The 72089-nt window shown below is 36.3% G+C and overlaps 1 protein-coding gene across 4 annotated transcripts; it reads left to right on the forward strand.

Moving 5' to 3' along the window:
- The first annotated feature begins 4186 nt into the window (after positions 1-4186).
- On the forward strand, positions 4187-47221 carry LOC129902206 (rho GTPase-activating protein 7-like). Of its 4 annotated transcripts, none has more exons than XM_055977300.1 (22): positions 4187-4439; positions 11711-11747; positions 16518-16594; positions 18606-18676; positions 19591-19669; positions 20184-20328; positions 20478-20597; positions 21225-21302; positions 21927-21982; positions 22094-22163; positions 27492-27579; positions 30162-30405; positions 30772-30993; positions 33110-33433; positions 33900-33949; positions 34500-34560; positions 34648-34731; positions 35192-35305; positions 35418-35587; positions 35890-35959; positions 45971-46171; positions 46678-47221. In XM_055977300.1, exons 1-22 carry the CDS (start codon positions 4386-4388, stop codon positions 46861-46863), a joined length of 2601 nt encoding a protein of 866 aa, XP_055833275.1. In that variant the 5' UTR covers positions 4187-4385; the 3' UTR covers positions 46864-47221. The 4 variants fall into 4 exon arrangements, with proteins under 4 accessions (XP_055833275.1, XP_055833276.1, XP_055833278.1 ...); XM_055977301.1 differs by having other exon boundaries at positions 46681-47221; XM_055977303.1 differs by lacking the exon at positions 46678-47221 and having other exon boundaries at positions 35890-35954; positions 45971-46155.
- Positions 47222-72089: the final 24868 nt, after the last annotated feature.

Genomic DNA, 72089 nt, shown 5'->3' on the forward strand with positions numbered 1-72089 from the left:
TACATTAGTCCTTACCAGATTATAAAAGAACTGACAATGTTGCCTATGAGTTAAGGCTACCACCAGAGTTAGATACTATTCATCCAATTTTCTATATCTCCATTCTTAAGAAGTGCTTTGGAGATCATTCTCTTATTTTTCCCACATAAAACATTGGGGTGAAAGATATCTTGTCCTTTGAGGAGATTCTTGTCCAGATTCTTGATCATCAGATTCGTAAATTAAGAACCAAAGAGGTTGCTTTAGTCAAAGTTCTATAGCGAAATCAGTTTGTTGAGGAGGCTACATGGGAAATCGAGGAGGATATGAAAGACAAGTACTCACATCTATTCATTCCTCTGAACATTGATGTTGAAGGTAATACTCATATTTCTATCTCTGATGTTAGTTCTTTCTTTCTTGAGCAGTTATTATTGAGTTTAATTGTTTGAGTTCTTGAATTACATTCATACCTTGAGTGAATTCTTATCTTGGTCATCATTTGAGGATGAATGATCCCAAGAGGGAGATATTATAAGGTTCCAAAAGTTGAAAACTCAGAAAAATGGAGGTTAAAGAAAGTCTCTGAAAAATCTCAACTTTTTGGCACCAAGTGAACTTCACGGAGCCTTTCACTAGCCGTGAAGAGGACCATGGACCGTGGAAAGCTCACGTGGGCCATCCCTAGAAAGTGGAGAGTTAAGGGTGAAGGATTACGAGAGTGTTCACAAACCGTGGAGAGAACCACGAGCCATGGTTGTGCTCTATGGTCTGACCCCCTCAAGGGACCTGACAAGTCCACTCCACACATGATGTTCACGACGCGTAATGATATTCACAGACATTTAGTGGGCTTATGAACAATGTACTAAAGATATTTCTGCCGCCTTGGCATATAGCTTGAACAAGAGGCGTAAATTTCTATTTCTATATAATCCACTAACATTTAGGATCTTTATATATGCATACATATTCTGCCCGTAAAGTGTTTCCTTTATACGTGCCGGCAATTATACAATTGGACTTCCATTATTAACTTATCATGTCGAAAATCACAAATAGTTCTTAATTCTTTAGCCTTACTCACATAGAACATGGAACTCATATACACAACTACTTCTTAATGAGAAACACATATAGGATCAGCTCACAGTGCTCACGGTAAGGGGTCTCCAAACACAATTTACAACTACGATAATAATTATATATATCGTCATTTGCATCACATTCATATATCTTAAACATTTAAACAACTATAGACCATCACCATGTCTTTTTAACTTTCTAATAGAACTATACCATACCTCAATATGAGTTTTAAACATAAGAATGTTAGTCCTATCAACGATGTAGATTCGTGCTTGAAAATGAAGGAAAGGGGTGCCTTTACATACCTTGATTCCGGTCTTTTAATGTACTACTGTGGCTGAATTATCCCTTGATCCTTCAACATAAAACAAAAAACAGTGACAATCTGACTTTAAACAGTTATACAACATATCTGAGTCATGTCGTTAATTCAACAAACACATGGTGGGCGTAAACTAAAAAGGCATTTAAATCAATCGGTGTTGTTTGTATTCAATCCTTCACATCCCTACCAGCAGTATAATACACTTATGTGACTCCAAAATATTAGCCAGCAGCTACCATATCACTCCACGAACTCCCTCCTCACCAAATACATCAATCACAATGGGAGAAACTTGGGCTCACAGCTTTCTATCACCATTCTGTGAGTCCTACCCTTAGAATATAACTAGAACATCAAGAATATCATACATGAGAGTTGGGAACATGGTCTTACTTTGATTGAATAAAATACAGTCCCTTAATCTCATATTAACCAAGGAGAAAGATTGTCTTTTCAATCCAATGAGAAACTTAAGTGAACTCTAGGCTTGGTTGAAGAACAATACTTGATTCTTTGTTGATTCTTGACTAGGACTTTAGGAGAAAAGAGGGCTTGAAGAACCAACAAAGAAGAGCTTCGAAAAGGACTTGTGAAATGTATGAAATGAATTCAATTCGTAACTTTCTAAATATAAACATTTAGACTGACTTAACTGTGCCGCGTGCCCGGCGCGACCAATTTTGATCTCTGCGCAGTCCGTAGTAAAACACGCATATCTTTTTATTTTGATGTTATATTGATGAGAAGTTTTATTCTTTGGAAACTAGACTTAATTATTTTCAATTTTACATGTAGTAGGCCTTCTAACTCCTTATATATAGGGAGATATGCCTGTCTCAAGTCGGACTATATATAAGATCATATGAAATAATTCGTTGTGACATGACCTTCAACTTGTACTATTATTCCAATTTCCTTGGGGCCTCTAACACTTATTGTGAAATACTATAAGTAATACTCAATATGACCGCCCATTTAAAATTATAATATCTCGACAACTCATCAACCAACTACGTAAGATGAAAAAAATAAAAATTTTGGCGCGTACATCTTTAGCTTAGTGAGGTAGTTGTCTTAATATATACGAGGTGTTACACTTTGGCGGAGGGTTCTAGAAGGTTGAAGAGACTTCCCACTTTCCCTTTTCACTTTTCTCTTGTCTGAACAAATATTTTTTGTTTATGGGCTTAGCACTTTGGGCAAAGTCCAATGCATTCGTAAGGTTTTTTTTTACTATAATAAAATTGGCTCTAAGGGGTCTGTTAAGTTTTTTTAAAAAAAAGAAAAAGAAAAAAAAAGTTATTTCTTTAGACTTTAATTAAGAAGCTCAAAAGTCCTATTAAACTTTAAGTGACATAAACAAAGATGGGGAAACATTATGTTCTCAGTAGATGAGAAACTAGCTTACCTCTCTTCATCTATTGGATGAAATATAGGAAGACAAAATTTTTATCGATTTGCAAATCTTTCACGTTTTTTTAGCTTAAAAAGCTTTCAAGTAATGACATGTATTTATACAGTGAAACACTAGGTTAATTTTATTTATATTGTTCTCATGTATTATGATTCTTTTACTAAAAATTTTGTGATACAATAATGACAATCTTTTGTTTATATAATTTTCTTGAACATTCTCTTTCTGTCTGTCTCTTGGTTTAGAGTTATAACTATTCTACCTTGATAGATGAATAAGTGTACTTCAAATATAGTGTGTAATTTGTTACGAGAAACTATACTTAGAGAAAATACTTTTTTAATAAATTGTTTTCTTTTGTTACCTTAAATTATTATAAATGTATCGTCTGTACGAGCTGATTATTTAGTATCATATAGTTTAATTTTCAATTGGTGTCAACTGTAATTCGATTGTATATGTCAACATAGGTTTTGCAGGATGCTAGAACGTAATCCAATTCACCAATTCTCTTTCGAAAATTTTCTCATATCCATCATCTTGTTTGTCCTTCTATATTTTGCTGTTTAATTTACGGAGAATTAGTTTGTAGCTTGATCATAATTTTTGATATGACATTACTTATTAAATATTTTATGGGTGACACACGCAATACACGTATCCAGAGACTAGTATAAAATAAAAGCAAGAGTCAAGACACCACAGACCAAAAACTAACCAGCTCATGGATAATCTAACTTTTTACTAATTTCAAAAAGAAATACAGTGATGAAGCCGGAAAATCCATAAGAGGCAAAAAAATGACAAAGGACGGAACAATCCATAAATAAAAAGACAGACAATCTTTTGCAATACACCAATTAAACAAATAAAAATACACATAATAACTAATAATAGTGTGGTTGTAGATGATTCTATATATTAGTAATAAATAAAGATAAAAAATATAGAATAATTTACCTATTTAACTGGAAATTCAATTGATAATTTTCAATGAAGATTGCGTAACTTATAATCTTTAATATTATATTATATTATATTACAACATATGAACAATACTCAATTGGGCTGCAATGATGAATAAAATAAGACAAATATTATATAATTTTTTTTAGCTTTAAAATCATGATAAAAACAAAAAACAAGATTATCTGAGTTCACAAGAGTAATGAAGATGCACATAAATCAATTGGGATATTCATAATCTACCAATGAAACAGAGTGTGTCATGTTAATTAATTATCAACTTTACCACTAATTGTAATCTACTCCACCAACTCAACCTATCCCCACCCCACTCCATCCACCCACCCACCCACACCACCCAAATATCAAAATAACAAAACAAAAATATAAACAGACACAGCACATAAATCTCTCTCTGTTGTTCTGTTTTTCTTTGGTTCTTCTTTCTTTCTTCTTCATAAAAAAAATCTACTTTCACAGCAGATTATTTATTACCCCTTTTAGATCTCCTATTAGATTCTCCATTACTGAGTTGAAACCGAGTTATACTCTCGATCCGAGTTGAACTCAGTTCTCAATGTTGGCTTCACTTTCTTGAACCCCTTCACCATAATGTCGGCTTCACTTGCTGCATTTGAACGTCCACGTATCGGTACTTCAAATACGGTAAAGTTTTTGACTTTTCTTTCAATTTGTGTTTTCTTGTTTTCTGTTTATGATGGTCAAAATGGAAAAAAAATTGAGACTTTTTGATATGGGTTAGAGTTAGGATTATCAAAGAATAATTTGGGGTCAATGATAAATAATACCAGTTTGTGGGGAGTGATACCAATTTTAATCAATAGATAGGAGGGAAAACAGAAGAAAAATTATGGTTTATTTGTAAAAAAGTTTAGGATTTTTTAGGTAATTGAGTTGCGAGTTGTTTTAATCAGATGATAAAGTTAGAATAGAGAAGGAATTGTTGGGTCACTGAAAAGTCAATTATAGTCAAATTAGTACAACAACAATTACCGTGTAGTACCACAAAGTGAGGTCTAGGGAGGGTAGACTCAGAGGTGGAGAGGCGATTTCTGATAGACCCTCAAAGAAGTAATGCAAGTGAAAGCATAACAAAACGTTCTATAGTCAAATTAGTACTATTTGAGAAAAATGGGACCTTTTTGGGATTGGATTAGAGTCAATTTTGGGTCATTGTGTAGTCAATGATGGTCAAATGATTTTCATTTAGAAATAATATGGACCTTTGTCCTACCTCAGAGTTAAAGAGTCGGTTTCCAATAGACCCTCAAAGAAGTAATGGAAGTGAAAGTATAACAAAGCGTTCTATAGTCAAGCTAGTACTATTTGAGAAAAATGGGACCTTTCTTGGGATTGGATTGATTCAATTTTTAGGTCATTGTGTAGTCGATGATGGTCAAATGATTTTCATTTAGAAACAATATGGTTCTTCTTTCTCTTGTTTTATTGGATGATTGGAGCTAATACTTGTATTCCAGAAAATAAGATAAAAAAGTGAAGCAAATTGTGAGACTCTGAAGTCATCTATATTAAAATGAATTTCATTTCAAGAAGTTAGGCTATTTTGATTCCGTTGCAGTTGTTTACCCAAAAGATATTGGGTCAATGTGCATACAACTATAGTCTTCTCATTTGATTTGCATTAGAGACATTATGATCCACTGATTGGAGTTACACCCGTTTTACCAAAATATTTAGTGCAACATCTGGTCTTTCTGAAGTCAATTTCAGCCAAATGATTGTGATTAAGAAAAATAGGACCATTTACCTAGAAAAATGTTTTGGGTCAATATGAGTGAGGGACAGTCAAATAATCTTCATTCAGAAACTAATGATTCTCTTATTAGGTTAGGTTTGATTTATCCTATAGGTTGTGCTATGGAAGAAATAGGATAAGTATGTTTGAGACATATTTTGTATTATTGGGGTAAAAAAAAAAGAGACAGATGCACTTGAAATTAGTTTTTGGATTATTGAAATATATATTTTTTTTGTATTTTATTCCCTTAAAAGATATTCTGTATAGTGCCTGAAGTTTATGGAATTTTATCTTTGTTTTAGCTGAGAAGTTCTCTCATGCTAAAAGGAAGAAACAACACCTTGAACTCTTTTAAATCTGGATCATGACCCCAGCCTGTATCTTTCGGTGTATTTGGATGAAAGAAACAAGAGATTTTTCGATGGAGTTTCAACTCCAATTTGTAAGCGGAACGCTAGTTGTTTGGTTAACCTTTTAGCTGGGCTAACTCTTCCCATGTAAATAATTTAGATCACTACCTGGATTTTGTCAGCTCCTTAGCTCTATAAGTTTTTTGTTCTTACTGGGCTGACAGATTCCCCCCTTTTGTATCTTTGCATCTATTGGATGCTTAATGAAATGTCACTTCATAAGAAAAACCTCTTTTACATGCTATCTAATCAGGGGAATAAAAAAAGCAAGCTATGGCTTCCTGCAAGATTTTTTCATTTTCTTGCCAAACATAATCTAATGGAGATTCCAAATGGAACGCAAAAATAGACATGTAATTGTTGTCGATTATAAGTATAAATTTACATTTTAAAGGCCAGAATACAGTTCTCTTCTTTTCAAATAGAAATAACTCCGGAATTTTTTGATAACCATAACTCGTGAACAAACTGATGACCTGCAACTCAATATCTGCCAAGTAGAATTAGAAACTTTTATGTATAGTTCACCATTATGCAAAATATTAAAAGAAACATTTTGTTATTTGTAGTTCGCTGGATTTGGCAAGATAAGTTATAGAAGCTAGTACATCAGAACTGGAATGGTTATCAAGATTAAGCATGCAAACATGTGATTAGATTATAGGTCTTTTCTTCTTCACATATCATTGCGCCAAGTAACTAGTGGCCCACAATTAATAGAAAGAAAATCTCTGTGCCATCAATGGCGTTTTCACTGAACTGTTTTTGATCAGTAATAAGAAGATATTATTGAAGAAAGTATCACTAAGCAAGTGCTTCAAAACATAGTTAAAAATTGTGCAAATCCCGGATCATATCCAATGGCATCTACATCATGTACAAAGGCGAGGTTGCACCAACAAGCTAACAAAAAAGGAGTTCTCAATTTAAGGCTAAGTAAATTTCTTGATGAGCCTTCAAAATTTTGTAGTTTCTTTTCATCCAAGTCGTCTACCAGATTGCAATTGGAATGGTGTTTCAGAATTATTTTTGACTGATTATTGAGTCTTCTTTACACGTTAGAAACTCCAAAGTGGAGTTTGGCATTCTACTCCCAGAATAGCAAAGAACATGGTTCACGACATGTGAGTGCCTTGCAATGTATGAAAAGATGATAGACATCTTCGGGGTGTTCTTCACTAAGAAGACATCTGCTACAGAGTTGGAGACCGCATCTCTGAAGATTTGTCTGAGTGAGACAGACCTATCTAGCCATGAACCAAGTGAACCAAGATACCTTTAGGGGTACTTCGTTGTGCCAAATCTTTTACCATGGCCAAAATTCTCTATTATCATGGGCAGACAGCTACTTATAGCATTACTGGACCCAAAAAGTTACCACTTTGCTGATCCCTACAGGTATTCGAGTCCGTCTGTGATTGGTCCAGTGAAGTGTTACCTAGCACAAATTATGGCTCACAAGTACGTTGTATTTCCCAATCATTCAAATTTGTTCTGAGACGGAGATCTCAGCCTTGTGCAGTAGATATTACGGCATTGTGAAGAGAAGAAATGCAGTAAATTTCATGAAGCAGATCTTTTAAAGGAGAGTGCTCAACCAAGCGTCTTCCCTAAATCTAATTTTCCTGCCATTTCCATGTAAAAAACCAAAACTTTCATTTTACTTTCTCCAGAAAGAGTGTATGTGCTTCAAGATTCCTACTTTATTAGGAGCCTTTGAACCTTTTGTTAACCAAGGAGTTTAACAGGAGAATGTTTCAACTACTACCTTTCACCGAAGTGCGTTTTCCTCCTGGGTGAACCTCCAATGCCTTTTCTACAGTGTAAGCTTTCGCTTTAAATTCTTGATACTGAGGCCCCCACTGTTCCTACTTTTGGTGACATTGATGAGGCAGAAAAACTTTTTAGTTTATTCCCTTGCCAAAGGAAATCGCTTCTCAACTTGCCCATTCTTTTCAAAACCGAACCTAGGGAGGGGAAGAGAGACATGTTGTATGTCCTTATCAAAAACGAGAGACATGGTGTATGTGGGTAGAATGACAAGGCATTCTCATTCAACTCTTTCATTATCCACATTAGAAAGGGATTGGAATAGCAGTTGAGTTTCTCAGAATTAGGGAAACCTTCACGTAATAACGGCCTTCTACGAGAATCCAGTTCTCTGACGGACTTTAGGTACTTCTTCCTCTAACATCCTTCTTTAGTTGAGATTGAGAAAATGGAATCTCTGTTTAGTTTTTGTATGCCAAAAGCAAACATGTGAGGAAGATGATGGGTTTACTCTTCTTCATATCTCATTGCACTATGTAACTTGTGGCCCACGAGGAAGTGAAAGTAAGAGTCTCTGTGATGGTGTTCTTGGTGAACTCTTCCATCGTCCACCTTAAAAAGGGGGTAGAATAACAATAGAGTTTCTTTGCATCAAGGAAACATTCACCCCAGTAATGACCTTCTGCACCCTCTCTATCAGTCGAGTGAGAAGCTACAATGGTTCTCTGACTGTATGACCAGAGAGGACCTCAAATGCTTCTTCCCTCTAACATCTTTCTTTAGTTGAGATTGAGAAAAAAAAATCTTCATTTAATTTCTTTCTTGAGAAAAGCAAATATGTGAGGAAGATGTTAGGTTTCTTCTTATTCACATCTCACCATGTAACTAGTCGCCCAAGAGGAAGAGAAAGTAAGAAACTGTAATCCATTGATGGCGTTCTTACTGAACTCTTTCATTGTCCGTCTTAGAAAGGTATTGGAATTGCAATAAATCTTCTCCGAATCAAGAATACCTTCACCCTACTAACGACCTTCTGCATGCACCCTCTCTATTGATTGAGCTGCAAGCTCCAATGGTTGTATGCGGGTCGAGTTCTCTGACTAAGCAGGACTTCAAATACTTCATCCATCTGAGTTGAAATTCAGAAGATGGAATCTCCATTAAATTTCTTTGTACGAGAAAAATATGAGAAGAGGTGGATGTATTGATGACTTGGATACTTGATTATTTAATGGATGCAAAAATAAACTAATTTATAGTTGTCAAACATAGTACACATATCGTTGGTGTAATGTAGGGCAAAATCTAACTTAAGAACTCATTACTTCTAACACAAATATTTCAATACACCCCTCAAACACAAGGTCAAAAATTTACTTGAATTTGTTTTACTTTGAGAACACAAAAAAGCATAGTCACGTGGTTTGTAGCCATGAGATGTTGCTTGAACAATGATCATGAGAACTTGTCAAGAAGTCATCTATAAAGTTATGCTTGTCAAAATTTCACTGAAATGGTTGTTGGAAACCAGAACTATCACTAAAACAAAGACTTGGAGTTGCTGAACGATCTTTGGGAAAATGTGGTGTTGTTGGAACGGTTTCCAGAGCGAGGTGCGTTGCCACTAGATTGATCACCGAAAATTGGCAACAACAGTAAAATTATTAAAAGAAGGAGAAGCAGCATCCAAGGATATACATAGCAATGAAGGTGGAATGAGAATCATGGGTATACATAGTGGTCGATGAAGGTGGAATGAAAATCATTGGCGAGTAGCTATCAAATTCTAGTAGAGGCAAAAAAAATTATATGATTACTTATCATATGTCTAAATCTTGGTGGATAAAGTTATTCAGTATCTGTACTGGTTTGGAAGTTGCACACAAGTTGATGACCCGAAGACCACTTTATTCAAAGAAAATAGAAAAAGAAAGCAAATCCGACAAAGTAATATTTAAAAATACAAAAAAGAAATATTTAAAAAGAAGAGAACTAATTGACTAGTCATTAGATAAAAGCTACTTATATCTGTAGAGGCTTTGATATCACATGAATAGTCTTTGTTGATAAAGGATACCATGTAAATTAGTTAGAAAAGAGGAAGCATGTATTGATGATTTGATGAATAGAACACGTACGAATTTTATAGGTCTCAAACAGGATACATATATGTTATTTATTCAGTGTGAAATATCTAGTTTAACAACTTATTACCTGACATCCTAACTTACATTTACTTTACAACTAATGACCACTTAGGTCCTCTAGTCAGTTTCCAATAAGACATCATAATGGTTGATGCAGACCTGCGTTTGATTTCACTGGAATTGAGAGATGAGAACTAGTTTCCGATTATCTTCTTATTTACCGGTTGAGGTTGTAGAGCTAAGATGAATCACGAATCTAATTTTTGTCTAACCTACTTGTCTTTCCTGTTATTATCTTTTTGAGAAGTGAATCAATTTTATTAATATTAAGCTGCATCAAGTAGGTGCAAAGATGAACAAGCAAAATTGAGTCCCTGTATAAATGCAGGGAACTTCTAACACTCTAACCATGCCATATGCATTTAACAACTTACACAAAAAAGCCAAACAATTACAAGTAATTTATATTTAGGACCCATTTGGCCATAAAAATTATTCACTTTTTTTTTGGAATAATTATTCACTTTATTTAAATATCCGGGTTTGGCCCTGAAAATTTCCAATCCAACTTGAAGTTGTATTTCAAATTTGGAGAATAACTTATAACCTATTTTCCAACTCACTTTTCACTTTTGAAGTTGTATTTAAGTACATTCAAGCATGTACATTACCGAGTATTCTTTGTAAAAAGTATAACCAAACACTAGTCCATCTCAGTGTTGTCAAAGGCATGCTTTATGATTCCTTGGATAAACCCTCGAGGTTCAAAACGTGTTTTGCGCTTCAGTGTGGTCATCAAGGTTCTAAGGCAAACTTTTCCTTGCCAATGAGCCTCTTTTGAAGAAGTGAAACTAAACAATTGATATTTCACTTTATCATACCTTTTTATCAACTTCTTTGGTCATATATTTGTCATTCATGTTTATAATTATTGGTCTTGGACTAAACATATATATTTGTATCTTTTTCTCCCTTTGCACCTTTTTTTATTAAGGCCCACACTTTATTTGCGCTCTATGCTTAAAGCCCCAGTGGACCTTAGAGCTTTTTTGCGCTTTTCGCCTTTGATAACACTGGTCCATCTTCACCTCCAACTCCATAAATTCCAAATAAAGTGAACAATATTTGGAATCTATGGCCAAATGCCTACTTAAGCTTGTTAATAGGTTCTGCCTTGCTTTCATACCACATTTTAAGAGATCTCTTTGGTAAATGTTTTTGAAAAGGCTTTCCTATTACCAACTTCTTACTTTGTTCATCTTGTTTTTATTGCACTTCTGTTTTGCCTTTCTATTACTAACTTATTTTGAATCTTGTTTTTATCTTGTTCAATTTTATCGAAAAAGTCTTTGCTTCTTGGGGAGTTGTTTCATGGTTCATGGCTTTTCCCCTGTTTCATGAACCATGTATTTTCCTTGTTATTCATTCTTGATACTGTTGTTCTAGTGTTGCTTATTATTATTTTTGAATATTCATTTTCTCTTGCTTTTATCTTCTTCTTGATGAGATAAAAGATCTGTTCACGACGTCATAAGATCTTTGCTCCTTTATGTAACACCTTCATCCAGAAATAAAATAAAGTCTGAACAAATGAAGTTACTGCTATTTAGGATTCAGAAATATACGGAGCTTGACTGCGCTGAGCTTCAAAATCCAACATTGTGCCTTTATTGAATTACATGAAAATAATAGTCTCTAAATCTTGTAGTTCATTGTTTTTAATTATACTTTCTTCATGAAGAAGGTATTGCCTCTTCTTTAAATTCTTCTAATCTTTCTTTACAATTAGAATTCTTGGGCTTCAAGTTTTTAACTGGCACCTCTTTGCAGGTTTTCAAGAGTGGGCAGCTGTTTATCTCTTCAAAAGGTCCGTAAAGCTTTTCCAGTTTCCTTGACACCTTTGTGTTTTGATGATTATTATGCTAGTCCCTCATGATTTGGCTTATTTCTTATGCACTAGTTGGTTATAACTTTGTCAACAAGCTTTTACTTGATAATGACTTTGTGTTATATATAAATCCAGGGCTACACTTTTTTTCTAGTCGGTAGGAGTTCAACAATATCCGTTAAGATAAAAGGCTAAATTTACTGTTCTTCTCAAAAGGCTTGTCTGATTATCTGAGGATCTTAGATTTTGATAGGCCAGGAGGTTCCATTAAGGCATGAACACTTTTTTTCCGCTTTTATTGTTGAGGGAATTTTGGAATATAGTCAATTTAGGAAGCTGATGTACTTTTCCTTGTGGTGGGTGGGGGTTGGGGTTGGGGGTGGAGCATGCAGAGAAATCCAGTATGACGGCTTTCAGAAGACAAGAAAGGGACAGTCCCTATTAACCCTGATCTATTTTCAGTTGGTTTTGATTCTATATTGATAAAGACAAACACGCAAATGTTAGTTATGAATGTGCGGGAGGAATTACAAACCATTCCATTAAAAACAGAGTTGATGGTCCTTGGGTAGTACGTGGGGATTTCAATGTTACAAGATACTGCAAAAAGCTCCAATTGCCACAGGATCAGTGGTGCCATTGGCTTTTCAGCCTTGTATTGAGGAGCTAGAGTTGGTTGACCCCTCTTTATTAAGGGGATCATTCACATGGAAAAGGGGGGAAGAACATAAAAGTGCATCAAGAATTGACAGATTCTTGCACTGTGCACGGTGGGGGGAAAGTTGCTCAACATCAAACAGAACGTACTTCCCAAATTAACATCTGATCATAACCCAATAACTTTGACATGTGGGGGATTGGGAGTGGAAGAAATCATTTCAAATTTGAATCTTGGTGGTTAGAGGTGGATGGTTTCAGAGACAGGGTCAAGGAATAGTGGATGTCATTCAATGTTGAGGGCAGAGCAGAGTATGTATTAGCTGAAAAGCTAAAACTACTGAGGAAAATTGAAGGAGTGGAGCTAAGCTAACATGGGTAACTGGAACAGAGAAAAGAAGACACTCTCAATCAGATAGCAAGTTGGGAGAGGATACAGTAGGATAGGGCTCTAACTGATGATGAAATACTTCAAAAGACAAACCTGGCTATGGAGTTTGAAGAATTAGCAAAGAACGAGGAGATAAACTGGAGGCAAAGATTCAGAGTGCAATGGCTAAAGCAAGGGCATAAAAATACAAAATTTTTCAATAGGATTGCCACCTCACATAGAAGTTCTATTCTATGGAGCAGTTAGAGGTGGATGGAGTCACTGTTAATGATCCAGAATTGATTAAAGGTGCTGTTCTAAATTATTACAGGGATCTTTACAAGGAATCAGAAGTGTGGAGGGCCACTGGAGGCCTGGATTGAAACTACAAAGAACAAATATGATATCCAATGAAGAACAACTGTGGCTGCAAAGACCTTTTTAGGAAGAGGAAATTCAGGAAGGTATTAATATGTGTGCTCAGGAGAAAGCACCTGGCCCTGATTTCTTTCCAATGATATTCTTTCAGACCTTCTGGGAAACTTTAAAGGAGGATATTATAAATACCTCGGTTCATTTCTATTCCAATCAGACTTTTGAAAGAAGCTTCAATGCAACCTTCATTTCTCTGATTCCAAAGAAAGTTGGAGTTTCAGAATTGAAGGACTTTAGGCCTATTAGCTTGGTGGGAAGTGTGTACACGATTATTGCTTAGCTTTTGGCAGAAAGACTTAAGAAAGTGTAATTAAGATGATCAACAAAAACCATATGGCCTTTATATAAGGCAGACAAATTGTGGATGCTACATTGATAGCTAGTGAGTGTATAGACTCTAGAATGAAGGGGGAGGTGCCTGGATTATTGTGCAAACTGGATATCCAGAAAGCTTATGACCATGTTAATTGGTCATTTCTGTTGATTATTTTGGGACAAATGAGATTTGGTAGTAAGTGGCTAAAATGGGTTGAATTCTGTAGAAAAATTGGCAGGTTCGCTGTTCTTATAAATGGAGAACCAATTGTTTTTTTCAAGTCAGAATGGGGACTGAGGCAAGGAGATCCCCTATCTCCTTTCTTATTTATACTGGCTATGGAAGATTTTGACAGCTTGATGAGGGTGGCATCCCAGAAAAGGTGGATAAGGGGCTTTCTGATTGGGGACCGACCAGGAAACTCAATTGAGATTAGCCACTTGTTGTATGCAGATGACACCATCATCCTGTATGATCCAGAAGCAGAACAGGTAGCATTCATTAGACTAATCTTGGTCCTTTTTGAAGCAGTAGCCGGACTAAAGGTCAACTGGAGTAAGAGCAGCTTGATACCTGTAAAGGAGGTACCTCAGATGCTGGGATTGGCTATTATCTTGGGCCGCAGAATAGTAGAATTGCCTACAACCTATTTAGGAATGCCTCTGGGAAGTGAACACAAAGTTTGGGAGATTTGGGATGGTATCTTGGAGAAGGCTGAAAAGAAACTTGCAAGGTGGAAAGCTCAGTATCTGTCTCTGGGGGTAGAGTGACTCTAATAAATTTTGTGTTTGACTCCCTACCCACCTATATTATGTCTTTGTTTCCAATACCCCAAAAGTAGTAAAGAAGTTAAACAAACTCAGAAGATATTTCCTATGGAAAGGAGGCAAAGAAAGCAAGTTATACTTCCAGGTGAAATGGGATACAATTATGCCCAGTATAAAAAGAGGAGGCTTGGGGATTAGAAACATGAGATTACAGAACAAAAGCTTGCTTATGAAGTGGTTGTGGAGATGCATGAAAGAAGGATCTCTCCGGAAGGAGGTGATTGTGGCAAAGCATGGTGAACTCAATCCATGGTGTTCAGAGGTGGTCCAGGGCCCTATGGGCTAGGGACATGGAGAACAATCAGGTCCTTTTGAGCCTCAATGGAAGGAAACCTGATCCTAAAAGTAGGCAGTGGCAACAAAACAGATTTTGCAGAGAAGGATGGATAGATCAAACCTTGTAAGGTCTTCCCAGACTTGTTCTCAATTTGCAGCAACCCTGATGCTACAGTAGGTGAATGCACGAGTACTCAGGGGTGGGACCTTTTCTTCAGACGGCTTCCAAATGATTGGGAGGTGGAGAGGGTGGCATCACTGCTGGAGATGCTGGGAAGACACAGCATCACAACAGATGCATCTGTCAGGGCTATGTGGAGAAATACTAAAGATGAGAATTTCACATTAAATAATGCCTATAGGAGAGGGATCCAAGGTGGAGGTGGTGGCATTCTATACAACTGGAATAGCATCTGGAAAGGTCTGATTCCAACCAAAGTGAAGTGCTTCACCTGGTTAGTAATTAGAAGAGCATACTTAGCCCAAGAAGTGCTCCAGAGTAAAGGGATGCAATTGTTTCGCAGGTGCTTCATATGTAACTTAACAGGGGAAACAAACAAGCAGTTGTTCCTACATAGCAAGTTCACCAGCCAACCATGGGAGTTTTTTTTAACATAACTTGCTACAGTTGGACAACCAGAACATACACTGATTTACTGAGCTGTTGGACAAGGAGAGGAAGCAGCCAGACTCAGAAAAGGTGGTGGAAATTGATACCCTCGTGTATCTGATGGTCTGTATGGAGAGAAAGTAATGGGAGGTGTTTTGAAGGTGGACACAATTCTATTCACAAAGTAAAATGAAATTGCTTAGTATCTTTACTTTTTTGGTGTAACAACTTTGTATAGAAGATGTAGATCAAATTATAGAACTAATAGGAAGCTTGTAGTCTGTTTTGATATGACTGTAATTCCTTTTTGAAGGTGGTCAACATTTCTTTAATGCTGAAGAATACAAATTACCAATTCTCAAAACAGAAGAAAAGAGAGCAGTGTGCAGTAGTGTTCCTTTTCCTGATAGGTATTCATGTCCTTTAGTAGAATGATACTATGACAAGAACACTCTGAGTCCCTACTAGTGGAATGCGGAATGCCATCTGCAAGAAATATCTCCATTCTCATCAGCTTTTCTCTTACCTATGGCAAACGGCAAAAGTATGAATATGTACATTTTTTTTTGGATAAGTCGAAGTGCTCAATGCATGAGGTCAGAACAAATACAAAATGAAGAGATGGAATTACAGTTGCAGGTCCAATCTAAGGGTGTGTTCGGACATTTTTCATCATTCCCATGTTTGGCTGGTCAAAATTTTTGGAATACCTTTTCTCTAGGAAAATAAGTTCCTTAAAAATAAGGAAAATGACCGCCCTAGATTTCCATCAGTGGCATTCCACATTGACCCTCCACTATACTTTATCTTCACCCCCTTAGCCCTCACCACCCCACACTCTTACCCCAACCCGACCTCCCATAGTACTTGTTTGGATTATATACAAATACTTTTAGGACAATAATTTTGCTTTTATATGAATACAAGAAAATAAGAAACCCACTTATTTTCCTAGAAAACATTTCCCAAAAGAACAGTTTTCATAGATAACATTTTCCTCATACTATGGAACACACCTTTAAGTGTGGGGGAATTCTTTATGGGCTTGGTTGGTTTATTATTGGGATCAAATTTTTTTTGGGAGGAGACTTGCTATCCGAGATAGAATTTGTATAATAATGGAATCATTAAAAAATAATGTCTACAATGGTTGAAAGTTCTGTGCCGTTTAGTTTATACGGAAACCTCTGTTTTTCCACCATTATTAGGTCAACTTGGTCAGTTGATATCCTAATTGTTAAATTATGATTTTCTGCAGGATTAGGTTGGAAGTCTTGGAAAAAGCGTTGGTTCATCCTTACACGTACATCTCTGGTCTTTTTCAAGAATGATCCTGTTAGTATAATTTTTCAGTTTGTTCTTTATTTCCAAAGTTGATTTTTTCTGTTCGACTGTTTATTTGGTTGCATATTCTACTTCTAAAGAAAAGAGAGGATCATAGCTTGTATTCAAGCTGATGATTTAATTCTAGAAAAACGGCTAGTAACTACTCTTTCCTTCCCTTTGCTCTTCGAAGTTTGATAGTTTAAATTTACGGAAAAAGGTCAAATATACCCATGTACTATCATAATTAGTTTAAATATACTTCTTGTTATACCTTCGTTCCAAATATATCCTTCCCGTTATACTTTCGGTACAAATATACCCCGCTCATTATACTTTGGCACAAATTTTTCCTTAGGTTTGACGAAGGGATTTGCCCTCAATTTTTAAATACCTGATTTTTTTAGAAACCCAGCCATTTAATTTTTACCGATCCTACCTATTTTCTTTTCTTTTCTTTTCTTTTCTTTTCATCATCTAATATTTTTCTTTCAATACCCAAAGCTTCAAAGATTGTTCTTTCACGGTGGATTTTATTTATTTTTTCAATTTTTTAAAAGGAAGAAAAGGATGCATCCAAGATTTTTTTGTTTATCAAACTACCCTTTAGGATGTGAAGGCTTTTCTAGATGCATGACTTGAGGCATCTTGTCAAAAATTGAAAAGAATCAAAACAAAATAAATTAGAGCTTAAGGGTGTGTCCTTAAGAAGATATTCAGAAGGCACTGGATAAGCTTAATGCTATCTTAATAGCTTATTTTCTATCTATTTTATTGTCAACCTGGTGTTTACATTTTTCAGTAATGCCCCTACCCATTGAAAAATTAATTAATTAATAAGGATATAACAGAACATATCAACACTAATATGATTATGCAGTTCAAAAGTTTCTATTAATTTAGATCCTTCTTATCTGTCTCTTTCCTGAGAACAAGTTTAAAATATCTTACCCTCTCCCCCCATGTAAAGATAAATTAATAAGATAGGATTTAACATAACAAAGCAAATATGATAATATAAGAACAATGTTAGAATGTAAATAAGAATTACTTTAAGATAACAAATCCGCACACCACCTGCACCTAAGAATATAAATTTTCTTTTTCTTAAAAGATCGTAAAAAAGAGTAAGAGTTGCACCATGAAAGAACTAGCTTTGAAGCTTTGGGTATTGAAAGGAGAAGAAGAAGAAGATGATGAAAATAAAATAGGTCAGATGGGGTTAAACTGGTGGGGTTCTAAAAAAATCGGGTATCTAAAATTGGGGGTGGGTCATTTGACTCTGAGCTTGACATGTGTCCCTCAGTCAAAATAAGGACAAAATTTTGTGCCAAAGTATAACAAGAGGGGTATATTTGGACTGAAAGTATAGTAAGGGGTATATTCAAACTATTTCGTATAGGAGTATATTTAATGAGTGACTTTGTTCTCTTCAGTTCAGATCAATTACCATTTGGTATATCCTACATAGATAATGTCTTGTGATTTATTTCTTGAATCATCTTTCTATAGATGGAACATGTGTACTATATGGGTATTTTTATATACAAGTCAAAGTCAGTTTATGGAATGATTATTTCTTGCATCACCTATATATTAAGACTTGGTTAAAATAGAATATAATCAAAGGTAAGGATCCTAGGAAATAATAACTAGTTGGGTTACACTAGTTATATAGGGATACATGTGATGTTTAGAGAACCATTAATTTTTTTAAATGGAAGTAATTTAATATTGGAATGAACTGGACTTGCATAGAGTGTAGTGAATTTAGAGAATTTATATAGCTGACTCCACCTGGTTAGGGACTGAAGTGATTGAATTTTGAACCTGTCAAATACTGAGAAAACTTAGAAGGCTGTGAGAACTCTTAGTCTAGTTTTGCTTTTAAATGATAATTTGGATGTTTAATGTCGGGAAATCTCATTTTCTCTCTGTGCATTTATTAGCTTTTACCTTTGAAGCTTTTATTCTTGTTGATTTATCATCTAGACTCTACTGATTCATTGCACTCCTCATATAGAGTACACTTCCACAGCGAGGAGGTGAAGTGAATCTAACTTTGGGAGGAATTGACTTGAATAATTCAGGGAGGTAATAAATGAATCATGTACTGGTTATATTTAGCTTGCGTTTGGACATGTGCTATGAAGTCATGATGTCAAATCATGATTTGAAATAAGCTTTTGGACATGCGATTTGGGATTATAATTTGAAATAATCCTAAGTTCTCCAAAAAGCATGATTTGGGATTCCAAATCATGATTTCAACCTTTTTAAATGTAAAACTTAACCCATAAGTTTCTATTTTGTAAAAAAAAGACCCATCATTTTAAATTTTGCAAAAAAGGACTATGCTCGACGTGAAAAGATTGTTCGTACCATGTGAAAGGGTTATATTAAAGAATAGCTATAGTTACTACTTTTGTTGACAAGTGAATCTTTATAAAATTATGTGTATATGAAAGTTTGTAATCGCAAACATTTATTTATATGGAATATGGAGATATGTGATTTATCAATGCAGTGCCTTAGGATATTTCGACGTCTTGTTTATGGACTATAATTTTTTCATTTGGTAAGATTGTATATAAGAATTGGGACAATTTTGGTAGTTTTCACAACTTGTGGGGTTTTTATGTTTATGAAAAAAATACAACTTAAGAAATTCAAATTGCATATCCAAACAAAACTTCAACTTCATATCAATTTGATTTCATATCAAGATCTCAAATCATGATTTCATATCGCATGTCCAAACGAGCCCTTAATATGTTTAGAGTCTGTCTTGCTCCTACCACAGTTACTTTTCACAACTTGTGGGGTTTTTATGTTTATGAAAAAAATACAACTTAAGAAATTCAAATTGCATATCCAAAAAACTTCAACTTCATATCAATTTGATTTCATAGCAAGATCTCAAATCATAATTTCATATCGCATGTCCAAACGAGCCCTTAATATGTTTAGAGTCTGTCTTGCTCTTACCACAGTTACTTTCTATTCAGTGTTGTTGTTAGAGAAGATAAAAAGCTTTTGACCGTACTATTTCCTGATGGACGTGATGGGCGAGCTTTTACTCTTAAGGTACTTATCCCGCTTTTCTTTCTGTCTCTCTTCTAAACAGGAAAATCATCCCAGAAACTGTCGATGCACGTGACAAGTGATATACCTGGAGGGGTTGGGAAGCAAAAAGAGATGCTTCTTTTCTATAAAATTGAGCCCTCCATGGGTTACCTTACACTGGTCTATTTCATTCTCTTTAGCTTTAGCATTATAGAAAACTGAATATGCAACTTAAAAAAGAACTCTGAACTGATGTTGGATATTTTTTTATCTGATAAACCTATAATTAGGCTTATTATCATCTTACATGAGCCTGATGAGTACATATGTATGAAGGACGCTATAATTAACGTAGGAATAACTCCAAAATGACTTGAGTTCTACATGCATCTCTTCTTCACTTGCAAGTAGTGTGTATGAATTCCTGTCTCCTGCCACATACATCAAGCTCCCATTCAATTCTGCTGCAGTATACTTATTCCTGGATCATACATTAGTAGAAGTCGTCTTTTCAGCTTTTAACTTTGAACTGCAGGCAGAGACATTGGAGGATCTGTATGAGTGGAAGACAGCCCTGGAGCATGCTCTTGCACAAGCACCAAGTGCTGCTCTTGTTATGGGACACAATGGCATTTTCCGGAATGACACTGGTGATTCTATTGAAGGGTCTTTCCATCAATGTTAGTTGCTTTTACTGCAATCTGCCAAACTTTTGTGTTCACATCTTCAATGCTCCTGATGAGATTGGCTGCTATGTTAAAATGAAACTGCACCTTTTCCCCGTTTGTTGTCAGGGGATAGAGATCTGACCAGGTTTCTTCTAATTCAGGGAGGGATAAACGCCCTGTTAAATCTCTAGTTGTTGGAAGACCGATTTTGCTCGCCTTAGAAGATATAGATGGAGGCCCATCATTTCTTGAAAAGGCACTAAGGTTCCTTGAGAAGAATGGTAAGGCAATCAGTTGCCCTCCTGTAAAATCGGTTGTATAAGAGTAATATCGAGATATTTGCTTTAAATTGCATGGTTAAACTTTAGTTGGATAACCTTTTTTGGTTGGCGTAAAATCTTCTTATGTTTATTATTGTTGTTGTTGTTGTTTATTAAGTGTAATCCCACTAGTGGGGTCTGGGTATATAACTTTAAATCATAATATATAGACACACATCAGTTTGAGGAAAGTAGGAATCTGAATGAAGGGACTTCTGAGTCAGTCAGCTTAAGTATAAAGAGGTCGTCTATCAATTGATGCCTAGTTGGTAACACGTAACTTAGGACATCTTGCTCCAGCTGCTGTAATTCCTGCATGTGCAATTTCTTTCTGTTTCCTAATGGGTCCTCCTTCCACGAAGAACCCCAATTTCTCTCTTGTTTCTCTTTAGTTCTGGTCACATCTTCTTTTTGTCTGATCCTTGTTATGGTTAAACTTTAGTCTGCAATATTGAAGATCTGCATAGCCTTTTTATAACTGATTATGATGTTCACATTGCATTCTCTCTCCCTTACTGAGGATGTTGAATAGGTTTAGTGATGATCATGTTATTTTGTAAATTTTTCTTATTATAAACTTCCTATCAGGAACCAAGGTCGAAGGTATATTGCGACAATCTGCAGATGTGGAAGAAGTGGAGAGAAGAGTAAACGAGTACGAACAAGGTACGTCTGCTTTACTGAATGAGTGCCATCTGTTGGATGTATTATTGCACTCCGAAAAGGCTTGTCTATCTGTACCTCTAATTTCACTATATTTCAAGGAGTTGAATTAAATTTTAGATCTGGAATGCATTTTGGTTGTGTAATTCCATTCTATTCTAGGTTATCTCTGATTGTTATGGACTGTTCCTTGGATTAGCAAAATGTTAATGACATTGCTTCTCCTCCCATTTGCATTTGCATTGCTCTTGACAGAAGTGCCCTTGATGAAGTGTTATAGTACCAATGGCATTTGAGTAAAGGTCAATGTAGTGCTTTGCAACAGAAGTAGGGGTCTCATTTATGGCCAATCCTGCGTTTGTAATGCAGTGCCCCCATCTTTTTGTCTAATCTATCATTTTTGTTAGCTGATGATGAAAAGATACTATTCACAAGAAACTCGCATGTGACCATTATCTTTTTCTGTTTTCCCCTTTCTTTTCTTTCCTTGCTCTTGGTGTTGTGGATGTGATCCAGATTAAAAAAAGAACATGAAGTAAGAATCTGGTTTGGTGGTTTATTATGATCTATTGTACTGTTAAATAATGGACTCTGCATAGCTTGCTGATGCTGAAGTGATCTCCTTAGGAAAAACTGAATTTGTTCTGGAAGAGGATGCTCATGTAATTGGTGACTGTGTTAAGGTATTGGTTATAACATTGGATGAATTACTCATTTAATGCTCTGTCACAATTTCTCATTTTAATATCTTGATGCTTTTTAAGTGAGGTATAATTGGTACAACTTTTATGCAGCATGTGCTTCGTGAGCTTCCATCTTCTCCTGTTCCTGCGTCCTGCTGCACTGCTTTGTTGGAAGCTTACAGTAAGTATATTCTCCACTCTTTTATAAGAGATTTTGCAACCATTTTCTGATTTTCTGCTTACTTGTAAATGGTAATCACTACGGGGTTCTCATTTTTGTTTTTCCTTGTGGTCTGTTTTATACTTGTGTTTGTTTGCTTTATCCTGCACTGTGTATAATTGTAGCGCAAAGGTGCCCAAATAGTAGGCTTACTCTTCTGACCCTAAGGACGTTGGAATATTTAGGCGTCCATATTCAGTTAGCAAGTTTTTAATGGCTTATGAGTTGTCTCAAAGGTGGATCCAAGATTTGAAGACAGCGGAGGCACCATTATCTTTAGCATAGACGCGGATTAGGGTGGTTGGTTAGTAGGTAATTGAGCATTGTCTCGTTTTCCTGCGAGATAGGTTTTCTCCTTGCATACTAGTAGTACTAGCACTATTCTCGTAGTTTCTGGTGCCTTGATTTCTGCTACTACATGTTGTTTATTGTGCCTTGGTTATTATTTTATTTTGTTGTGACTACTGTTCCTTTTCTCCATATGTTTTAGAATGCTTCTCCTGCTATTTGCGGTGTCTTCATTACTTCTGTATACTCCTTTTAAATCTTCTTTGATATGCATTACCTGAGCTGAGGGTATTTCAAAAAAAAACTTTACTTCCATGAAGTAGGGGTAAGGTTTGCGTACATTCTACCCTCCCCAGACCCCACCTATGGGATTACACTGGGGTGTTGTTGTTGTTGCCGACGAAACTTTTGGTGATGACTGACGTGTAGTGCTGTGGTTGATTAGTCATCGGTGGCGGGAGAAGCTGGGCATGTTATTTGATGAAGGTTTTCTTTTATTTTCTATATCGTGGAGAGAGAAGTGACTTCAGCTTTTTTTTTTGAAGTAGGGGTTTAATTAAAAGAAAAAGGGGTCCGGGGTGTTGGTGGTTAAAAGTAAAGCTGAAAAGCCAAAAAAAGAAGAATCAGGGTCGCATTTAAGCCGTTGAAATTAAAACGAAAAAGCCTAAGGGAATGAGAGAGGGAATTCACTCCCAGGTCACAACTAAGGGAAGCAGCAACTTCAACCAGTGTCCGCAGCCAACTTTTGTTTATCTGGGTGCCTAATTTAATATACACTCGTTTTTCAGGATATACAAATATCAAGATTTTTTCTGAGGTTAACGGGGTCCAGTGACACCCCTACCTTATATGTGGGTCTTTGTCTGTTTACAATCCATGAGTCATCGAACCTGAGAGGCTTCTGTACATTTGAAGCCTTGATTGCATCGTTGTATGCAGAGAAGCAATGAGAGCGTCATGGTTTAGTATATGTCGTTCTTTTGCTAGAGATTTGAGGGAGATAATATTAGTCTAGGTGAGGACTATTTTATTGCTTGTGCACTGCATTAACTATTTCAAACCCCATATGGCGTTCTCCTATTAATCAAAAACAGGCAAGATTAATAAAGAGTATTGTAGGGTCAACAAATCGATTTAACAGGAGAATAAAGAGAGTATTAAACTTGCCTGCTCTATGATGTATTTGTGCTTCTACACTGCTCTGGTGCCTTCAGCTTTATTATAATAGGATTTCTACTTTGGGATAACAGAGAAAAAAAAGGGCTTAACAGACAAGTAGTACTTGCACGAAATCCTCTTCCAGCTTCCCGACTCCATGGGTTCTCATTAAGAAACTTGAACCTGAAGCTTTGCAAAACAATTGTTTTTAAGAGAGCTCCATCTCTCTGTGTTCACTTGCTTTGATGTGGTACATCATATCCACTTAAGATAAATTTCTGCCATGTTATCTACAAAAAGAACCCCTCTTCTCCATATTTCTTCGTCCATTCTTGAAGTTCAGGCACAAGGCATTAAAAGTAAACTCCATCATTACCCTAAAAAACACCCAGAACCTCACTACAGGTTCTTAGCACTCATTCAGGCCACAACCACCCACCCTCCCACTCTCAGTTTCCCAACACCCATCAGACAAGCTCCACCAAAGAAGATCTCTTCCAATTTAAAAGCCATAGGATTTAGAATAAACCATAGCAACGCCAAATAATTAAACAAGACATTGATAGAGAGGGAAAGACTCCCCATTTGGGTCTTTAACTTAGTCTATTTGAATGGTCATGACCTACACCAGTTACATCCAACGTTACCAACTCGTTGTGTCTTAGTCAATTTGCAATGCCATGAAAGGCCTACCAATTATAGAAGCTCATATTTGCATCCCCACCATGCAAAAAATATTTTCTACAACCACTATATTTGTTTCAGGAAGAAGATGGGAAAAAGGAATGATCTGTCGGGTTCAAGATTGCTCTATGGTAATGGATCAGATTGTTATCAATACCAATTTATTTTCTTCCATTTATTCCTATTTCAAGGCAAAAATTCAACAGTCTCTTGACTAGCCTGAAAGACAATTCCAACGTAGTTGATAGAATAAGGAAGTCAGATGAGAAGATTGGGGGGGGGGGGGTAAGGAGTTCTTATATTTATTTATTTTGTTCTTTTTTATATTTATTTTCTTTTTTTGACTATTGGTAGCTATATCTTTTAGTTTCACGCTCCCTAAAGTCACGAAGAGATGAGAAAAGTTCAACAGATATATTAACATTCAGGATGGGTGATGGAAGTAGATTGGTGTTTGCGGACATAAGAAGTTTGGGGAGAACATATGAAAAATTGTCCTTCCTAATATTATGGAGTTTTAAGCCAATAAGATTGACAATGCAACATATTCGAAGGATATATGATGGGGAGTGCAGTGGGATCTCATATATAGGAGAAATGTACAGAATTGGGAGATGAATGAATTTAAGGCCTACTAACACTACTATGCAAACAAAATACATCACATCTTATGTATAAGGACAAGCAGAGATGGGAGTCAGGGAGAAATAGACAGTTCTTAGTCAAATCATACTAACACAAAGTAAAACTATTGGTGAAGAATGAAGTGGTTTTCCTGCATATTCCAATTTGGATACCCAGGGCGCCCAGAAAAGTGTGCTTCTTTGCGTGGTTGGCAGCTAGAGGAACTGTTTTGACTGAAATAGGGAGAGGAGAATCATACATGTCATCTGGTGCTATAGTATCCATGTTCTTCAGAAGATGTGGATCAACTTCTATTACATTGTCAAGTAGTGACACACCTGTGACAAGAGGTTCTAAGTTGGTTTAAAATATAGTGGGTCATGCCAAGGAGAATAAAGGAGACATTTCATTGCTGGACTTGCAGAAGGAGGAAAAGGAAGACCCAACGCATGAGATGTAGCTCAACTAGCTCTTATGTGGGTAGTGTGGAGAGAGAGGAATATGATAGTTTTTGAAGGGATCGAGACTGATTTTGTACATGTGAAGAGTAGCCTTAGGAATATGATAGTTTTTGAAGGGATCGAGACTGATTTTGTACATGTGAAGAGTAGCCTTATGTCTCTAGTTTCATTTTTGTGTACCAATGAGATCCTTGTTTGCATAGATTATTGGGTGACGTTTATATAGAACCATATTTTGGTCTAGGTTTCTATACTTTTGTGTACTACTTGTATACAAGGATTTTATACCTTTCTAAAATAATGGCTATGGAGATTCTGTATTATAGATAGAGCCTTATGGAGGAGATATAGCAGGAAAGTATGGTTTATATAACCAGTGGACAACTGAAGAGGTAATCGGCAAATTTGGATGCAGTCTGGAAGACCATTAGAAGACTATGGCCACATTTCAGAAACAACATATGCATTAGTGTTGGGGATAGACTGAAGACAGGGTTCTGGAATGAAATATGGATAGGGGAGGACAGTTTGACAAACCTATCTCCTCATTTATATACATGGAGTCTGCAGAACAATGGAACTGTGGCACAAGTGTGGAGTCAACAGGCTTGGAATCTACTTTCTAGGAGAGCATTGAATGATTGGGAAACTGAGGTGGTTGCCAAGTTATTAGGGTTCTTAATGATTTCCCAGGTACTTCTCAGCAGTGTTATCAAAGGCGCACTTAAAGCACGCTTAAGCCCTTAAGCGAGGAGAAGCGATTCTTAATGATTTCCCAGGTATTCTCAGTTCTCAGAGGTCTGATAAGCCGATATGGAAGATACACAACAAAGGGGTCTATACAGTGAAATCATGCTATTGGAAGATGACCTATAATGTCTCACTGATTGAGAGATGGCCTTGGAAACTGCTTTGGAAGCTGAAATGTCCATTGAAAATCTCATGTTTTGTTTGGCTACTAATCAGGAAAGCATGTCTTACTCATGAAGTCCTACAGAAAAGAGGCATGCAAATTTGTTCAAGGTGCTTTATGTGTGAACAGGAAGCTTAAGTGAACAACCATCTATTCATACACTGCCAAATAGCTGCTAGTTTTTGGATGTTTTTATGCATTTTGGGGGTTAGCTGGGTGATGCCAAAGACTACTTTGGAGCTTCTAAACAGTTGGCCAGGAGTTGGAAGCAGAGGTAAAAAAAAAAGAAGAAGAATGGTGGAAGCTCATCCCAACATGTATTTGTTGGTCCATATGGAAGGAAAGAAATACTAGGTGCTTTGAAGGACAGAAAGCAACTTTTCAAATGATTAAAACAAACTTTATTAGTCTTCTATTTTTTTGGTGTAAACAAGATTTGGTGGGGAGGTGGTAGAAGTGGTTGATTTCTTAGGAAACTTGTAATCTGATTACCGTCATGGGGGTGTGCCCATCACACTATTGGATGTAAATTTCCAATTCAACATTTCTTGGGTGATGAATCTTTTTGTGAATACAAAGTTACCCTTATTTCAAAAAAAAAACCTCAGGTGTACCATATACTTTGTCCAACTCAGCCGTATAATTGCTATTTGGGGGCCAGTAACTAAACTCCGTGCAAATATGGTGTCTATTTGCCTATTAAGGTCCCTACCCCTTCCCAAAAAAACCAACCAAAGATGAGAATTATTTCAAGTGACAATTCAGAATAGAGATGAAAGAAACTATAAGAAAACAGTTTCAGCTTTAGGCAATGATGCCTTGCCATCTTCCACATTCCCTTTTCTGGAAAACAGTCACTTCATAATATTTTTCTGCTTCCTGGAGTCAAATAGTATAAACTTTTCAAAGTAAGATTTTAGTTAATTATTTTGGGATTCTAGAGATTGTGAATTTATGGACGTACATTTCATACTTACTGAGTTTTGCCAGTATCCTTCTTAGTTGAAGTTACTTTCGATCCATGTCTTGGTTGCTGGAGTAATTCTTTTCTTTGTGATCGGACTGCTTGTTTATTATCAGTTGACATTTTTCACTTTAGATTGTCGAAACTTAAGCAAATTGGTTACTAACTTCAAGTTGTTTCACTTTTGGCTATAATAGAAATTGATAGAAAGGAAGCTCGGGTTAATGCTATGCGCTCTGCCATTCATGAGACATTTCCTGAACCAAACAGGCGCTTATTACAGAGGTAGATCCATTTTGTATGATGTTGATTAGTCTGCATGAATTCTTTCTTGGATTCTTTCGTTTCACTTTTTCGTGGAATCTCTTATGGTGATGTTGTTATCTTCTTTTTCATGATAAACTACCTCACCCTTTGTGCTAGTTTTTTTATATGATTGCTTTACCTTTTCAAAACAAAAAGAGTTTTATATATCTCAAGTTGGATTTGAGAAAAAACTAAGTTAATTATAAAAGTGGAGAACAGAATGGGAACTGAAATCTTATTAAAACAACAACAACATCCCCAGTGTTATCCCACAATTAGGATTTGGGGAGGGTGGTGTGTACGTAGCTTTACCCCTACCTTGTGAAGGTAGAGAGGAAAGACCCTCGGCTCAAGTAAAGCATATCAAAATCAAGTATGGAAAGGAAAAACAATTGTAAAGAAGTCATTCTAAAAATAAAGGAGAAGAGAGCAGTATCAACAACAAATAATATGGTAACCGAATCAAGGGAAACAATGGTAATAATATAATCGAAGAATAAGATAGTAGGAGAGTAATGATACCAATATTGATAAGGGAAACTAGACAACGCTCAATTACCTACTAACCTTTTACCCTAATCCTCGACCTTCATATCCTCCTCCTATCTAGGTCATGTCCTTGGACTAGAAACATTGTTACTTCGTTTGGGTGTGGTTTGTGGAGGAGTATCATGAAGGGGTGGGAAGATTTTTGTGGATATATCTCTTTCAAGGTTGGGGATGGAAGTAGGACTAGTTTTTGGGTACGTAAGTGGTGCAAGGAGATCGAATTGAAGGAAGCCATTCCTAATTTATATTGCATTTCTTGCCAGAGAGAGATGACAGTCCAACAAATTTGTAGGTCCCACGAGGGTGTTACTCATTGGGACTTCAGATTCAGAAGGTACTGGAGATGGAAGAATTTCACAATTTGATAGAGCTTTTGTAAGGGCTAGACCACCAAACAACTTATTGGATGTATGGAGGTGGCAGAAGAGTGGTGATGACTTATTCACTGTTTGCTCTTCTTATAAGAGGTTGCTAGTGAGAGAAGAAGGTTCTTCCCCCATGACTCCATTTGGATCCCTAGAGCACCAAGTAAGGTTTGTTTCTTTGTATGGTTGGTAGCAAGGGGTGCGATATTAACAACGGAGAATCTGAGAAAGAGGAGGATCACCTATGTTAGTTGGTGTTTCAAGTGTAAAGTGCAGGCGAACGTGTTGATCATCTCCTTTTGCATTGTAAGGTGGCTAGTTGATTATGGAGGTTGGCCCTAAATTTTTTTAAGATGCAATGAATCATGCTGGGTATAGTGAAGGAGGCCTTGCAAAGTTGGACTCATAGAAGGGGGAAGGAAAGCCCGAGGGCATGGTGCGTTGCCCTCTTAGCAATCATGTGGGTCATTTGGAAAGAGAGGAAATGGGAGGGCTATTGAAGGGGTGGAACTTGGTTTTGTAAAATGAAGTGTAGTGTTTTGTTCCTAGTTTCTTTTTGGTGTACTTGCGAGGTCCCAATTTTTATAATTGGATCTCTTTTGTTGAGAACCATATTTTGGTGTAGGTTCTCTTCTTTTGGTATATGGCTTGTATATGGAGTTTCCCCCCAAATGTTAATAATATTATTTATCTTATCATAAAGTTATACCCAAGTATGAAACGTATGTTCCCAAGAAAAGTTTATGATGTCTGTGTTCACATTGAAAATTTGCATGGGGAATGGTGATATGTTTTTGTATTTAGAGCAGAAGGATGAAAGAAGTACATCTAGTTGATTGTTATGTTCTGCTTGTAGCTTTACATTTATTGATGGAAGAAGAATTTATATGTGCAGCCAACTTAGTCATCAGTTCTCAGATCTTCGACCCAGAAACCTGTCTTTCCCCCCGTTTATTTTCTCTAAAATACTCTCTTCCACTACCCTTTGGGCTGGCTCAGTGGTTTGGGCTTGGGACTTCCATGTTGGAGGTCTCAAGTTCGAAACCCTTTGCCAGCGAAAGCAAGGGGTTTGCCTTTTGGGTTGAGCTCGTCGCATCGGGCTTGCCTAGTGCGGGTTACCTCTTTTGTGTGGTTTGCGAGCTATTGCATAGGAGCGGGGTTTTTACCCTATGCGCACCTAAAGGGTAGCGGCTGCAGGTTTCCCTTGTTTATCAAAAAAAAAAACTCTCTCCCACTCACTGTCTCATTCAAGTGATTGCTAGCTTACTGGTGTTACTTTTGTGCTCAACTTCCCCTATATCCGCATTCATAGTTATTCTGCTGAGAGGTTGTCGGTTTAAAGCTTAACTCAGTATTCTGACTAAATGTAAGACATTTCCCTTACCACCATGGTTGTTATAGATCCATTTTACTAAATTGCTGACAAGAAAATGATCAAGTCATGGGATAGAGACAGGGATACTCCTTAAAGTCTTTGTTCAATGGTAACTGCAGTCATATTTGCACAGTAGTTTATTACATCTTTATTCGAGGAAGCTGAACATCCATATAATAGCCAGAGAATTTTTTAGTTTTTTGGTTTCTCTTTAATCTTCAAATTCATGCATCAGTATACCAACCTAACCTGTAAATTTGCTTCTCCTGTAGAATTCTGAAGATGATGCATACAATTTCTTCACATGCATCTGAAAATCGGATGACTCCATCTGCTGTTGCTGCTTGTATGGCACCATTGCTTTTACGCCCTCTTTTAGCGGGGGAATGTGAGTTGGAGGATGACTTTGATGTTAGTGGAGAAAACTCTGCTCAGCTTCTTGCCGCCGCTAATGCAGCCAATAATGCCCAGGCTATTATTACGACACTTCTTGAGGAGTATGGGAATATTTTTGATGTAAGTGGCTCCAAAATAAAAGACAAGTGTGTTCACCAAAAAGTAAAACCCTGAAGTTGTTTTAGAGTTTATATCTTTTCTCTTTTGTGGCTTGATTTCTTTGCCCTTTCTCCTTATTTATGTGTTTATTTCACTTTTTTCCTTTATTTATGGGTTCTGTATCATTATCCCATGTGATTCTCTTTCATCACTCTCTGCATTTGATTTCTGTTTATTGGTTCTGGATTTCATATTTCAAATGGAAGTATTTTCTCTTCATTGACTTACTTGGTCTATCTTACTATAGTACATATTTGTTGTACTTATTATGTCCTGCAGAATTTCGTTTGATGGTTGTGCTTAGCTATGTATTGCCTTTGCTTGCAGGATGATAATCTTCATAGGTGCTCTATTTCAGCAGATTCTCAAATTGTAAATAGTGGGAGTGAAGAGTCGTCAGATGATGAAAATCTGGACATGGAGGATAATGGTTTTCATGATGCAGAGAATGAGGTTGACCCAGATTCGGACGATGACCGTGAGCGTGTATTGAGTGGAAAATTAAGCGAAAGCAGTGGCTCTGCTGCCAGTGATCTTTATGATTATAAGGTTCATGCTCCTTCGCATCCTCTTTCTTGGGACATGTAAATGAAGTGTTTCCATTTTCCATTTCACTTACTGATTTCTTCTTTCTTGATTGGGGATGATATGTAAATGAAAATAAGGAATCCAGGCACAAATATGATTCTCTAAAAAGGGCACCAATTCGAATTTCGTAGGTGATCGAAAAATTACGGAAACCCACAAGCAACCCCCTAATATATTAGAAGCATTTTTAACTCTTTCAGAAGTCCTGTTCCTTTTTTCTTCTCTTTTCAGATCATCCACATAATTGCCACAGACCACTTCTCATACTCTAATCTCCTCTTCCTTTTAAATGCTTAACCTGGCCTCAAATGTTAGATATATTCCATACTGTGCTCACAGTACATCCTTTCAATTCTCTTGCACATAAAGCACCAATTGGCATGGATTACCTGCCTCTTCCTCAAATGTTTGACAATACCTGGCATTACCAAATTAATATCATACATATTCCAAACTGTGCTCCACAATACTTCCTTTCCAATCTCTTTCACGGAGAGCACTGAGTGGCATGGATTACCTTCCTCTTTCTCATATTCTCAGCTGTGAGTGTGGTTAACCAAGCAAAAATAGACATTTCTGGGTTCTCTAGAACTAGACGAAAGAGTAGGGAAGAGGAATCCTCCCTACTCAGTAAACTGTGATAAAGTGATTTAACTATGAATAGTCTTATTAGGATAGTTGTTCTGAAAAACGATTTTCTTGAGCTGAGGGTCTATCGTAAACAGTCTTTCTACCCCACAAAGGTAGCGTTAAGGTCTACGCACTCAACCAGGACTATACTAGGTATGTTGTTATTGTAGTCCTATTAGGATATTTGACTTGGGATATGTGTCGTACATGATTTTTTTATATTTGTAATAACCAAGACAACACAATAAAAGAAGCATTTGTTGCATAGATGTCTGGTCAACTATTTAATAGCTACTAGTGCATATATTTGCAGTCAATTCGTGCTATAAATGCAGAGGATTTTTTATTTTTTTGATCAACTAAAAGATTTCATTGATATGAAAAGGCCATTATGGCTGTATACAAAAGGTATATCAAAAAAGGAGAAACCTAAAAAATATGGCTCTCTCAAAAGACCCAATCCTCAATACATACCAGAAATGCATTGGTGCACTAAAAGAGAATTAGGGATCGGAGACTACTCCTCAATTGAGCAAAGCTCATCTCCACCCCTTCAAAAGATCTCCTGTTTCTCTTTTTCCAAATGATCCACAAAAAAGTAAGAGGAGAAATATTCCAAGCATTGTGCCTTCTTCCCCTAGCTCCACTCTTCCAGTTGAACATCAACTCCTTCACGGATTTTGCCATAGCCCAACAAACACCAAACCATGTAAAGATACTCCACCATAACCTCATTGCTAGTTTGGAATGTATCGGAATATGATCCTCATCCTCACCTGCCTCCTTACACAGGAAACACCAACTTATGCAAGCAACCTTCCTTTTCCTAAGATTCTCCCCCGTCAATATCACCCCTCTAGTTGCCAACCAGGTGAAGAAACACCATTCTCAGCACATTAGGTATCCAGACCGAATCATATGGGAAACTGTCTTCCGCCCTAACCAAAAACTTTCATAGAACTTGACAGAGAAAACTTTGTTATTTCCCAAATCCCAACTCAAAGCATTTGGTTTGTCAAGTGGTTCACAAAGCTCCCTCTTTGTGCACCGGGAAGCCCTTTATTTCTATTCCGTTTTTTCATATAATTCTAACCTTGAGAAGGCGGAATGAACCAGAGATTAATTCATGTATTCTGAGATCTGAGAAGGCACGAGTTAACCCTACAAATGCGAAGTCATATACTTACAACTATTTCCTACGGCTTTTATCCATACAAAAAGGTAATAGTTATTTGTCTATTGCTTCTTCTTAGTCATGCATGAATGAAAATGTTATACCTATATAACAATCTATATCAAAAGGATATAGTTACTCCTCTGGTGTGTTTCATACAAAATTGATTCCTTCTAATCTCATGTATGAAGTTTGGGCAACTAGAATGTCCTGCCAACTTATTAGATTTTTTGTAGATATTTATTTAGGGTGTGCATTAATTTTGCTACACAGGATTTCGGCAGTGATGATTCGGATGTTGAGTCTCCTAGGGATAGTAGTGTACAAGGAGTGACATTAAAACGAACTGTAGACACTCAGCCCCATGAAGCTTCTAATGTTCCCTTCAGCGAACAGCTGGAAAGATGTGGAAATGAAGTTGATGGTCCTTGTGAATTAGCTGGTAGTGAGTCTCAGCAATCTATGGGTGAAATACTCTCATCTATGAATCCACCTCATGGTATCTCTGGACCTGATTCGTGCGCAGACAAGCCTAGCAGCAAGCTAACTCCTTCTAACCTGAATGTCAAAAGGTCAACCTTTTGGGGGAGAAGCAATGTGAGTTTTGGCTTTCATGGACTGATTTCACTTGGGACTATTTAATTTTTTGTCGGTTATACTCCATTTCAGTTGTAGTTAGTGTCACAGTTTCTTTTGTTTACGGTTGATACATAAATATTTTCTATCACATGGTTAGTCTAATTGATGTGGTTATTATTATGTAAAATCTGTGGGGGTTCTCTAGTGTCTAGAACACTCAAAATTTGACTTGTACTTTGAGAATTATTTGTTACCTTTTGGACAGATCTGGCAATTATGGAACTTCTATTTATGTGGAGGAAAACAGCAAATAGCTTTCTTTTCTTTAAATAGATAATCAAACTTCGGAAAAAATTATTGATTGATAAATTGGCGTTTTCTAGAAAAATTGAAATAAATAAAAGAAGTGTGGTGTCTGTCACCCATTTGTATCATAACAGCTGAAATTGGGAATCTGATATTTTGATTATTTTCTTTTGCACAGGCTAGAAAGACGCCATCAGCGGAATCAATTGATTCCTCTGGAGAGGAAGAGTATGTTTCTCTGCCCCCCCCCTGGTGTCTAGAGAAACTTGTTCCATTTAATTGTAATGTATTTTATTCTTTTGGGAGATCGAGGATAGATAAATGGCCTCTTTGATGTTAATATGAACATTTACTTCCTTTTACTTAAATAATGGAAGTTCGATTATCAACAGAAATCTCTATGGTATCAACGTGGATATTTACTTCCTTTGGTATTATATTTACTTTTGAGTCTGAGAGTTGTTCTATAACGAGGGAGAATGGGTGAGGGTTGATGCAAAAAGTGTTACAATTCTTGGTGAAATGCTTATGTGCAAATGTAAATTGTTCGCAGTGAGGTTTCAGTGCCATGTGACATTGATGTCCTTTTATTTTTCCGTGCATCTATTTATTTGTTCGATTTGCATTTTGTAAATTCAAAACCTCATGGAGAGATGCAACACTGAAAGATAAAAAGCTTCCAGACCATATAGCATTAATGAGTTAGTTTAATTCTTGTTTCACCCCTTTTTATTATTTAGCATCCTTTCTAATGTGGGCCTTGATAACTTGTCGACAGGCTTGCCGTACAGAGACTTGAGATTACCAAAAATGACTTGCGCCATAGGATTGCAAAGGAGGTAATCTATATCAGTAGCTTTTGCACCTCATATTTCATCTTCTCTCTTTTTTTTTTCTGATACCCTTACCGTTGCAACTTTTACTAGGCAAGAGGAAATGCAATTCTGCAGGCTAGCTTGGAGAGACGGAAGCAAGCCTTGCATGAGCGTCGTTTGGCTCTTGAACAAGATGTATGCTTTATTTCCTGTGCAATAAATTCCTAGAAAGCCCACAAACAATGTTTTCCTTCCAAGCTGATTTTTTCTCTTTTCCTTGAAGGTCTCTGTGTAAATGTAGTGGCTGGCTGCACTAATCTATACACATTGACTTAATATAGCTGAGCTAAACTACTACAAAACCATATTCTTGGCAACCTTATTCTTTTCTAATTTATGCCCATCTTTTGGGTTGATTGTTTACTCATGACCTTTCCAATTCAATATCAGCCCTTTCTACTTTATCCAAATTTTCTTATATTGTGGTCACTATGCAAAATATAGCAGGGTTACTCTTTAATAAAATTTACGAGTCTTTCTATGTGTTCATTGATGTTTAAGATGTGGTGTGCACTTTTTGTTGGTGAAACGTTTTGCTCCACAAGATACCATATGTCTTCTATGGTGTAAGAAACCATGTGTGGTTTTGATGAAGGTTGCAAGATTACAAGAACAGCTACAAGCTGAGAGGGATCTAAGAGCTGCACTGGAAGTTGGTTTGAGTATGTCTTCTGGACAATTGTCGGGCACTCGTGGTATGGATTCCAAGGTTTGTATTGATGATTCAGTAGGTTTATATAGTATTGATGATTCAGTAGGTTTATATTCTTCCAGTTTCGGTAGATTTTAATATCCTTCTGAAAGGTATTACTTTCTTAAAGACTAGGGCCGAGCTCGAAGAGATAGCCCTGGCAGAAGCAGATGTGGCTAGATTAAAGCAGAAAGTTGCTGACTTGCATCATCAACTTAATCAGCAACGGCAGCATCACTATGGCTCACTATCTGATGCTTGTGAGCGGTTTCAAAATGGGCCAAACCATAATTCTCAATTGTGAGTTTTTGGATCAGTTTTGTACTTTTTCAGGGGCAATTGCTTCAATGGCAAGCACTTCTTAGTTGCATGCTATCATTTACAAATGTAGTTGCTATTTATGAGGAGTTTTTGATATGATTGTCCATATATTCTTGTTCTAAACAGAAAATCACTAGTACTTTTCAGGGGCAATTGCATTAACATTTCATCCATGGACATGCATAATGAAAGAAACGGGAGGGGGGGGGGGGGGACTGAACCATCTATCTTGATTTTGGATAATTTTTCCATATACTTAAGAAGTGTGTTTTTATTTGCAGGAAGTTTTTCCAGCAAGATTTTGACACAACACTGGCTTTCTGTAATCATGAAAGAAGACAAAGAAGTGAGGTGATTTTTATCATTTATAAGCATATCGATTACACAAAATTTGTTCATAAACAAGTTAAACTTGCTGCATTTATCTGGGTTCCGATATTCTTTGATCATATGAGAAATTAAGACGAAGGGAAGTAGAATTGAGAAAAACTCCACTTGATTATTCCCTCAAGCCATTGGGGTTCAAATAGCAAGTATACATATTCTAAGAATGGAGAGAGAATAACAACAACAACATACCCATTGAAATCTCACAAGTGGGGTCTGGGGAGGGTAAAGTGTACGCAGACTTTACCTCAACGTCATGAAGGTAGAGAGACTGTTTCTGAAAGACCCTCAGCTTAAAAGTACCAGTCCCAAGAAAGAGAGAGCAACAATATATATATATATATATATATATATACACACCATATCGGCTAAAACAAGAAGCGCTACAAATTCTACAAGACAAGAACATTACTAATAGCAAGAAAATGGTAGTCAGATGGCAGTAACAACACAATTAAACTGGCACGCCTAGGCCTAAGACTGTCGCAGTGCAATACTACAATATACCCCTGCTAGCCTTCTACCCTAATACGCGACCTCCACTCCTTTCTATCTAAGGTCATGTCCTCGGTAATATGAAGTTGCGCCATATCATGTCTAATCACCTCTCTTCAATACTTTTTTAGTCTACCCCTACTCCTCCGCATAGCCTCCAAATCCAACCGCTCGCACCTCCTAACTGGAGCGTCGACACATCTCCTCTGCACATTTCCAAACCATCTCAGTCTTGCTTCTCTCATCTTGTTTGCCACAGAGGCCACTCTCACCTTTTCCCGAATAGCCTCGTTCTTAATCTTATCACGCTTGGTATGTCCACTCATCCATCTCAATATCCTCATCTCCGCAACATGCATCTTCTGAACATGAGTGTTCTTGACTGACCAACACTCCATACCATATAACGACGACGGCCTAACCACCATTTTGTAAAGCTTACTTTTAAGTTTAGGTGGTACCTTCTTATCACATAGGACTCCAAAGACAAGCCTCCATTTCGTCCATGCTGCCCTAATGCGATGCGTAACATTTTCGTTGATGTCCCCATTACTCTGGATGACGAATCCAAGATATTTAAAGCTTTCTCTCTTGGGGATAGATTGAGTGGCAAGCCTCACTTCCATGCCCTCTTCATCCGATGCAATAATGAATTTGCACTCCAGGTACTCTGTCATGGTTCTGCTCAATTTGAACCCTTTCGACTCTAAGGTTTATCTCCAAACCTCCAACCTATCATTGACTCTGTCCCAAGTTTCATCAATCAAAACTATATCATCAGCAAATAGCATACACCATGGAACCTCCTCCTGAATAGATCGTGTCAGCTCATCCATCTTTAAGACAAGGCCCAAGACAAAAAGAAAAAGACTAAGCACGGATCCCTGATGTAGTCCCATCTCAACAGGAAAGCGCTCTGAGTCACCTCCCATCGTCCTAACCCGAGTCTTGGCTTTAGTATACTTATCCTTTATCGCCCTAATATAAACCATCGGAACACCTTTAGCCTCCAAACACCTCCAGAGAACCTCCCTCGGCACTTTGTCATAGGCCTTTTCAAGATCAATGAACACCATATGGAGATCCCTCTTTCTTTCTCTAAATTTCTCCACCAGTCTCCGCATAAGATGGATTGCTTCAGTAGTCGACCGCCCCAGCACGAATCTGAACTAGTTCTCTGAAATTGACACTCTTCTCCTCACCCTCATCTCTACCACTCTCTCCCAAATTTTCATAGTGTGGCTCAACAATTTGATAGCTCTGTAATTATTACAGTTTTGGATATCACCCTTGTTCTTATACAATAGGACGATAGTACTCCACCTCCATCCATCAGGTATCTTAACTGTCTTCAAAATAACATTAAACAACCTAGTCAACCACTCTAAACCTGCCTGGTCAGTGCTCTTCCAAAAGTCCATCGGAATCTCGTCGGGTCCGATCGCTCTCCCCTTCCTCATCCTACTAATAGCACACCTAACCTCCTCAACCCTAAAGCACCTGCAGTACCCAAAATCCCGAAGACTATGGGAGTACGCCAAATCACCCATTACAATATCTCGGTCCCCTCTTTCATTTAAGAGTTTGTGGAAATAAGATTGCCACTTTTGCTTAATAGAAGTCTCATCCACTAGTACTTCACCTCCCTCGTCCTTGATGCACTTTACTTGATCCAAGTTGCGAGCTTTTCTCTCTCTCTATTTGGCGAGCCTGTACAATCTCTTATCCCCACCTTTCTCTCCTAAATCGACATATAAGCGTTCAAAAGCTGCAGTCTTAGCACTCATGACCGCCGACTTTGCTTCTGTCTTCGCCGTCTTATAAATACCTTTAAGCCTAAACTTCTCAGCTTCATCCACGCACTCAAACCATGCAGTATAGGCCACCTTCTTAGCTTTTACTTTGTCTTGAACTTCTCCATTCCACCACCAATCTCCTTAACGATCACCAAAGATTCCTCTCGATAATGCAACCAGCGATCGTGTCCTACATGTTTACATTTCCTCTACTATTTCAGTACCCCGTACCAATTAACTTCTCCCCCATCTCCTGAGAAAGAGCAGGGATTTGGCCCTCCCATCTAATCCTCGGTCGATCGTAAAGTGTTTTCTTTCTCCTATCCCTCTTAATCTCCTAATCCGTCACCAAAAGCCTATGTTGGGTAGTAATATTTTCGCTTGGGATAGCCTTCCAATCCTTACAAAGGCCTGTATCCCCCTTCCGAAAGAGTAGGTAATCAATCTATGTCCTAGCTACCGTGCTACTAAAGGTAACCAAGTGATTTTCCCTCTTTAGAAAACGCGAGTTAGCAATTACCAACTCAAAGGCTTTGGCGAACTCCAGGAGAGATGCCCCGCCACCATTCCTTTCCCCAAAGCCGAAGCCTTCATGGACATCATCAAAACCACCAGATGTTGTTCCGATATGACCTTTGAAATCTCCACCAATGAAAATCTTTTTGGTGCTCGGTATACCTCTCACTACCTCATCCAAATCCTCCCAAAAAAGCCTCTTGACTTCCTCATCCAGGCCCACATGGAGTGCATACGTACTAGCAATATTCACAATAAGTCTACCTATAACCAGCTTAATAGTCATCAACCTATCACTGATCCTCTTTACCTCCACCACACTCTCTCTAAGATCCGCGTCAACTAGAATACCTACCCCATTTCTATCTCTAGAGCTTTCTGAGTACCACAATTTAAACCTGTCCACATCCCGAGCTTTGGTAACTACCCATCTAGTCTCCTGAACACAAGCTATATTAATCTTTCTCTTCTTAAGACTCTTCACTAGCTCTATGGACTTCTCCGTAAGTGACCCTATGTTCCACGATCCTACTCTCAACTTAAGATAACCCGCCCCCCTCTTACCACTATTTCCCCTTGCCTTCAACCCCAATCGAGGACATGACCCTAGTCCACCATCAGTTTCTAACACCACTAAAAAAATATGAAGTACAAAGTGAAAAGCTAAGAACAAATATAAATCAAGAGGATACAAGCAACAAGATAGATGACAATTTATAATGTAGACTAGTTACAACACTCACTAACTAATAGGCAAGTATGATAACTCAAGAACACTAGCCAATAAGTGATGAAAGAGGAAAGAAAAGTAAGACAAAAACAAAACAAGAACGATAGTGGTAGGCAAACTAATCAGAGGCAAAAACAGTAGTTGGGGTACGAGGGAACCGTTAAAAAGAGGAAGATAGAACCTAGCCTCCTGGACGTCGCCGGAATATGCTTGGAGCCACCGGAATCTGGGCAGACCCGTTTCGCCGGAAAACGCGAGAAGACGACAAAGAGTTGGTCGGGATGGCAAGCCGTTGAAGATGAGAGGGAGCTTGGTGATGCTATGTGTGGTCGCCGGCGATACAATGCCGCCGGCTCAATGGAGAGAGAATCAAATACATAATTACAAGCTGATAGTTTGACTGCACGAATTTTGTAATAGTGTCTCCCAAGAGCCTCTTTCTTTGATGAGGTGATGGTCGATCTCAATGTGTTCAGCTTTCTCATGAAACACCGGGTTTGATGCAATCTGAAGAGCAGCTTGGTTATCTCACACAAGTTCCATTTGACTGATTTGTCCAAACTTCAATTCTTTGAGTAATATTTAATCTAAATTAGTTTGCAAGTTGCCACATCCATTGCGCGGTATTCTACTTCTATGCTAGATCAAGCAATCACATTTTGTTTTTTGCTTCTCATTACCTCCTACCAGAACACAATATCCAGACGTAGATCGTTTATCAGAAGATGATCCGGCCCAATCAATGTTTGTGTATCCAACAATTTGTTCATGGACTTAATTTTAAAAAAAGCAATCCTTTGTCTGGTGTTGATTTCGTATATCGAAGAATACATACAATTGCATCTAAGTGTGACTATCACACGGACAATCCATAAACTGACTTACAACACCCACACGGAAGGCAATGTCAGGGAAAGTCACTAGTAGATAGTTTGACTCACCAAAAAATAGCCTATACCTTCCAGGATCATAATGGGCTTTCTTTGTCGTGGTAGCAGTTTAACATTTTTATACATAGGATTGTCAATAGTTTAAAACATGTCATACTTGCCTCTCAAGAGTCTTTAGGGCGTTGTGTTTTGAGATGATGCCTAGGAAATACTTCAATCTTGCCTAGTCCTTTCGTCTGGTAGTGCTGAAAGAAATGTTTCTTTAACCTAATTATATCATCCTGATGGGCTGATCTTTCTCAAAAAAAGAAAATTGCCTATGATGGCTATATTATCATAACATAACTACCAAATGTATGCAAAAATTTGGAGCAGTATGTCAATAGAATAAGAAATGATCAGTCTCACTGTGAGTCATACCAAACTACTAAATAACTGTGTTAAACTTCCCAAATCAAGGTTGAGAAGACTGTTTCAGACAATATAGAGACTGATGCAACCGACATACAAGACCCCTCGACCCCCGAGCAATAAAACCAGGTGGTTGCTCTATATATATGTCATCCTCAAGATCACCATGCAGAAAAGCATTCTTAGTGTCTAATTGACAAAGAGGCCAATCGAGATCAACAACCATGGATAGAAAAGGAGGGGCAAAATGCTATTTTAGCCATGAAGAGAAAGTATCACTGTCATCTAGTCCAATATCTGAATATAGTCTTCTGCAATAAAGCGGACCTTAAGGTGCTTTCTTTGGTACTACTATTATTTTACACGATCCAGGAACTTCCATAACGTTGGCATGATTCGGTTTGAGTAACGGATCCTATCAATTCGACCATTTAGACCAACTTTGATTACATAAACACATCGACAACCTACAATAGGTTTACTTGGAGGTACAAGAACAAGGTCTGAAGTTCCACTAGCATGTAAAACAAACATTTCTTCGATCATAGCTTGTTGCCGTCTAGGATGAGATAGCACTTCACCTGTAGACTTAGGGTAGAAACAGAGGACAACGATGTTGGTTTTTTTAAAAGATGGGGCAACAAAAAAGGGTTAAAATGACTCTCAATGGATTGAATAGCTTTCAATAATTTTATTAAGCATTGATGAGCTTTAAATAGCCAACATAAAATACATAATCTGCATAGTTTGAAATTTAAAAGTAACTAAAATATCTCAACAAACTAATCTATCTAATAAAAAATTTAAAATTCAAATTATCCTAAACTTAAGCAATTTATTAGATTAAAAATTACTGCAGTAACTAAAAGCAAATTTCAACACTCCTCCTTTGCTTTATTTACTGCAATTAAAAAAACTGCTCCTCCTCAATTTTTGCTCTAGCAGTTGTTGATGCTGAATTTTTCTTGGTTATTTTTGAACTTGCACATTTTTTGGATATTGATCTTTCCCTTTTTCTTTCTTTTTCTTCTTTTGATTTTGTGCTTCAAAAACACTTTCCATGATATTGTCGTGTAAAAGTTCTTTTGAAAGTGCTTTTATTTGGACAATTGTAGGATTTGCAGAGTGTTGTTGTAAGTATTTTCCTTCCATTACGACAATACATATGACATAGGTTATAAAATATGATTGCAATTTCGGTGACCAAATTTGATAGTTTTTGTCACTGAAACTTTTTTGGGCATTCAAAGAGAGACTGCTCTTGACATCGATATTTGTTGAAAATAGCCCTACGCTTTGAAAATAAGCACGAGTTGAAAATGGTAGCTCTTACGGTTAAAAAGGTAGCCCTTACGGGTTAAAAATTGTATGGTAGTTTTTTGAAAGAACTCACAGATCCCGTAAGATCTATAAATCTCTGATACCACTGTTGGTTTTTTTAAAAGATGGAGCAGCAAAAAAGGGTTAAAATGACTCTCAATGGATTGAATAACTTTCAATAATTTTATTAAGCATTGAGGGGCTGTAAATAGCCAACATAAAACACATAATCTACATAGTTTGAAATTTAAAACTAACTAAAATATCTCAACAAACTAATCTATCTAATAAAAAATTTAAAATTCAAATTATCCTAAACTTAAACAATTTATTAGACTAAAAATTACTGCAGTAACTAAAAACAAATTTCAATAAACAATGATGCAAAGGCATGATGGGGTGATGATGGATGATGATAACTCAAGAAGATATAATGGGGATTAGGATTATAAGTACATCGGATATCTTTCCGAAGTGCGATCGGTGGACTAGGAGGAAACAAGTTTGCATTAGGTGAAGGATTCAGTATAGGACGTGAATCATTTGGACCTGATGTTGGACGTTGACAACTATGACAAGCAAAGAGTGATGGAGCTGCAGAAAGTTGAACTATAAGTGGTGGAACCATAGATGGTGGAGCTGTAGAAGATGGAACTGGAGTTGTAGGTGGTGGAGCTCTAGAGGAAGTATGGTTGGCTTTCATAGAAGGTAACATCAGCGTACATAAGATACTATTGTTGGGGGTCAGGTGAATAACAGTGGTATCCCTTCTGCACCTTCGAGTATCTTAGAAATACACATTTAAGAGCACAGATGTCTAGCTTATCTTTCCCTGAAAGTTATGAACAAAACACGTTCTCCCAAAGACAAGAGATGGGAGAGAGAATAAGGGCGGGTGTGGGGAACTTGATTTAGGATAGCTGAAGAAGGCATATGAATAATAAGATAGCGTGATGTGAGGATTGCATCCCCCAAAAATGCAACGAAACATAAGGTTGTATGAGTGGGTATGAGCAGTCTCAATGAGATGCCTATTCTTTTTTTCAGCTTCCATTTTGTTGAGATGTTTGATGAATGATCCCATGAGAGTTCATGAACTGCTGAAATGGAGAAGATAAATCTTTTTTTTGAAACTGTAACTTGTGTGTATTAATAGACAAACAGTATAGATTGTACTGCAACGTATTTACAAATGCACTTTGGCTTCTGGCTTGAGAGACTGTTCTTACACATGAGAGTCTGGCATAAAGAATACAGTTTCGATACAAGAAACTTTATGTGGGTTTTCAATCTTCCAGATGTACTTCCATGGCTCGTTCATAATCTGATGGTTGGTCTGATTCATTGAACTATATGCATTGCCCACCTTAAAAGAACCACTGCTATGTCCACCATAATTTATCAGACCCCTAGGCCACTGAAGAGTTCCAGTGCCTTGTAAAACCGCCACCCTCTGAATCTCCCAATCATTGAGCAATCTTCTAAAGGTAAAGATCCCATCCTTGGTCTATTCTAAGATCTACAATAGTCTTGCTGGTGATGAACTAGGCCAAAACTATGAGGAAAATTCTCCTGTGGACTACCATTCCCAAGCCAGTTGTCCTTCCAGAAGGAAGTTCTGTTTCCATCGCACAATTTGATGGATGAATTGTTCTTCAATTCATGCCATAGAGCCCTTATGGATCTCTACTGACCGACTCCATCAGATATGTTTGCCTCTTTGGTCATCCATTTATCTTCCTCCCAATACTTTGCTTTAATGACTCTAGAGAAGATAAATGTTTTGGTGCATTATCAATACGAAATGTGAGAATAAAAACCCCCAAATGGATTTTGGATTTCAACATGGAAAATCTTAAAAAAAGAAAAACAATTCAGATCGGTTTTTCACTAAGAATATCCAAGTGCACCTGGAATAATCATCAATGAAACTGACAAAGTAGTGGGTCCAGGTCTCGACAAGGCCCCAAAACATCTTAATAAACTAAAGTGAGGAGGTTTTGCCGAATTATCAGGTCGTTGAGGGAAATAGGTGCGAGTATGCTAATCTCTAAAGTAGACAAGTGAGACAATCCAGGTACCATTCTGAAAATTTTGATAAACTAAGATGTATCAAACATCTATGTAATAAATTAAGTGAATCAATAATAGGACAAGTTGTGGAAGGAGGGACAAGGTGTGAGCGATTGAGGAACGATTAGGAAATATAATTCATTTAAATCACTTCCGTACCAATGATCTGTTCCGTACTATGACAACGAAATTATTGAAGAATGTTACAGAGCAGTTTTTTGTTTGGGACAAGTGACTAATAGATATGAGATCAAAAGGAGTTACAACTTAGAAGAAAAATGAAGAACTGAATTTAAAGTTAAAGAAGGAAGTGGGCTAGCATGAGCTACTTCAGTTGACATGGTTTGAGACCTATGGCCATTGTGACACTATAGTTACAATATTCTAGAATATCTAGATTGTAACAGATCACACTGTAATTGGTGTTACATATTGGCATCTGTGCTTTTGAGATTACTTCCCTCTTCCTGTAATTTTGTATGACAAGCCCTCTGTTGTTGGCTTCTTTATTCTACTACTCTTCAACTTCTCCTTCCATCTTGTTCTTTCTTTTTTCCATTTAGAGGGTGTTTGGATTGACTTATTTAATGTGCTTTTTGGCTTTTAAGCTCTTTTTCTACTTTTTTGTGGTGTTTGGAAAAGATAAAAAGTGCTTTTAAGCACTCACTTTTAGGCCTAAAAGGTATAAAAATTAGCTAAAAAGCCAAAAGTTGGATATTCCCAACTTATGACTTTTAGCTTTTAGCTTATACGCTATTTTTTTAAAAAGCCAACCCAAACACCCTCTTAGGGTGTTTTTGGTGTGGAGGTTTTTCAATTTTTCCATGCTCGGTCAAAACTTTAGGAAAACATTTTCTTTAGGAAAACAATTTCCTTAAAAATGTAAAAAATGACTTTCACAGCGGAAGTAGGAAAACCAAGCTCCACAAGTAGCATTCCACATTGATTGTGTCCTCCCTCTCCTCCAACATACCTCATCTTGACCCCAGAACCCTACTCCCAACCCCATCTCCTAAAGTTTTTGTCTAGATTAAATACAAATGCTTGTAAGGAATGTTTTTTGATTATGTACTGAACACAGAAAAATAAGTTAGAAATCCACTTGTTTTTCCAGAAAATATTTTTCAAAAAAACATTTTCTTTCGTAATGAACGCACCCTTAGTTCTGCTTTATTTAGCATCATCCAACTCTCAAGTCTTTATTTGGTTTAAGGATCCTGAGTTGGAGAGACTGCTTTGTCTCTTCGTGGTTACAGATACCTTTTCCATGTATTTTTTATTTTCTGAAATAATGGAGCAATTTTAAAGGCCTGCACCTTATATTTTACAATTTCATTTCTTCAGTCCTCCCGTGCTACAAGTTGAAAACATGTAATTAGTAACTATGGCATTTCCTGAAAATCAAAACAGAATTGATGACCATGGAAGTTCAGTCTGTTTACATAAATATATACTTCGAATCATCCAAAGGCTGTATTGACCCTTACGACTGCTGCATCCATTTCCAGGAGTCTTTATTCCAAGATGATCTTGTGACCCCTAGAATTTGCTGGAAATTTAAAAGGTTTTTAAGCGTAGGCAAACATTTTGTCCCTTTGTCAATTGAATTTAATTGTAAAAAGATAAGATGCATATCATCTTGAAATTCTTACGTCAAGGTTGTAAGTCACAACATTAATCTAATATTTATCAGTTTGTTGTGTATAAATTTGCATATATATTAACACTCCTTGAAAAAATGCAGGAATTGCTGGGTGCAGATATGAGGAATGTCAAAGGACAAGTACTGACATCTGGGGCCAGTAGTAGGCAGCCTGCTCGGAAGCTATTCCTAGATACAACCTTGAGTGATTCCAAGAGTACTGACGCGTCAACCAGTTTATCCTTGGATGAACTCTGTGCTGTTGATTCTCCCTGTGGGCCTTCTACTTCAAGGGCCATTGAGGTAACAGAAATAAAAACTTCTGCTGCTTCTCATTCTCATCAGTTATGAACAAGGGGTCACACAATTGGCTGCTAAACAAAATTTTGCATACTTGGATGAACCCCATACTGTAGAACTGCTACATCATAGTTTGGTAGGATTTCTTGCACCAGCAGTTTCATACTACCTGGTTTTCTTTTATCACTTTGATTAGGAACATGATACTTGTAAGTTTAGCAACATTGCTAGATCAAGCTTCAAATGCATCGACTGTGTGATGACCCAGAGGCAGATGCATCTTTTTGTTTGATCATTTTAACTGAACCCAGTATTTTCTACCAGGAACATAAATATGAAAAAAAACTAGAATTTCAACAAATATTAAATTTTGAACCTATAGTTTCAAAGATATAATGAATTCAATGCTCGGAACTTTAAGGTAGAACCCATTAAGTTTAGATCCAGGATCCCCTCATGGTGATTGTGCATATATGGATATTTATAGTGATGATCTTTGATGAATTTAGCAGGCGATGGATTATGGACGGCGTCCCTCAGCTGCATCTTCCACTTTGGTAGAATTAACAACACGTCTTGACTTCTTCAAAGAAAGACGTTCTCAGCTGATGGAGCAACTCCATAACCTTGACGTAAACTATGGATCAACATCTCAAGATTTTATGTACAAACCTTCGTCTCCTCCGTGGAACTAATTGAAGATTATGTATGATCAACATCTCACCATTTGTACATCCTCTGTATCATAGCAATGTACTTTATGTATTACAAGATGTACTTTTTTGTGCTTTTTCACCTCTTCCTGCTTTTTGTCTCTATTGAAAAAAAATCAACTCTAGGCCATGTAGTTATTTAATTCATTCTGAAGTTTTACCCCCCCCCCCCCCCCCCAAAAAAAAAAAAAAAAAAAGAAGAAAAGAAATATTTTTTCTGTATAATATAGTAGGCAGTGCGTGTTATGGAATGGAGTAAAAAGCTTTTTGTACTATAATTTGTAAAGACATGTTATGAGATGTAATGCTTCTGAACTCTGGACTACATTCATGCAATTGACATCAGCTTGGATTTGATATGTTCCTACTTCTCATCTCTTATGTGTACAATATGAGTTCCAACATCTATTTTGAAAACTTTTTTCATGTTATAAAATCAACCTAAGAGAGTTGGTAAAATATATCAAAAGATGAAATCAATAGAATAGAGAGATGAGATAAGAGCTTTTTCTTATTTCTTCCAAGTATTTAAGTGTATCAAAATATGTACAATATGTGTGTATATGCCTTTATTTGTAATGTTCATAAAAGCATACAAAAGGTTACCATAACATGGCATTAATCAGAACACTATTGGGGAAGATCACGGAGAAGGTCAGGGGGGGCGTTCACAGTTTGGGTAAAAATTGATCCAAATTGATGAAATAATCGATTTTTATTTGGGCTTAGTTTTGCATTTTTAAAAAACAATAATATTTTGTGTGGTTTGGATTTTTGTTCAAACAATTGAAGGTATAATCGAACTAAACAGATAAATTATATACATATTTTTTTATAATTATATATACATAAAATATTTATGAATAATTTTAAATATCTTATATATGTTATCATCAAAATCTATTTATAATTTATTTATGAAAGCAAAAAATCAATTCGGATTCAAGCCCAAAACCAACAAAAATAAAAATAAAAGCAATAACAATCAATTCTAATTCCTTGTAGCTAGATAAAAATCAAACATTTTCAAGGTTTGTAGGATCATAACGAGTCGCTGGTGGATTGTTTGGTTTATCCTTAGTTTGCCTACTAATTTGTTTTTATGCTCCCTCACCTTATATTTGATTTTAATTTTGTCTATGATTAATAATCGAATCAAAATCGATTAATGTATATTATATTTGGCTTGATTTAATTTTTAATAATTTAAAAATCTATTCCATTGATTTGATTTTAGTTTTAATCAATAACGGGATCCGTAAGCACCCTTAGAGAAGGTTATGGAAATGTGGGAGTTAACATCAAAATAGTGAGGAGTAGTGGGGGACTAATTTCTACAGTTGTGGACATCCACAATTATTAGTTTTAGACATTTCTTCTTGGATGTCCATGCCTTGATATATAATGTACTTCATTAAAATTTTACTAGGAAAAATCTTGTGAAAAAAATTCTAATGAAGGAAATAAAGTACACATATATTTTAATATGCATTGTATATTGTCCTGTTAAAAATCTTACCATGAAAATTCAGAGGGACAAATCTTGGCTAAGGAAAAAGGATAAAATTGGTATTTTACTCTTGAAAACGTCACATTATTTTTCGAAGACGATTTAATGCAATCTTATTTACATTTTGTTGAAGCTCGTATCTGAAAAAGTACTTAGGCGAATTATACTTTATTTTGTCTTGTCCGATATATTCTTCATTCATTTTAGCTATGCAAGCATCATCATCTTCATATAATATTATAACCTCCTTCTCAAAGAAAATCCCACATCGTTTATGTATTGATCCATTTGCTTTATACATTGCTAATATATTGGCCTAACTTGAATACCTATCAATAATTGACTGTCTTGAAGAATTTGACAATATGGAAGTACCGTCACATGGAAATAGATTGTTTGAAGATAGAACTTTATGTAATGCCTTGTATTTATATAACTAATAAAACCTTGACAATATTTGTTGGGATAAGTAAATTTATATCAATATTTTTTTTTTGCAACATATGATTGATCATGTTCCAATATATCCATCATTTTTATGAGGTCTAAATGTTCTTTATTTATATCTAATGATACCACAATCATTGGGGTACTCAGTAAAATCACTTTAATCCATATAAGGATTTGTTGAAGCTTTATTTAACAAACTTTTGAGAATTTTTATATGTTTTGGTACAATTTAAATCCTTCAAGGATTTATATAAGCTTCACTGTCTAGCTAGACATAACAACAATTCATTATATGCATTCAAGTTTTGCATGTGTTGCCAGATTAAAAAAAAAAAACTCATTGCATTCACCACAGGAGAACATCTCCATAAAATAATGCTAGAACTTTTGTGGAAATTTTTTTATGCCCCAAACAAAAGTTGTATGTTATACCTTATGATTTTACTTTTCGCATAATAACCAGTTGTACCCCACTAGTATTATACCTCTGTCTTTGGATTAAAGGTTCAAAACATCACTTTTCAAGTGAAATGAAATATATTAGAATTGTATATTTTATTTGGCCAATCACTTTTTTGTCTACACTCTTTGATAGATTTGAATTCAAAATCCTCTATCCATTTATAATATTAAGCGATACATTATATAAAAGATACCGACGTCGTCATTTAATATTGCCAATGCGACATAATTATTGAGATCTCTTTATTTTTCATCACTTTCAGGTACATGAATCCTTTCAAGGTTTTGTGAAGCATTATATCATGGTGATCTTTAAAAGACCTTTCTCATTATCATGACCAATTTGATCATGTGCTCTTTTTCTTCTTCAAGGAGTTTTACTTTTTGAATTGATTGGTCTATGATGTGCCAGCATTAATATTTGACACTTTAACTATGAATAAATGCATGTTTTTAAGCAAAGTTTGTTTTATTTGATAGTTTTGATGTCTTTTGTACAGGAAAATGAACTAAGTCACTAATGGGTGATTTTGTATGGAAACACAGTATGATGGAGTGCATGACGGGCTGTTACATTCTTGACAGGCCGTCACACTCATTGTCAAGATGAATTAGTGGAGTATAATTTTTGAAATTGACCAACAGTAAATTCGATAGACCGTCAAGCAAGCGATGAGATATCGTGGCCAGCATAAAAAGTGAACTAGAAGAGGCACGCACTGCCTAAGAGTGACGGCTCAAGCGACAGACCATCATACATGTGATGGGCCATCAGCTTGGGCGTCAGGCGAGCAACTAGTTTGAGTTTAATGTGTATTTTAAAATGTCCCTAGACCTATATAGTAGTTTCTAGGTTTATTTTCACATTCATTCGTTCCAGCGAAGACAAAGCATATTGTACGTTACTTTAGACTTTTGAGAAATTCACTTGGTTTTGAAATTCAAACTGGGATCTCGTCTTCACTTTTGTAAGTTGAATTTTCTCTTATGAATACAAAATCTCTATCGGTTTCAAATAATATAAGTGGCTAAACCCCACAACTAGGGATTGTGAGATTCATGGTGATTTGATATTATTAGGGTAATTTTTAATGTAGATTCATATTGTGTAAATATGTGCATCATTAATTTTTTCATGTAAAACAATTTCTAAAGATGGCAAATATTAGAACATGTCTTAGGTTTAACTTGTTGGAATAAAGGAGTATAAAATCAGAAAAAGTACTAATGACAAGGATTAGGGGCTTCTTACCCCATCCAATGGTTGATGTTGTATTAGCCAACTTACAAAAATTATCAAAATTCTTGTTGTTATCATTCTTAGTTTGAAGGAATAAGAGTAACATTCATTTAATTAGGCTGCAAAATGACTAACTGGATTATCATATTCAATAGCTTGCATATCTAGTGATAGAAGAATTTATTACCAATAGTTATCCAAAATTAGTCGAAGTCATGGTGATCTCAATCCTAGTTCTTCTCTTAATTAACTCATCTTTTGTTAAAAAATCGTTATTATTACATTATTGTAATGGATATTGAAAGAACAATTTCCACAAACCTCCTTTTTACAAAAATAAGTAATTAATAAGTAAACTAATCGCATACGGATTGGTTTTCACCTTATTTCCTATGAGATTCGGTCCCAATCTAATTGATTTTTATATTTTATAACGATCGCATTATACTTCTTAATTGAAGGTGTAATTTTAGCGTATCAAATTTTAGCACCGTTGTTGAAAAATATGATTGTTAATTAAGTCAAGTGTATTTATTTTACTCTTAGTCTTATTTCCTAAGTTTACTTTGTTTGTCGTTTCTATTTTTGAAGGGTACAAATTAGGGCACAAGTACCCGCACTCTGGGTGAATCATTGATACCTTATAATCCCGAGGTTGAGAATAATATTCGAAAAGTTATGAATGCATAAGAGCGTGAGGCAGCTAGGGCATAACAACTTGTTCTGGCTCAGGCCATGACTAACAATCACAATGCATGCAACAATGATACTGATGGGAATAATGTTGATAATGTTGTCCCTGCAAATCGTTGTTACCACCAAAGAGCTAGAGGACAACGGAGGCATGCTTCTCCTTTTGATGTTGATAATGACGATGAGACTGACTTGGATGGAGTTGGTGCCACTGGGGATATTGTTCCCCCACCAGTGGCTCAAAGAAATGAGTTCAATATTATAAGTACTATGATTGAACTGTTGAATTTGAAGGGTTTATTCAGAGGTGTAGTTAGAGAGAATCGAATCTGCACTTGATGAACTTTGTAGGTATTTTTAAGTCATTTGAGTTGCCTAGGGTCGGTCAAAATTTCATCTATCTGATGTTGTTTTCCATGCCACTTTCTAGGAAAGCAACAGTGTGGCTAAATGAGTTATCACATCATTCTAACACAAACTTGAGAGAGTTAAATGATGAATTCCTTGAGAGATATTTTCCAGCTTCAAAGATGATGCAGTTAAGGGATGAAATTAATAATTTTAGACAGTTAGATAATGAAGCATTGCATGAGGCATTGTTGCAATTCAACAAAATGCTGAAACAATGTCCCAATCATAAGTTTTGAAATGATCATTTGATAGAGACATTCTATAGATCTTTGAATTTTGCAACCAAGTTGATTGATGACACTGTAAGTGGAGGATCTTTTATATCTCAGATTTACACTGATGCAACACCCATACTAGATAGAGCTACCAAGACAAACAAGTCCTGGTATACTCAAGACTCTGAAGTCATAGGAAATATAGTGGGTTTATCTTCTAAGAAACATAGAAGGAAAGAAAAGAGAGATCAATACATGGCTTACATGAAAACCCAAATGGATCATCTTACTAAACATCTCCTTGTAGATGACTAAGAAAAAGTGAAAGCAGTTGGTTCGCAAGGAACGGTTAGAAGACATGGGAGGATGGAATCTGATTCTTAAAAGAGGCTAAGTACCTGAATAACTAGGGGGTTATGTACCAATGGTCAAGAAAATCAAGGTCAGAATTATTAAAAGGAAAATTATTATGACAAGGCTGATTATCGAGAGCAAGGGAACATGAATAACTAAGATGGCTTCAAGAATGATTGAAGTGGAGTGTATGTGTCTCCTGAAAATCATGAGCGGGCTGCTAATAGAGCTAGAAGATCCAGAGTGGAAGATATGTTGGCAAAGGTATTTCAAAGAGTGGAATCTACAGACTCAGATATTAATGAGATAAAAAGTGATCTCTCTAATATAAGTCAACTTGTTGATTCGCACTGCATTTCTATTAAGTATCTTGAGTATCAAATGGGGCAGCTATTTGGAGCCTTTAATCAGAAGAAGAATGGTACTTTGCCTAGTGACCCTATGTATAATTCGAGGAAGGACGACCAATACATGGATTTCATAACTAGAAGTGGAACAATGTTGCGTGAACGGGTTTCTATGAGTATTGAGCAAAAAGATGATGTCAAATCTGAATCAAGAATTATAGTAGAAGATAAATTAGAACAAGAAGTTCTTGTTAATTTTGGATAGTCGATAAGTCTTGATGATATATAGGTTGAGGCTAAAAAATCTGCACATGTGCACGATGAGATCACAAAGAGGAGTGGACAAGAAAAGGAGTCTACAAAGACCTTGAATTCGATCCCTAGACCTCCACCTCCATATGCACAAAGGTTGAAGAAGAAAGGGGAGGATGGGAAGTTTGAAAAATTCATCTCCATGTTGAACCAACTATTAGTGAATATTATTTTAGTAGAGGATCTTGAAAAATACAAAATATGTGAAGTTCATGAAGAACTTGATTACGAAGAATAGGATTGTCAGTATTGAACATGGAGATAATCCATATCACCACAATGCAATTTCTATGAGGTCTTTGGTCCAGAAGAAAGAAAATCCTAGTGCATTCACTATTCCATCTATCATTAGAGCATTTAATATCTCCAAGGCAGTATGAGATTTAGGTAATAGCATCAATTTGATATCACTTGTCATATATAGTTAGTTGGGCTTGAAAGTCCCTCAATCGACGACTATACAATTATTGATGGCTAACTGCTCATTCAAGAGATCGATGGGTATATTATGTGGGGTGCTATTGAGAGCGAAAAATTCCATATTCCCTATTGACTTTGTGATACTGGATTGCAAAGTAAATTTGAAGTTTCCATAATTTTGGGAGCTCTGATTGATATGAAAAGAATGTGGTCTTCAATGTTTGCCAGTATATGAAGCATCCAAGAGATATGAGTGTGGTATCGATGATAAATATTGTTGATGAAGGGGTGATTGAGGTGTCTATGAAAGAAAGATTTGCAATTAAAACTTTGGCTGCAATAATGATAAATTTTGATGGTCATAATATTAAATATTATGAGGAAATTGTGAATGCCTCGAGCGGGATGGGATCCTATTACTACACTCTAAAGAAGTTGGATTGGGATTTGAAGAGTATACCAACTCATCTGTCTAAGACTTCAATTGAAGAACCACCAGTCCTAGAATTGAAAGTATTGCCTAGTCACCAGTGATATTTTTTCTTGGACGAGAATATCATACTACCTGTTATTGTGTCTTCTAATTTGATAGAGGGACAAGTTGAAGCACTTGAGTTTGTATTGCGGTGGTTTAGAAGGGAAATTGGGTGGACTATTGCATACAATATTGGCATACCTTTGAGAATAAGCACACATAAAATTCAGTTGGAGAAAGATTATAATACAAGCATTATCACCAATATAGACGTAACTCATCTGTACAAGAGGTGGTGAAGAGAGAAATTATTAAATGATTAGATTCAGGAGTGGTGTACCCAATATCAGATAACAAATAGGTAAGCCCGGTATAGTGCATCCCTAAGAAGAATGGTATGACAGTTGTAGCCAATGAAAAGAATTAGTTGATTCCCCTTAGATCAGTTAGGATGGAGAGTTTGCATGGATTATAGAAAACTCAACACGTGGGTGCTGAAGGATCACTTTCCAAATTTTTTCATGGATCAAATGTTAGAATGGTTAGCAGGTAGGGGTTGGTATTGCTTTTTGGATAATTACTTTGGGTATAACCAAATATCTATTCTTCTTTGAATTGGTAGAGGACACATTAGAGGTGTTTATGGATGTTTTCCTAGTGGTTGGTGATACATTTGAGGAATTTTTAGTTAATCTCAACAAATCTTTACAAAGATGTGAAGAAACGTATGTGGTGTTGAATTGGGAGAAGTACCATTTTATGATGAAGGAAGGCATTGTTTTAGGGCAAAAGATATTCTAAAAGGCCTTGAAGTTGATAGGACAAAGATTGCAGTGATTGACAAGTTACCTCCACCAATCTCAATGGAGGGAATCAGAAGCTTCTTGGGTTATGCTAGATTTAATAAGATATTTATACAGGACTTCTCCAAAATTGCTCATCCATTCTGCAAGTTGTTGGATAATAAAGCTAAGTTTGAGTTTGATAAGGCTTGTCTAAAGGTATTTGAATGCTTTGAAGAAATGTTGGTGGTTGCACCGATAATCATTGCTCCAGATTGGTCCAAGCCATTCGAAGTGATGTGCGATGCAAGTGGGGTGAAACTTGATATTGTTCTTTTAACGGAAGCGCAACAAGATTTTTCACTCTATTTATTATGCTAGAAAGGAATTGAATGAGGCACATAAGAACTACACTATGATGGAGCAAGAGTTGCTAGCTATTGTTTATGCCACTGAGAAGTTTCAGGCGTATCTGCTTAGCAAAAGAATTGTGGTGCATACTAACCATTTTGCATTAAGATATATCATGGAAAATAAAGATGCTAAGCCAAGGTTGATAAGAAAGTAATTTTTGCTAAGGGAATTTCACTTTGAAGTCAAAGATCGAAAAGGTTGCAAGAATCAGGTAAAAGATCATCTGTTGAAACAACAAGATAAAGGAAGTGTAGCTGATGAGTTAGAGATTGATGACTCATTACCAGATGAATAGGTATTAGTTGGATATCTTAATCTTATTTCTTGGTTTGCTAACTTTGCTAATTATCTTGTCAGTGATATGGTGTCAGAAGACTTGAATTTCCATCAAAAAAGAAATGTATTCATGATGTGAGTAATTATTTATGGGATGAGCCTTATTTATTTTGGCTATGTGTTGATAATCTGATAAGGAAATGTGTTCTAGCAGTTGAAATGTTGAGCATCTTGGAGGCTTGTCATTAGTACCCTATTGGGGGCATTAGGGTAGATTCCACACAACTCAGAAGGTTCTATAATGTGGTTATTACTGTCCTATAATTCACCAAGACACAAAAGATTTTTTAAAGGATGTGATAAGTGTCAGCAGGAAGGAGCTCTATCTCAGCGACATGAGTTTTTCTTGACACCAGTTTTGAAATTGAATTATTTGATGTTTGGGGTATAGACTTTATGGGCCCATTTATAAGCTATTCAGAAATACATACTTGTGGCAGTGGACTATGTCTCCAAATAGGGAGAAGTCGTGACACTGTCAGGCAATGATGATAAGAGTGTTACACAGTTCTTGAAAAAGAATATCTTCTCTAGATTTGGCATTTCTAGAGATATTATTAGTGATGGGGGATCTCATTTCTGCAACAAATATTTTTGCGCTTTGTTAGAAAAGTATGGAGTAAATCAACAAAAAGTAGCAACCCCAACCACCTACAATCAAGTGATCACGTGGTCAAATCATGAGATAAAGGCCATTCTTGCAAAGACCGTGAATGCTAATCGAAATGAATGAGCTCGAAATCTTGATAATGCATTATGGGCATACCAAATAACCTTCAAAATCTCTATTGGTATGTCCCTATATTAGTTAGTATTTGGTAAAGTGTATCACTTGCCTATCGAACTTGAACACAAGGCCATGTGGGCACTTAAGAAGCTACATTTGAGTTAGAATGATGTTGCAAACCTGAAACTAGATCAAATTAATAAGATAGATGAGTTATGATAGAGAGCATACGAGAGGGAAGCCCTTTATGAAGAAAGGATGAAACTGCATCATAACTGGAGAATATAGAAAAGAGGGTTCAATCCTAGAGACCTTGTGCTTTCGTTCAATTCTAAGCTTCAATTGTTTCTAGGCAAACTCATATCCAAATGATCCGATCCATTCAAAGTAGTACATGTATTCCCATCTAGAGCGATAAAATTGGACAATCAAAAAAGGAAATGCTTTGAGGTGAATGGCTAGTGGATAAAGCAGTACTTTGGAGAACTAAAAGAGGTAAAAGTGTTGGAATTTGTGTACCTTGATGAAGTCTGAGTAATCAAGGTACATGAGTCGAGTTGTGATGTTAAATCAGGAGCTACTCTGGAGTCACCCAAGATTATTGTATGTATCTGGTTTGATTGTTGTTATGTGTAGATGTGTTTAAAATAGGTGTTGAGTGTGCAGGTACATGATATAAAATGAGATATCTAGATGATTAGGAGGATAAACAAACAAGCCATCGTGATCTTGATGGACTGTTAGTCTTACTTTCAATAGTGATACAATAAATGGCCATACTTCCTAAGTGTGACGGTGAACCTAAAGAACCGTTAGGCAAGTGACTAGCCTTCAGTGGCTCCGTTAGTTAAGATACCCTTAAGAGACTTTTTCCTAAGCACGATGGAAAATATGATGGACCATTGAATTTCTGATGGGCCGTCACATCCACCGTCATATATCAAGTAAATTTTCTTTTTATTTTCCTTCACCGAACCAACCAAAACCCTACCAAACTTGAGCCAACCCAAACTATTACTTTTTCTTCACCAACCCAACCATAACCCTATTAAACCTGAACCGACCTAAACCCAAACCCGTGAAATTGTAACATACAAATGTCCTAATTTTAATAAGCCAACCTATGTTTTTCCTTATAACTGCTACTTTCCTCGACCCCAACCTCGCCACTATCACCATAATTCTCCCCCATAAATATCCTCACTCTCATACATACATACCATACCATTATCACTCCTGTGAAGTTTTGGTAGAAGTTCAAAAGTACATCACTTTGTCATCTCTTCACAAGGTATGTTGATGTTTCAATTCAAGTTCAAACTTCTACCTTGCGAATTTGTGTATTTGTAAGAGTTTTACACAAATAATGCGGAAGGCAGCATAATTGTGAATTCCAGAATCAAAATTCTCATGTATTGTGTTTCCCATAAATTTAAATTTATGATGTGTTAAAAATGGTATAGTTTGAGTAACTATAAGTAAATTTGATAATTAATGAATGTTTCATGGTTCTGTGGTTGTTCCTATACTTGTGCTAAACTCTAGCCCTTGCCGGGTTGAGTTATGATTTTTGTAAAATATTGATAGAAGTCGGATAGGCTAGTTTAATTTGATAGTAGTGTTAAGTGACAATTTTCAATGACAGATTTAGTGACGACATTCGTAAGAAAATCGTGGTGGTGGTTGATATTGAGAGATACACACAAGAAAAGTCCGAGTATCCATTAGTGACTCCTGTCTATAATTTGTATAAATTATGTTAGGGATGTTCGAGTAAACTTAGGAGGAGTTTAAAAGTGTTAATATTTCAATCACACTATCATGACCCAAGCTAGGCCTTATGTGTGACACAATGATTAGAATCCCGAGGGACTCCAACCAAGCCTCTTAGCATAACATTCATGAGCATACATAAGGTAATTAAGACATAATAAGAATCATCATAAAAGCGAATTAAAAATTCTAAACATAGATATCTCGATAAAAGATGAATCAAACTCAAATCCCAATAGAAAGAAGACAACATAGACTCCATAAAATCTAGCATGCCTCTACTAGTATAGATGGGGGCATAAGACAAGCTTCTAGCTCACCCATAATACAAAATAAATTCATAAGAATGGTAGAAATCATAAATGTCACATCCTCGAAATATGAGGATTCACCAACAAAAGGAAAAATAAGCTCAATCTCTAGACACGAGTAGATTGTGTGTGATGATCGTCTGACCCTACACTATGATATAATGTAGGAAAAAATATGCTTTAGTACATCGAATGCACTAAGTATGTGAGAAGCATGAATGAACAATGATAATCGGACATATTCAATATGAGCATGGGATGCATGACCAATAGCTTGAAAACGTGAATAAAACTTGAAAGAATTTAAAAGTCAAACATGTGGTCAATGCATCATAAAACATCATAAGCGCTTGTTTGTTGAACATAACATATATATATGTGAGATATTAACCTTAACCGACATATAAGACGATGAGAGATATAATATGGAAGCTGATAAAACTCCACACCGAGAAGAGAGAGACTACTTGTCAAGATAGACTCTGTATCATAAACATAACATAATCATGAGCTATGTGTGGATCCACTAGCTAAGTCGTAAAGGCAAAACCTATGGTGGAACGTAGTTTATGAACTAATGGTTTCTACTAGAGTTTCCTCGTGGATCCCCACCATAAAGTTCTCTTGATGCTAAGTTAATCCCAACAGAATACATAAACATAGTTATTAGGAAAGGAAATCAATCACTCCAATATCATGAAAATATAACATAAGAATAGTTCCTTGAAAACCATGATCATAACTTAAACTTGTGGATACTTACCTTTCTAAGCATCCAATCATCATAACTTGCATATTGTGACATGGTTTTATACTTGAAATTATAATAAATAACTTTCATAATCATTCACAAATCCTTCATAATATTTTGATTATAAATTCATAGCTTGAAACTTGAAATTCATAACATAATGCACGGGTCATTGAAAAATTCATTGAAAATATGTAATTTAATTGAAATCATGCAATAGATCATTGAAATCAAGTAACAACATAATTGAGTTGACCCATTCAAATTTGATAAAAACCATAGAATAATTGAATTGAAATTGATATAGAACTAGGGAGAAATCTTTGGGACTCCATGGATGGAAATGATCAATGGATGAATTCACACATACCTTGATGAAGATCAACTTAGATAATTACAGTCTTTGCATAATACCCCCAAAACGTCCAAGTGCATAGCTAAGATAATTGAAAAAAAACAAAACACCTTTATTAAAGTTGGCCAGAGTGACGTACGGGCAAGGACCTATGGGTTGTAGGAATGAGTCATCCATCACTCCAACACTTGGCAAAAATTTCAAATCTTAGGACCCCTCTTACGACCGTGGTCTACGAGTTTTCAATCATCCTATGAGTCGTAGGCCCCATTCTTCCTAGTGACTCTCCAAACCTGAAAATCTAAGTTTCTGAACCTCCACCGATGAATCACTTCTACGGCTCTTTCAATCAACTATGGACCATCTTTCTTGTTCGTAGGAAAAGTTTTGAAACTCAAAAATTCCCCGACTTTCAGGACCCTTCTACAACCCTTTCCTATGAGTCATGGGACTTTATACTGTCCCTAGGACCACTTCGTAGGTCAAGCTTACACTTAGAGAAATTTCTAACCTGATCCAGGCTACCTACGATTGGCATCTTATGGCTCGTAGGATTTCTTACAGACCATAGGTAGGCTCATAAGGTCTACACTAGATCTCATTTTCTGAACGTTTCCTGCATCATTTTCTATTGTTTGGCCTTCCAACTTCTAGAGGTTTAGAATATCTCCCCCTTGGGAATATTCTTCCTTGAATGGGACTTAAGCTAACATGTATGTAGTAGGAAATGAGACATAACTATCCTACATGAATGTAGAACACATAAAAACATGGGATATTCAATCCCAAGCTAAAAATGACTTAAAACACATTTCATGAACATGCATGCATATGAAACATGAGAATGACTAAAATGCATGAATTTGATGGAGTGAATCATGAAAGAACTTAATACCTCAATGAGAAGTGGAAGGAAAGAGATGAGGATAGCTTTTTATCATATCGGCCTTGGCCTTACATGTAGCACCCTCAACCTCTTGGTTCCTCCAAAACACCTTTACAGATGCAACTTCCTTGTTTCTAAACCTTTTAACTTGTCGGTTTAGAATCTCAACTGGAATTTCCTTATAAGACAAACTCTCATTCATACCAATGCTGTCCAATAGCACAATAGAGCTAAGATCACCCACACACTTCTTCAACAGCGACACATGAAACACCGGATGCAATGATGCCAACTCCTCGGGAAACTCCAACTCATACACCACCTTGCCAATCCACTTTAAAATCTAATATGGGCCTACATATTGGGGACTATGCTTCCCTTTCTTGCCAAAACGCACCACACCCTTCATGGGTGAGTTTTTCAAGGAAACCAATTTATTTACTTCAAACATAAGTTCCTTTTTCATCACATCCAAATAGGACTTTTTCCAACTTTGAGTGGTCTACAGCCTTTCTCTAATGAGTCTAATATTTTCCATAGCCTTATGCACCATCTCGCGTACTATCAAGGAAACTTCACCAACTTCTAACCAATTATAGAAGACCTACACCTCCTACTAGATAAGGCCTTAAATAGAGTCGTTTGAATGTTAGAATGGTAATTATTATTATAAGCAAACTCAATCAATGGCAAATTAACATCTCAATTACCCTTGAAGTCAATGACACAAGATCTCAACATATCTTCCAATGTTTGAATAGTATCCTCGGCTCGACCATTTGTCTGAGGGTGAAAAGTTGTACTAAGCTTAACTTGAGTACCAAGACCCTTTTGGAAAGACTCCAAAACTAAAATGTAAATTGAGTACTCCGATCTAAAATGATCGATAATGGAACACTATGAAACTTAACCAACTCACAAATATAATGTCTAGCATAGTCCTCGGTTGAATAGGAAGTCTTAATGGGAAGAAAATAAGCCAACTTAGTCATTCGGTCAACAACCACCCAAATTGAATCATGTTGCCTACGGGTAGGAGGCATACCTATAATAAAGTCCATATTCAAGTCTTCCCACTTCTAAGTAGGAATCTCAATATCTTGAGCTAAACCTCCCGATTTTTGATACTCAACCTTTACTTGTTAACAATTAGGACACTTAGCCACAAAATCTGCAATATCTTATTTCATACCATTCCACCAATACACTTCCCTCGAATCTTTATACAACTTTATGGAACCTGAATGAATAAAATACCATGAACTATGAGCTTCGAACAATATCATTTTCCTTAAGCCATCAATATTGGGAATATACAATCGGCCTATATATCTAAGCACACTATCTCCCCTTTGGGAGAAAGCCTCAATAGGTTTTTTGGCATCCTCTTTCTTCAACTCGGTCAAGGTAGGATCACTATCTTGATTTACCTTAACATTCTTCATAAGAGATGATTCAAATCCATTTTCCATAATAACAACACCATCTTTCGAATCAACTAACCAAACACCCAAATGAGCTAGTCTATGAACATCACGAACTAAATATTTCTTTTCGTCCTCAATATGGTCAACGCTATTCATAGACAATCTATGAAGAGAATCGGTAACCACATTTACTTTATTCATATGGTACAAAACACTCATATCATAACCCTTCAACAATTCAAGCCATCTCCACTGTCAAAGGTTCAAGTCTTATTCGTTGAACAAATATTGTAAACTCTTATGATCGGTGAATACATCAACATAGACACCATATAAATAGTTCCTCCAAATCTTTAAAGAAATACAACCGCTGCTAACTCCAAATCATGAGTCTGATAGTTCTTTTCATACACCCTGAGTTATCCAGAAGCATAGACTATCACCTTACTATTTTGCATCAAAACAAAACCAAGACCAACCCTTGAGGCATCACAATACACAATAAACCCATGGAAACCTTTCAATAAAGTAAACATTGGAGTGAAGGTAAGCCTATCTTTCAACTTTTGGAAACTTTTTTCACATGCCTTGGACTATTGGAATTTCACCTTCTTTTGAGTAAAAATAGTCAAGGGTGATGCAATGGAAGAGAATCCTTCCACAAACCTCCTATAATAATCAGCTAAGCCCAACAAACTTCTAATGTCAGAAAGAGACAAAGGTCTAGGCCGATTCTTAACTGCTTTAGTTTTCTTAGGATCTACCATAATCCCTTCACCGGAGACAATATGGCCAAGGAAGGCAACTGACCTCAACCAAAACTCACACTTCATAAACTTAGAAAATAATTGACGGTCTTTGAAGACTTGTAACACAATCTTTAAATGATCAGCATGCTCCTCCTCATTCCATGAATAAACCAAAATATCATCAATGAACACAATAATGAATATATCCAAATATTGCTTTAACACCCTATTCATCAAATCCATAAAAGGTGCAAGAGAATTCGTTATTCAAAGTGTCCATACCTAGTTCTAAAAGCCATCTTCAAATATCACATTCTCTTACTCGGAGTTGATGATAACCCGATCGAAGATCAATCTTTGAAAAGTAAGTTGCTCCTTGAAGTTGATCAAACAAGTCTTTAATCCTTGGAATGAGATACTTATTCTTAATTGTGACCTTGTTCAATTGCTGGTAGTCAATACACATACAGAGAGATCCATCCTTCTTTCTAACAAAGAGAATTGGAGCACCCCATGAAAAGATACTCGGTCTAATAAAACCCTTATCCAATAAGTCCTTCAATTAATCTTTTAATATCTTAAGTTTCGCTAGGGCTATATGGTAAGAAGGAATAGAGATAGATTGGGTATTCGAGAGAATATCAATATCGAAGTCTATCTCCTTTTTGGGAGGGATACTAAGGAAGTTATTGAGAAAATCTTTTGGAAATTTATCAACCAAAACCAACTCAAGAGTAGGAGCTTCGGAATTTGTATCCCTAACCCAGACTAGATGATAAATGCACCATTTGGAAATCAATTTCTGAACTTTAAGGCATGAGATGAATTGACCTTTAAATATGAAATTACTACCTTTCCATTCTAGGATTGGATCATTAGGAAACTAAAACTTGATCACATAAGTTCTACAACATATAAAAATATAACATGCATGAAGTCAATCCATACCAAGAAAAATATCAAAATAGATCATATCAAGCTCTACTAGATCGATTGAGGTGATTTTATGAAAAACTGAAGCTGGACAATTTCTATAGACTCCTTTAGCCACAACCGAATCACCAATGGGATTATAGACCGAAAAAGGTTCTCACAAGATCTCAGGATTAACAACAAATTTCATAGCAAGATAAGGAGTAACAAATGATAGAGTGGCACCCAGATCTAACAATGCATAACATCAAACTCAAGACTTTTAATGTACCAGTCACAAAATCGGTGAAATCCTCTAACTCATGACAGGTCTGAAAGGCATAAAATCTGTTTTGGCATTGACCGCCACCCCGAAGTAGTACCATGATGATCTGGTTGGCCTGTAGTATTCTGAGTCTGAGGTTGACCATCTCCACATCTAGTAGCACTCAAAGGATAATATTTCACTTAGTGACCCATCTTACCACAACCAAAGCAATGTCCCGAACCCGCTAGACATTTTTTTAAATGCTTTTTCCCATACTTCTTGCATGGGGTAATAAGTTGACCACTCGGAGCTCCTCCTTGAGTCTTAGGGTTAGTCATCCTATCTTTGTTGAACTTAGGAGATGGAGTGTTGGAAGAATTTTTGTCAAATTACTTTTGGTGAAATTAAGGATGACCGTCATTTCCTGACTTACCATGTGAAAATCCACCACCATAGGTTGATCCCTCTTGAACTCCCTTTTAGACCTCTCTTTCAACTTTCCTCCTCTATTTGCTCGGCATGTATCATGATCATAGAGATTCCATCTTCTTAATTAGCATGGTTGTTCTACATTCGTTCGACACTAAGTCGGACACACCCAAAATAAACTTGTTAATACGAGCTCTTAGATCGGCAACCATAAAAGGAGCATATTTGGACAACTTAGTAAACTTGAGGGAATAATCCCTCAAACTCATATTACATTGTTACAAATTGATAAACTCTTGTATCTTGGCTTCCTTCAACTCTAAAGGAAAGAATCGATCAAGGAAAGCACTCTTGAATTCTTCCAAATCAACAGGACCATCATCTCTACCTCTTTCACCCTTTCATTGATCATACCAAACTTGTGCAACCCCCTTGAGTTGATACACCACTAGGTACGCCTTCTCCACCTGACTAATACCCATGATATCCATAATCTTAGCAATGTTCTCAATGAATTCTTGTGGATCCTCATTCAGCTTAGAGCCCTGAAATATGTAAGGGTTCATTCGAGTAAAATTACGAACCTGACTAGCCATTGTACCCATATTTGGATTCACGGGAGCTACCACCTATCTATTTGATTAAGCCGTCATGGCTTGAGAAAGAACTTAGAAATCAGCTCAGAAAGCTGCATGAGAGACTTCCTCATTGAATGGGTCATTTGGAACTTGGGGATCTTATTTCTCATCATTAAAATTCCTTCTTGCGTAGATTCTTTTTGGAGATATATTTCTGAAATCGCAAAGACAAAGCGTTAGAGGGAAAAACCTTAATGTTCAACTCTATTGCACGTCATAAAAATGATGAAATGAGTGAAGTTTCCTAAATTTCTCATAGCCTCCTATTTATAGATGTGGTGCACTTCACACTGATGAACAAGACTCTACTTGACGCGGCATGTTATACTCCCTAAGGCACCTTAAATCTTGTGCTTTGATACAAAGTTTGTCACGACTCAAGCTAGGCCCTAGGTGTGACACAACGATTAGAATTCCAAGAGACTCCAATTAAGCCTCTTAGTATAGCATTCATGAGCATACATAAGGTAATTAAAAATAATAAGTATATCATAAAAGAGGATTAAAAAGTATAAACACAGATATCTCGATAAAAGAGGAATCAAACTCAAATTCCAATAGAAAGAAGACAACATAGACTCCATAACATCTAACATACCTCTACGAGTTTAGATGGGGGCATAAGACAAGCTTCTAGTTCACCCATAATACAAAATAAAGTTATAAGAACGATAAGAATCATAAATATCATATCTTCAAAACATGAGGACTCACCAATAAAATGAAAAATAATCTCAATCTCTAGCCACGAGTAGAGTGTGTGTGTTGATCGTCCGACCCTACATTATGATATAATATAGGAAAAAGTATGCATTAGTACATGAAATGCACTAAGTATGTCAGAAGCGTGGATAACAATGACAATCGAATATATTCTATATGAGTATGAGATGCCTCACCAATAGTTTGAAAACGTGAATAAAACTTAAAAGCATTTGAAAGTCGTAAACATGTGGTTAATATATCATAAAACATAATAAGATCTTGTAGAAAATAACATATACATATGTGGGATATTAAACCATTATAAGAGGTTGTAGAATATAACATATAAATATGTGGGATATTAACCTTAACTAACATGTAAGACCATGTGAGCTACAACATAAAATCCAATGTAACTCCTACATAGAGAAGAGAAAAGCTACTTGCCAAGGTAGACTCTATATCATAAACATAACATAATCATGAGCTATATGTGAATCCACTAGCTAAACCATAAAGGCAAAACCTACGGTGGCACGTAGTTTAGGAACTAATGGTTGCTACTAGGGTTCCCTCATGGATCCCCACCATAAAGTTCTCTTGATGCTAAGTTAATCCCAACAGAATACATAAACATAGTTATTAGGAAAGGAAATCAATCACTCCAATATCATGAAAATATAACATAAGAATAGCTCCTTGAAAACTATGATCATAACTTGAACTTATGAATACTTACCTTTATAAACATCCAATCATCTTAACTTGCATATTTTCAGAAATCCTTTCACAATTTATGGTTTTATGCTTAAAAACATACTTGAATCATGATACATAACTTTCATAATCATTCATAAATCCTTTATAATTCTTTGTTCATAAATTCATAACATAATGCATGAGTCATTGTAAAATTTATTGAAAACATATAATATAATTGAAATCATACATGAATATATCATTGGAATCAAGTAACAAAATAATTTATTTAACCCAATCAAATTTGATAAAACCATAGAATAATTAAATTAAAATTGATATAGAATTAGGGAGAAATTTTAGGACTGCATGGATGAAAAGGATCCATTGATGAATTCCCACCTACCTTGATAAAGATCAACATGAAATTATGAAGAAAAGCTTTGAATCTTAGAACCTTGGCTTGATGAAAAAGAAGAGTCCTTTAGGAGAGAGTTCCTCTATGCCTTAGAGTGATTTCGAGAAAATAAGAGGAAATAAGGATAAATTTGAAGGTTCTAGGTAGATATAGGCTTTGCATAATACCCCAAAAAGATCCAAGTGCATAGCTAAAATAATTAGAAAAAAGAAAGCACCCTTCATTATATCTGAATGGAGTGACGTGCGGGCAAGGACCTACGGGTCATATATCTATTAACGGGTCGTAGGAACGGGTTGTCGATCACTCCAACACTTGGCTAAAATTTCAAATATCAGGACCTTCTCACAACCCTGGTCTATGGGTCATCAATCATCCTACAGGTTATAGGACCCATTAGTCCTAGTAACTCTCCAAACTTGAAAATCTGAGTTTTGAACCTCCACCTATGAGTCACTTGCATTGCTCGTTCAACCACTTACGAACTGTCCTGCTTGTTTGTAGGAAAAGTTTTGAAACTCAGAAATTCCCCAACTTCCAGGACTCTTCTCTAACCCTTTTCTATGGGTCGTGGGACTTTATACAGTCTATAAGACCACTTCGTAAGTCAAGCTCACACTTAGCAAAATTTCCAACCTAATCCAAGCCACATACGATTGGCCTCCTACGGCTCGTAGGACTTCCTACGGACTGTAGGTAGGCTCGTAGGGTCTGCACCAGATCTTATTTTCTAAAATTTTCCTGCATTATTTTCTTTTATTTGGCCTTCCAACTTCTAAAGTTTTACACACACGTTAGTGATATGTTAACATAAATCCAAAGTCGGAAGATTCAGATAAAATAACAGTGGTCTTGATGGGCTATCACATATGTGATAACCATCACATGGATTTAAAATGCATGCTTCACTGATTAGGGTTTGTGAAATTCATAATGGACCGTCACAACTGTGATGTCCCGTCAGTGCAACTGTCATAAGATTTTAAAATAATATATTCACTGGTGAGCAGTGATGGCCCTTCACCTTAGGAAAGGCCCATCACTTTCACCGTTACATTTTTTCTTTTCAATAATAAGTAGTGATGATGGGAATGATAGCCCATCACTTCCACATTCACTTGGTTTTAATGTGTTAATATCGTACTAACTTTTATATGTCATAGGTAAACATGGGACCTAAGCTGAAAACCACCGGTGGTGGGTCTCAAAGAAGAACTCAATGAGCCAAAGCACTCGCTAATTGCGTGATGAAACTAATAACTCCAATGATAAGGTATAGAAGGTGGGAGATAAAACAACTATTCTATCCTACCTAACTAAATCATCAGTGTGACAACAACATGACTTTCCTAAGTCTGAAGAAGGAGATGATTCCTCAAACACTAGGTCTAGTTTGGGTGGCTTCGTCTCAGAATCTGATAATGAGAGTGACACTAATGCCACTAAGAGTGTTGAACAAGAGGCTAAGCTTGTTAGGGGCGATGTAGTCAAGGCAAAGACACCCAGTTTTTGAGGTGCAATATGATGGGAAGTTCAAGGGTCCGACAAGTATTTCAAGAGGGCCTAACTATCACTGTTGGGTGGAATTAAAAAAATTCATCGCCAAAGAGGCAATAATTTTTTATACAAAGTTACCAGAATACCTTGCTATCAAATGGTGATTCTGACAGTATGGCTTAGGATGGATGAATGAAAACCTAGGCATTTACTATTTGAATTTGTTCTGTGAATTCTACCAAACTATGCGACAACTATGGTTCTAAAAGTTCCTAAGGATAGGAAATTGGTTGACCTGCATGTGTTCAACAAGATTCAGGTACGAGGGGTGAATGCATATCTCTCATTCAAAACTATCAAACAGTTTTTGTTTGGTACTACTTTTGTGCTCCAGAGTATGATTATATAATGAGAGAACAATTCAAATAACACATGTGGTTATTAGAAGTGTTGACTATGGTCAACCCTTCTAGTTAAAAAATATCGAAGAGAAAATATTGAAATCCACACTCTCATTCCCTGCAAAGTTTTGGTGGACAGTAGTGAGGTATAGTTTATTCCCGACTGAAGGGGACAATGCGTTCTCAAAAGATAAGGTTGTGTTAGTGGATAGCTTAATTTCTGGGTTCGCAGTTGACTTTAGGAAGCTCATATTAGAGGAGGTGCAGAATCAAGCTACCAAATCAGTCATTTCATTAACATTCCAAGGAATTTAGGTCCCTATTTTGGTGGGTATTGATATCGAATTGAATGCAAACAAGAGGTTTGACATTGAGAAAATAAAGGATAAATCAAAGCATAAGTTACATGTGCACAAAGTAGTGTCGCAAGTGTTTGGTCCAAGTGGATAACTGGAACAGATTCTGCGTAGCATCCTGCGACATCATTTGGAACTATATTTCCCACTTCCACTCCATCTACTTTAGAAACAGCAGTAACACAAGGTCTAGAGACCACAGAGACTTCTTTTGCTATAACACAGATCTTGCAGTATGACTTTCTGTCACGACCCAATCTAGGTCCTAGGAGCGACATGGAGATAAAAATTCTAAGAAACTCCAACCAAGCCTCTTAGCATACATGAAAACATGAACGACCCATACTACTATAGTCTGACAATGCCTCTACTAAACTTAGATGGGGTATAAGACAAGCTCTTAGCTCACCAAACATAATGAAAGAACATAAGTTTGAAAATATGGAAATAACTGACGAATAACTGACGAGTTCAACCTCAAATATAATGAGAACTCACCAAAACCTAACTCTGAGTAGATCACCAACTAGCCATGTATGGGAGGGTGAGATTCAGATCTTACATTATGAGACAATGTAGACAGAAGTATGTGTTAGTACATAAAATATACTAAGTATGGAGAATATGCAATGCATGTTATAAATCATGTTAATGCAATGACCAAACTAAACATAGTTAAAAACCTTTAATATATCATGTGAAACATATACATGGTCAATCCAAACTCGTATGAAAATCACAAGTTGATAGTAACATACTGAGAGAATAATAAGAAAAAATCAGAGTCATAAGTCTTTATGAGAGATACCATTAACCGCCATAAACCATGTGAGCTATAACATGAATTCTGGTGTTTTCCTCGCACACCGAAAAGAGAGGGTCCATACTAGCCAAGGTAAGAATTGTAACATAGCCTAAGTGGATACACTAAGCTACTAAGGAATGAAGTTTCAACTAACAGATGACCCTTTCTAAGAAATCAAGCCTCTACAAATGGGAGATCATTTCTCCTATGGTGGCATGTAGTTATGGGATAATGGGGTTGCTTTTAAAGAAAAATGCCTCTACTAACATATGAGCCTTTACCCCAAGGTCCACTTGGTGCTAGGTCAACTCTCACCGGAATTTCATAAGTACTATCTCATAAGATTTGAAAATGGTAAGAATCTAGTAATACCAAGTTAATCATAAATACTTGAAAATCATCATAAGAATGGCTCATTTAACATACCATGACATCGTAACACATTCATAAAGATACTTATCTGAAGCATCAAAGTCATGATAAGTTTTTCATAAAATTCATATTGATACTTCATCTAGAAGCATCCTTAAATCATAGTTCATTAAATGATGGTGTATACATATGCTCAAAACATAGCTCATAGTCATAAAATAGGTATAATGCATGGGTTCATCTAAAACTTATAGAAAACATGTAATTAATGTCAATTTATGCATAATAAGATTATTAAAGATGAGTAAAAGCATAATTAAATAAACCCAATGCTAAATCATCAAAACCCAATTTAAATTGATAGGAAAAGGGGAAAATCTTTGGGATTCCATGGATGGAAGAGGATAGGATGAAATTCCCACATGCCGTAATGAATTCTATCCTTTTCATTGAAAAGGAGACTTGAGTTCTTGAAACCCTAGCTTGATTTGAGAAGAAGACCTTGGGAAAACCTTGGATAAAAGGCTTCTCCTAATTCTTGATTTTTTTTGACTTGAAAGCTTTAGGGTTCTTGATGGAGAAGAGGAAGCCTAGGTAAGTTTTAAGAGAGTTTCTTGATACGAGGATGTTTTATTTGATTCTTATTAAAGGAAAATTAGTTAGTTGAATGATATATTCCTTTAAAGCACCCAAAAATAACTTTCAATAGGGTTAAAAAACTTTGGAAAAGACCAAAATACCCCTAGAAGGTGTGCAAAATGTGTGAAAAATTTGGCAGCAAGCCCTTAATAGAAGGCTATATAGTCCATGAAGACCTTCACTGGCCGTATAGGTATCCATGGTTTGCATGTCTGATAGAGTTTTACGGAAATAGGCATAATTATTTACTCTAAACTTCAAATGAGGCAAACTTGGTGGTGTTGGAAACAGGATTCATAGTCCTTTAATTTGATTGGTCTACCTAACTCTTTATATTCTAAGAGATATGATCTTTTGAATTTGACCCAAGTAAAATCTTATATCCAAACTCAATCGATAAGGAAGCTTTCAACTTAACTTTGTGTGAGAGGATTCTTGTGATCTTGATTCATCTCCAAATCTATTCACACATTAAAGAATTGACCTTAAAACATACGCACAATTAAGAATCACTCAGTACGACCCTATACACATATGAAGAATGGTTGTAGATTTTGCTTAGAAATTTTTGAAGTTTTATAATACTCCCCCCTTGGAAACATTCATCCTCGAATGAGACTCAAGCTAGCATGAACAGAGTAGGGAAGGAGATTTAACAACTCACATGAATGCAGCAAATATTAAAATGCATAAAACTAAGAAGTAATCAACTCCAAGATAAAACATGACTTTAAACTCATTTCATGAACATGCATGTATATGAAAATATGAGGATAGCTAAGATGCATGAATTCAGAAGAATAGACATGAGGAGATAATGCTTCAAGTAGAATGGAGACTTAACCATTCGGGTTCTAAAGTCAATAAAAGCATGATTTTGAAACGCATACAACATGAGTTAGAAGAAAAACCTTATAGAAGTCAACTCTATCGTACGGCTTAGAGTAATGAAAGAAATGAAGTTTTCTAAACAACTCATAGCCTTTCATTCATAAATATGGTGCACTTCACACCCATAAATAAGACTCTACTCAAAGCGGCATGTCAGACACTCTAGAACACTTGAACTCTGTGCTCTGATACCAAGTTTGTCACGACCCAAGATAGGCCTTAGGTGTGATACGATGATTAGAATCCTGAGGAAATCCAACCAATCCTATTAACATACATATCATGACACAAACAATATGAAATCAAGAGTAGACATAAATGTGAAGGATAATCTCAACATGAAAATCTCAAATTAAGGAGAATTCAAACATAATAGTAAACATGAATGACCCATACTACTATATTCTAACAATGACTCTACTAAACTTAGATGGGGCATAGGACAAGCTCCTAGCTCACTAAATATAATGAAAGAATGTAAGTCTAAAAATATAAAAATAACTGATAAGTTTGCCCTCAAATAATGAGGACTCACCAAAAGCTAACTCTGAATAGATCACCAACTAGCCATGTGTGGGAAGGTGAGAGTCAGATCTTAAATTATGAGATAATGTAGGCAAAAGTATGCGTTAGTACATAGAATAAACTAAGTATAGAGAATATACAATGCATGTTGTAAATTATATTAATGCAATGACCAAGCTAAACATGGTTTTAAAACCTTTAAAACATCATGTGAAACACAATACATGGTCAATGCAAACTCGTAAGAAAATCA

Source organism: Solanum dulcamara, chromosome 9 (genome assembly GCF_947179165.1).
Source record: "Solanum dulcamara chromosome 9, daSolDulc1.2, whole genome shotgun sequence".
Taxonomy (NCBI): domain Eukaryota; kingdom Viridiplantae; phylum Streptophyta; class Magnoliopsida; order Solanales; family Solanaceae; genus Solanum; species Solanum dulcamara.

Excerpts from the sequence above, each read along its gene's own strand:
- LOC129902206 (XM_055977300.1), top strand. The coding sequence starts at position 4,386 with ATGTCGGCTTCACTTGCTGCATTTGAACGTCCACGTATCGGTACTTCA. Across the intron at positions 30,406-30,771 it reads AGTATGGGAATATTTTTGAT|GATGATAATCTTCATAGGTG; the intron begins GTAAGTGGCTCC and ends CTTTGCTTGCAG. Across the intron at positions 34,561-34,647 it reads GCCATAGGATTGCAAAGGAG|GCAAGAGGAAATGCAATTCT; the intron begins GTAATCTATATC and ends AACTTTTACTAG.